This window comes from Parus major, chromosome 3, assembly GCF_001522545.3.
Source record: "Parus major isolate Abel chromosome 3, Parus_major1.1, whole genome shotgun sequence".
Lineage (NCBI taxonomy): Eukaryota > Metazoa > Chordata > Aves > Passeriformes > Paridae > Parus > Parus major.
The window spans coordinates 43,439,855-43,503,208 of record NC_031770.1 but is presented as its reverse complement, the minus strand read 5'-3'; the positions used below and the strand labels follow the sequence as shown (position 1 = coordinate 43,503,208).

The 63,354-nt window shown below is 40.3% G+C and overlaps 1 protein-coding gene and 1 long non-coding RNA gene across 2 annotated transcripts; one reads left to right on the top strand and one right to left on the bottom strand.

The window, feature by feature from the left end:
* Positions 1 to 4,356: 4,356 nt before the first annotated feature.
* On the bottom strand, positions 4,357 to 36,981 carry KCNK1 (potassium two pore domain channel subfamily K member 1). Its single transcript, XM_015621576.3, has 3 exons — positions 36,118 to 36,981; positions 9,775 to 10,170; positions 4,357 to 6,964 (listed from the first exon to the last, which is right to left on the bottom strand). Exons 1-3 carry the CDS (start codon positions 36,470 to 36,472, stop codon positions 6,705 to 6,707), a joined length of 1,011 nt encoding a protein of 336 aa, XP_015477062.1. The 5' UTR covers positions 36,473 to 36,981; the 3' UTR covers positions 4,357 to 6,704.
* LOC107201787 lies at positions 36,285 to 47,989 on the top strand. Its single transcript, XR_001520398.1, has 3 exons — positions 36,285 to 36,373; positions 36,978 to 37,081; positions 37,183 to 47,989. It is a non-coding gene; the product is annotated as an uncharacterized LOC107201787 (long non-coding RNA).
* The last annotated feature ends 15,365 nt before the right edge of the window (positions 47,990 to 63,354 follow it).

The following is a 63,354-nucleotide window of genomic DNA, read 5'->3' as shown; positions in this document are numbered from 1 at the left end:
GTCTGTCACTTATCAAACATGTTACAAAGTCCTATAGCAATGCTCTTTTTGGAACAATTAATTAGAAATTGTGCAGTTAGCTGAAGAGAACAGGATTTTTTTATCAGGGAAGGTAATTAGCATCAGGGACCAAGGATGAGAGCTGGGACTGCTTCTGTCAGACCTGGAGATCCTATATGGTCTAATATATGCAATTTGTCTTGGTTGCTGTAAAAGGCCACAGAAGAGCATCAAAAGGATCCTTTCTGCCTTTAAAAGACAGAAATTCATCTTTTCCCTCCACACCTCCTACTTATAAAAGATTGACTAGTTTTGTATTAGTGACACCACCTCTTTGGTAATCCTGCTGTCAAATTATTCTCCTCCTCTCTTCACACTGCCTTGGGCACTGACCCCTCCCCAGGGGCTGGGCTGGAGCAGCCTGACTGCCCCTGACTCTCCAGATGCCACCATAGCCCCCTTCACTGGGCATCTTTGCTACTTACCTTTGGCCTCAGAGCAGCTGTGGTCTCTCCTCGTGTGCCCCATGGAAGCTGCTCTCCCTGCACCACTCCACCTTCTCGAGGCTGCTGATGTTGCTTGCAAACCTTCCCAGGGCAGACTGCCTGACTTCACACACTGCATGGGTCAGGAAAGGCAGGGGGTTTTCTCAGCTCCCAGCAGGGTCAACAATACCAGGTGAAGCTCCCCCGAAGAGGGGGTACAAAACGAGGGCAATTTTCTTCTTTCGCATTGATTTTTCTCTTCACTGAACATGTAGTAGGAATTTGAGTTAAATGGAGTGTGGATTTTCATTTTTGCATGATAAATTTCAAACAGGGCTTCATTATCCCATGCAAACAGCATTAATCTGCAAAAGTAGCCTATTAAACATTTGGGGGACTTTATCCCAAAGGTGATGTTGTACTTCATTACTGGGCAGTATTTTTTGCATCTCTCTTTAGAAAGCATGCTTCAAATCACAGCTGGCAATCGCTAAACAAATTTAACAGATCTTTGCCCATGATCAGGAAACCAGCCCATAAACGCAGAATAAGGATTTGCTAATTCCTATTTAAACTGACACTACAGTTTGCTGTCTTCTGTTTATGCAAACATGCTAATTAATTTTTGCCCACGTGGGGCTGAGATGGAAGCTTTACAATTGTAGGAAATGTCCAGATATAATATTGCAGGCCAGGATTTAATCAGTCTAATGCTCATAAGCAAAGCAGTAATGCACTCAAAAAGAAAAATAAACCAATTTAATTCTTCTAGATGAGCTATTAGTTTCTCAGTCATTATGTTACCATTAGCATGAACACTGGCTGACATGCACAGTGCAGATGAGTGAATCACTTTTGTGCCAGACATTGGAAATGGTTTTAGAAAAAAAGCGGTGGCTGCAGCTAAAGGGCAGGGATGGGGCTTTCCTTCCCCCTCCCCTAGTCCCTATCAGATGATGAAGTCCCTTTCTACTCTCTGAGTCTCACCTTGCCACCTATTGATATGGCCCAGCTAGGTACTAGTGAGAGCTTAAGGACAGCCAGAGAATACTGTGAGCCATGTTCCTAAATGAAGAAGAGAAATTCAGAAGGTTAAGGGGGTCAGCCAGTCTACAAAAAAATCAGGCATAGAGAAAAGAAATGGCAGTTCTATGTGCTACTCCAGATACTTGCACACATGCACTATATACACAAGACTATGAAACCCCTGGAATCAGCACCAGATGGATTTGGGTAGTTTTGAGCCTCCCAGATGAGTGGCTTTCTCACCCTTTAAGGCAGAGAGATCACTCCTGTCTTTCCAGGCAGCCTAGGCACTGAAATGAAAGGCTGACCCAAGGCCAGGCAGTGCCTTGAGCCACATTTGCCCTTGGAAAGTTTCAGCAGGGACACTGACCTACACTCCTGCTCATGGATCTGAACACTCAGTAAACTTAACACAGAAAAAACTTGTTAGGATAACAAGCTTAACTTGCCTCAGGGGCCACAGGAGCCATCTACGCTGGGGAAATGCCAAACCATTATCTGGATTCATAGACTATATGGTGAGACTGAAATAATAGAGAGCTGCAGACTGTAGATAGATGGTGAAAAACTTACTTCCACTAAACTTCAGTTCAGATGACTTTTGGCAATGTCCTTGCTCTTCCTTCCTCTAACTCCTAGTGACAGGCAACGAAGCCCAGCAAAAACTGTGTGGTCACTTAGCAGTTTGCCAGGATGATTTTTCCCTGACATTGGCTGTCAGCCCATGCACCTGCTCCCAGCCACACGTCCCTCCTCATTACCTAAATCTGTCATTTGGCCCCAGCTGCCACGAGTGAGATCATCTTGTTACCAGCTAAGGCAATGGCTCTGGCAAAACTGCATCATCACCAGCAAAATAACTGTGTCACAGTCCTCAAACTCTGTGGCTACACAATGACCTTTGAAGATAATTGTGATAAGAACTCCGTGATCAAAAATGAGTAGAATGGTGATTTAGGAAGCGATGAGACTAACATCGTGGGCATTGAAATTACATACACCAAGTACCTAATCTGCATTAAGCAAGGTGCAGCTTTGCAGAGGCAGCCTCCAGGATCTCAAAAACATGATTTTCTGTTCGAAACAAGCAAGAAGATTTTTATTTTTTTTTGCTATCTATGAGCTTTTTGATGTATGCTGCAATTCTGATAGGTAGTAGTGCAGAGAAGAGAAACCCCATTGTCTTGTCCTGGTGCACACTTGGAATAACACTACTTCCCGTTATAGTAACTTTATTTTGGCTTCAGTAGAAAGCAGAATCTAGAAGAATGAATAATAATGGAATAACGTTGGAGCAGTAGTATTTTTAGCAACTTTCGGTTCATCTCACTACATTTCTGGCAACTGTTTACAAAGCCAATTGTAATGTGGAGATTCAAGATTTGGCATTAGCAAACAGGTTCTATGCAAGTTCCTACCTACCTGGCAGAAAGCCCTGTCCAAGTAACAGTACATAAAAGGCTTTCTCCTTTCCCCTTTTTCCCTTCCTTCCCTTTTTCAAGAGCTCATCTCATGCAAGTTATCTGCTAACTGTGAAGCACTTAACTTGAAACAGCTTTGTGGGAAATCTCCATTTGATCCTGTGCAGGAGTCTCTCACTGACCAAAGCAGAGAGCAGTCACCTCAGTGTAGAATCTCTTCCACACACCACACCTACATTGACTTTCCATCCCCCCCCAGATACTGTCATGCATCCAGAGCAGCACACTGCTGGGAGCTAGGAGAACTTCCTGGGAAATGGCTGCTATGCACTTGCCCTTTCCTTACACAATTATCACATATTGCTCCTGGCCATTGCCAGAGACAAAACACTGGGCTAGACAAATATTCAATGCAATCCAGAACTGCTGGTCTTATGCAACTCCTCTGACATAAGCACACAGATAGGGAGGTTTTGCAGTGCTGACATTAAAGCTGCAAACCGCCCCAGCCTCCAGAGTTACCTACTTAGAAAATAACTTGTTTCAACCTCCAGCAAGTCTTCAGCACCCACACAAGGTGCCACTGGTGAACCTAGGGAAGAGAACATGTTCATTAAGGGACAGCATGGCTGTCACTCAGCTCCAAAATCGAAACTCAAGTGGGTTCTTCCATTTTCTTTCCTCCAACACAATGAATATCCTGCCAGTTCTTTCCCTTAAAATAACAATAAAACAAGTTTATATTTAATGACTGACAGACAAAGAGAAGATGGCAAATGTCAGCTGCAGCACAAGAATAAAGCTATTAATGGGATATATGCCTGGAATAACTGAAGACAGGAGAATGAGGACAGAACCCAGGCAATTATTTTATGTGTACAAGTAATTTGCTTGCATTTCTAACTCTTGCAACTTTTTTTCAGCACTGTTGCTTTATGAGCCATGCTCTCCATCTGGGTTTACATGCACCTGCTTCACAGTTTGCCTCTAGGTAAGGCACTTTATACTGAGGTTCTTGCATGATAATCTTTCTCCTTCTGATCTGGATTCCTGTTTTAACTCATCTTATATGTTGGCTTCATGTGATGATGTAAAAGCTGTACGAAATGAGGGCCATTACTTTCGTCAGTTTTTCAGATTTCTCAAATATTGGAGCAGTTGGTTCATGAGGGCACGATAAAGGCTATGTCACTTTTTTATTTGTCATAATCAGTCATCATCTGAAACAAAATTTGGATTGCTTTTCTTCTTTTTTTGTTTTTTAAGGAATAACCACACAATACTAAACCACAATTAATACCAAGGTTAGGTACAACACTGACATTAATAGAACCTCTTTGAGCTGAGGAAGGCTAACTAAAGGATGCACAAACACAGACAGGATTTCTTCAAGCCACACACACCACTAAAGAAAATACTCCCACTTCATAGTGCAGGCAGGCAAAAGCCAGACTTTTTATTTAAGTTTAAAGTAACAAATATTCACCTACAATCACAGTATACTGCTTAGTTTATCGCTTCTGCTTTGAATTCTGTGCTTTCATTTCACGTGTCTACATTTTGCATTTGTGTACACGCTGCAAAAGTAACTTTGTATATCATTTAACATCTGTGCATATCCTTTAGAGCTTAACACTACACAGAAATTAAAAGAAATTTTGAATTTTAAGGTACTGAAAACAATCAATAAAGTTCCAATGAAAAAAATAGTATAAATGTTTCTTACAGTACAGTACTCTTAATTTTATGTCAGTGTCATTTTAATGCCATAGTTTTCAAATATTGACTGTATAAAGAGGAGACTAGGGGAAAAGTTATCTAAAATGCCATTCCTAAGTCTGTTAGACTCTGGTGATTTATGATATATGTACAGTATATAAATATATTTATGTATATATGTACATATATATTGGTTAACATTCATTATAAATAGAACTGTGTTAACCTAAGCAGTATAAAAATAGCCACTTTCCTGGGAACATGCAAACACAATATGCTCTCACCTAATCTATAAAACTCAAAACAACCAAAACCTTTAGCTCTGATTTTCTATAAATATAAATTTCAATTGAAGACTTTCAGCTGATTTAACCATAAAGTAAGTTTTTCCAGTAAAGATATAAAAATTTGTTTGATGCTAGCTATAATCAAGCTCAAACACAGTATATTTTGGGTTATTTACTTTCAAGTATTTTTCCCACGTGCGCTAAATCTAGACACACTGCATTTTTTTTTTTCTTTTACAGTAAACTATTATTCAGCTCTAAACACTAAAAGCCAAATTACAGGCAATCTGGCATGCTTGCACTGCAGGTAAAAGACTCTCCTCTACACTGATCCTATGTGGGAGGCTGTCCTAATATGGCTATTTGTGCTCCAGATCTTTTGTTCATTGCAAAGCATTATCAAGATTCCCCTATCATAATATTCTTAAGGCCAGAAGAGAAAGTACTACAACCATATAAATCTTGTGTTATGCTCACTGAAGTTCACTCTGAGGTCCCTGCATTCAGCACAGTGACTGGTAGCTGGACTAAAACACCTCTCCTGTTACAGCCAAAGAGGTTCCAGCTTCAGAAGAAGAGCAAGATCTTGACTTTTTAGTGACTTTTCCCAAGGGGAAAAAAATTCGGTTCCATCTGAACCAAATGTGACATTTTTCCTTTTTTCTTGCCATATGAAAAACTGAAAAATTGTTTTGACCTGAAACATTCCATTCTCCTCCAAAGCACTCCAAGTACCAGTTAGTAAAGCAAAAGAAGAAATAGGAGCCGTGTTCAAAGGCGATGCTGTTCCTCTGTGTACCCAACAGCTCAACAGAGGACACGCTGGGCTGGACCGTGGGAGGAACAGCACTGAGTCCTTCTGCTGAACACATTTCAACCGCCTATTAAGAGAATGCCATAAGCACATGACTCTGCCAGTCATGTGTGGCATATGCTAACTTGTTTTCATTCCATTCCACGCAGCTAAATACCCACCCCTGCTCATTTCAGAAGACTGAAATGCATCTGTCTTCCTTCCCTACCATCTCACCTCATCCAGAGTTTTGAATTGCTTTTGCTATCTCTCAGAAAAGTACTTCATACAAAAAACCAAACAGTATGGAAGACTCAAGGCACACTCTCTTCAGGACAACATTTTTCTGGTGATTAGAGGACATTTTAAGGAAGTAGAAAATTTAGACATAAATGGCATGGGCAAAGGAGGGACTGCAGTCTTGTTCTTTCCTTCCTAGGAATATTGTTTGCACCTGCAAGTTACTGGGTAATAGAGGAATGACCTAGATATTCCCCCCTCCACCAGATCTAGAGATATTGCTCTGAAAATGTTTTCCAGATTAAGACGCTAGCTACTGGATTAAAACTGTGACTTATCAAAAGTACACATCCCAAAATCTTCTGTCAACCAGTTGTGAGATGGGGTGTGCAACTCAATGAGCTGGGTGTCAGTGAAGGCCTAGTCTCCTAAAGATGTTCAATGAAGCTGTTTGTGCAAGACTTTCTCTCTGGCATCTCAGTGTGGTACACCTAAATCCTTATCCCTCAACCAAAATGGCCTTATGTTCCCAGCCACATCTTACATTTATTCCCTTTTCCCAGGGTGGCTCCCACATTTTTCACAAAAGTCTTTTCTATGTCAGAAGTGATGAATCCTTGTTAAAGTAGCACAGTCTTCCAGCTTTTATATTTTGAGAAAAAAAATATGAGGCTTTCTATTTCTTATGGTAATAGCATAAATGCACCAAAACACCGGTATTGATACCTGTGTATTAATTGTTTAGAGAGCTGTCATTGGAAGTTGGGGACTGGGAATTCACAAAAGGCTCATTTGCCTTCTGATCGTCCTTCATGGAGGCTGCTTGGTCTGAGATGGAAGAGAAGGAGAGCTGGTCATGTTCCATTATATGCACTTGGTCCTCTTCCTTGTCCTTCTTCACATAAAACAATTTTCTAAACTTTTTGAGCTCATGGAGTTCACAGAAAGTCTCAAGAACCACCAACATTGCGATAAGGCCCATCAACAGATAACCTGAGTGAAAAAAATATAAAAAATTTAGTTACTAGCAAACTAGGACTGGACCAGTTTTGAGCCTGTGACTTTTCTCACCCCTGTCACCTCTGATATCTGTGATATCTTTGTTATTTTTCTTTTTAATTCTACAACCAGCAAGACCCCACATAAACAGAAAAAACAATACTAGTGGCTTCAATTCTGTTACAACTGTGCAAGAAAAAAATAATGTGTAAAAGTATTAAAAAATCAGAATACTAAAATTTACCACATACATGCTCCCCTACTTACTTCTGACTTTCATGATTTAGTGCCCTTCAAAAGATTTTGATCAAAAGATGGAAAACAAAATTTTACCACAATATTCCTATATATTACCAGAAGAAGTAAAAATATGGGAGCTAATTATGGCCACTGGTTATTTGTATCAGTTAAGCAGGACAAATCATTTACTATTTCATTTGAATTATTTTCCTCTAAAATTATTAGACATACAACACCCCGAAATACCTGGAAAAACAAAGCAGCTAGAAAAGCGCACAAATCTAATAAAACCAAAATGAAAAATTACTGTAAAATTACTCCTGGAAACTGAAAAACCTGACACAGTTTTTTTGGGGGATATTTGCACTGTTTTACTAAGGTACACAGATTACCCAAAACCTGGAAGTGTTATCTAAAATGTATTACAAATTACTTTAGCCACATACTGACTGATTTTTAGAGGTAATAGTCAGCTCTCATAGACTGAAACTTTTGGAAATGGAAATCTCTATGACCAGCAGCACACTGTGCTCTTTTTCTTTATCCTCTCTAAACATAGACATGTATAATTTAAGGGAAGATGTTTCAGTGTTTCATTAAATCCCTGCTTCTGATCATTACAATTCAACGAGGAGTGTGACTACTTAGTTATTTTATCATTTCAGTGAAGTAAATCAAGCAGAAGCTAAGTGTGTAACTATTAGCAGAATGCGCCTGTCCAAGGGCGGAACATTAAATGGGCTGAAAAATCAACACAGATTAATGGTTATCATTTCCATATGGTCACTGTTCTGTTACCTAAAGGCATAAATATTTCACCTGTAGTTACAGATTATTCACTGGCAGGAACACTCTCCTTTTCCTTCCAGGAGTACCATTAATCAACTTCTTAATACTGAATACTCATCTAAATCAGCCCTACAGCTAAAATTTATCAATTTTTAAAAACTTTATATCATAACATCACATGGAAGCTATGCATTAGCACAAGGAAGAACTGACAAAGTTATATCAATTGAAAAGCATCTATAAATCTGCACTGAGAATTTGTAATTATCTCTGAAACTCGGTCCAGTTGATTGCCACTTAATTTAAAACGGGACTTGTGTTCTCCTAGAAATTCCTGAAAAGTCTGTAGTACTCATTAAGCATTTTCTGATGTAGAAGTCCAGAATATCTTACAGAAAATTCAGGTTGAGGAAGAAACATTTTATTTGATTCCTTGAATTGTTCACATGAAAAGAAAAAGAATAATATTAAAGTTATAACCTTAAAACCTATTGAAATTAGATACTCTAAGGTCATAACTTTGTCTAAAAGCTATTTTTTCCTTTTAATATTTCCTTTAGTATATCCTGCAGTTTATTTTCTAATTGCTCTACAGCTTGAAAAAGCTTTAATCTGAGCCATAATGTTTTCATCAGATTTTGAGTTTTCAGAACAGCAAGCCTGCAACAAGGTCTTTGCCATTTGTGACTTTCCATTCACTTCACCATTTAGCATCCCCAAATCAACTCTGCAGATCAGCAGGTTAATAATTAAAGCTATCATTCATAAGATAAACATGACAGGGAGAGGAGGAAATCTACAATGGCTAAAGGCCTAGCAGGATAATAAAACAAAGTGTTCTGTTGGCCAGTTCAAGGCATGAAAAAAACCTCTCTTCAGGTAAAACACAAAACCAAGTTAACAGACACTTTGCCTACATTATGATTGCTGGATCACGCACAGAAGCACAGTCAAATGCAGACCAGCCAAAGAAATAGACCTGATGGGAAAGGTTTGCTTTGGCTGTTCAGATCTTTTAACTGATGCCTGTGAATACCCAAAGACTGCTCAGGTTGAAACTGTGTGAGAAACTGCAATGTTTCAAAATGCTGTCACTGGAAAATACTGCCCTCAGCATATATTTACTCAGAATACCAACATAAAGGTAATTTTCTTCTTAAAAAGATTCACTTCCTTAAAATCATCAATCACCATGATTTCTTCTGTGTCAAATATAATGAAACAATTTAAATTTAGCATTCATGGTCTTGCTTTTCTAACATCTCAGTCTATTTGTCTTTGACAGCTGGTATGTACCAATGCCAGCTTCAGCTACCTTCTGTTACAACAGGAGTCAGAAACTTTGCTATTCCACTTCATTTTCCATGGCTTCTTGATTCATCTCTGTCCACCTGTCATCTAACCTTGTGGGATTACCGTAGGTTACACAGGTCATCTTGGCCCTGTGATGCACTGAAATGTTAGCCCAAAATGCTCTTAACCATTTTCATAACTGTTACGTGAGGGTTTTTTTTTCTACTGTAAATAAGAGAGTAAATAGCTGTGGTTAGAATAATGAAATTCTAATTTTAGCTTTTTCTAACTAAGACCTTCACTAATTGATCTTACTTAACAGTTTCCCCCTTATAGAGCTACCTAAATTAATGCCCAGTTTGCTAGCTGACAAATGATCGTTATTGAGAATGGAGAGGAGAGGTCTGATTGTCAATTTGGTGTAGATTTTTTTTTTCTTAATAGAAAATGCCTTTTACTTAGCTGGTTAGATTGACACTTACATGTAATTCCAATTTTATATAGCTCTCTGAATTTTTGATTGTAGCCTTCTCCTGGCACATAGTCTCCGAGGCCGATGGTGCTCAGGGAAATGAAACAAAAATAAAAAGACTCCAAAAAATTCCAGTCATCTTCCAGGACAGAAAATATTGCTGCTGGGATTAAGAAGAAGCAGGAGACAGTGATAAACCCGAGGACCATGGCATGGATGATTGCAACGACCTGCTTGGAGAAGCCCCAGCGAATGTGGAAGTACAGCACCGGCCGCCTGGTGACGTACACGATGATGCGCTGCACCACGGCCGTCAGGAACAGCAGCGTGAACGGGATCCCGATGACTGAGTAGATGATGCAGAAGGCCTTTCCCCCATCAGATAAAGGCACTGTGTGTCCATAACCTGCAACAAAGCAGAGCAGGCACGGGTTGAGTTAAAGTTAAGAGCTCGGGTACCAGTCTGATATTGGCTATATTGAGTGAGAAGAATAAGCTGCACTATCAGTAATTCTGAATTCTGCTGTTCTTGACAAAGGGTGTTCAAAGGTCTGTTCTATGCAGGCAAACAAAACTCAGTACTAGCCATGAGCAAGTAAACCCAAATATTTTTAGACTTCAAAATTGTGAACATCATTGTATACGTGCTTATTTCAGAGAAGGAAGAAAGACCTAGTCAGGAGTGGAAGCTTATGCCAGGAAATTTGTATTTGATTCTGGGTTTTCCTGCTGAAGTTTTCATTTAGCTTTACAGGGTGATGTAATTTTTCTACCCACCTTGTAAACTGGAATAATACATACTTCAGAAAAATATTCCTACATCTACAGTAATGCGCTCTAACACCTTTTGTGAAAATCAATTAAATTACACAGATGATTACATAGAATCAACATTCCAAGCTATCTAATTCCATGCTTCCACAGAATATAATCCATCAAAGGTATCTAAAAGCGGAACAAACATTTTTCACTACAAAACTCCAAGGATCCAGCAACTGTGGCTAGATTTTTGCCTCACCATTTACACACCAGGAGGATGAACAGTGATGTGCTCAGAGCACAGGAATGGATCCCCTGGTGTATGGGTTGATCCCAGCCAGCAATCCCAATGTCACAAACCTGTGCAATTGTACCCAGTGCAAGTGGCTATGTTGACAAAGCACACTCTGAAGACAGCATTTGGTTCTAAATGTAACTCATAGCCACAGAAAGGAACAGTAAATCCAGATAAACCAGGAATGCTTTCTTCTATTTGACAACAATAAAAGAAAAAAAAATTGTTTTCATTGCATCTAGGAAAGGAAATCTCTTGGAATTTAATCTGGGCAGCCTTTACACTGATATCAAACCAAGCAAGTGCAGACAAGCCCTACCAATTCTTCAGCCCCAGATCGGCCAGCTCATGTGGGTTATATTACTGCTGTTCAGCAAGGCATTTTCCAGAGCTACTGCAACCAGCTATCTTGAGCAGTCCAGGCAGAACACACCATGAATTCCGGGTGATGCTGCCTCTGATTCTGGACTCACTCTGCACCTCCCCAGCCTGCCCAGTGCAGCACTAGACCAGGCAGACATTCCATGAGGCCTTCTGGGAGCTCTCTGCCTGCTCTCCCGTGAAACTGGCTGTTCTGCAAGTCACTTCAAGTTTTATATGAACAAAAGAGATTTCTTCTCTACTTTGATGGATTTAATAATAGAATCATTGCTTTTTAAGTTTTCCAGAGGAGTAAATAAAAAATAACATTTCCTTTTCTTAAGATGCATAAAGACATTTGCAGACAATGAGACGCAGGCAAGACATCGCTACAATGTACAAAGACTTGTAGAAGAAACACATGAGGTGTAATTTCTCTGTGTTAGCTAGCCCAACAGGAAATTTCAGTTGTACTTGAATTTTAATGATATTATGAATAATTAACTCAGGCTCAGTCTTTTTGACTGGTAAATCACATTAATTAATGGCTTTTTTTTCCTGCTCACCTTCTGTTTGCTTTATCTGCTTTGAGATAAGAGGGTCAAAACTACACAGAGCTGTTCAATCTGATTCATGAAATTATAGAGAAGTGTTCTACTCTGTGCCTAATAATGCTGGAGGTTTGACTGGCATTTCTGACTACCACTGAGCTGACGCTTTCTTGGCCCTGTCTATCAAAACTCGGATCTTGCATCCACCAGGGCATATCCCATCAATTAATGTTTGAAACTATGACTGAGCATGATTTTATCCACACTCATTTTCAGATAACACTTTACTGCCCAGTTGTCATGGGGCTCTTCCATCTTCCTTACTGCCTTAATTAATATTGCATCCCTAGTAAACTTAGTTGTTTCCTTCTTCCAGGTCATTTAGGAATAAGTTGAACAGCACAAGCTCAACACATATCTAAAGGAACACCACCAGTGACGATCCCTAGGGGAATAGACAAACCATTCCTTCAAGAACTAACCATTTCTCCTACTCTGTTTGCTACCTTTACATATCTCACATCCATGCAAGTCCCAGTTACTTAGTTTTCCTGAAAATACTCTGTGAGACAATCAACTGCAAGTTTGGCAGAGAAGAAGAGTGTTGTGTGTATATATTATAGGATAATTAAAACTGATCCATGTGACACAAACACAAAAAAAGGCAGCTGTGCTGCTCCATCACATCAAGGTATCTTCAGTATAGCAGAACTATGGGTAAGTTATTTAAGTAAGCTGCAGATCAGACCTAATTTAGAATAATCTCCCTCATTCTGTATATCCATGCTTAAAGAATGCAAGCATATTGGAAGAAGAGCAGAAAAAAGTTACTGAAACCAGCATGGGAATTGAGACTTTTTTATGAGACGAAGATAAAAGGGTTGATTTTCTTGACACAATTGAATAGAGGTTGAAAAGTGATAGAGTATCTCCCTGTTAATGTACCAGCAAACAAGTACCACCAAAAAGAAATGCTTTAGATAAAGAATAATAATAGTGTCACATTAAGAGAAAAAAAAAAGTCTTTCATATAACATTTTAGTCTAGAAATGAGAAAAAGGATATTAAGCTTCAAAGAAGAGTTTTGGTGCAGCCATTCATTTCCAGAACTGGGGAAAAAAAACCCCAAACACCTATGTTAAAATGAAGCCTGATGAAGGTTGGTAACTGTGGATGGTGCAGGAACAAGAAGCTATCTATACATGACAAACAGAAATTGAGCTTGCAAACCTAGAAAGTACCCAGGCTCCTAAATTTAACATATGTTTGCACTGTAAAATGAATCCAGGCTTTCATAAATTTGAACACAAACATCTGCAGCATGCATACAAACAACAATATCAGACACATTTGTCAGATCATTACACACAAAGCAGCTTGATGGTGATTTAATTCCAGCCTCTGTGCTGACCCAGGCAGCAATAAACTCATTTCTTGGATCAGATGAGGGATTCTGTTACTTCTCTGATACTTCACTCATAATTCCTTCTGAAGGCCAGAAATTACTGCTACACAGTATGTACCTAATCTCAGAGGAAGTGAGTCTAGAGGAGCACTCTACTCCTTCAGCTCCTACCAATTACCAATTACAGGAACTACCATACTAAAGAGCACTGACAGTTTCAGACTGAGGAGAGAATATATGCTCCACTCAACCAGCAGCAGTAAGATGTCATCTTCTGAAAACAATGTATGAATGATCAGTGTTTGGGAAAGAGTCACTGCTTGGGAATGATTATATGGAAAATCTTGAGCTGCAAGAGTCACAATTTATGAGGCTATGGCAAATGGGGAAGAAAAGGATTCCTATTTTTTCCCGATATGCAACTGCTTTATGTAACTTCTCTTGACAATCTTAATTGTCAAGAAAATTGCCTGTAATCTTAGTTATCACTGTACAAAAGTCATTAAAAGACCTCAAACCAACACAGCCACACTTTAAAAGAGAGGCAATTACGGATCCAAGGCACAAGATACTCCACTGTCTGCTTTCAGACACTTGTGCTCTATTGCTTCCCAGCTCTCTGCTCTTGTTTGTACTTCGTACTGTGTCCTCTTCAGAGAGGTGTGTGTGTGCCCATTCACCTTTTTCAGTGGAAACCACCATGATCAGAAGCATTATAGTTGCAATCTTAAGGTATTATTTTTGCTATGAGAAAAGGATGCTCACCAAAAGGGCACTACTTACAAAGGTATTTTTTTATTCTATCAAGGGCACTTGCTATGGGTGACCAGAATTAAATCGTCAGTGCAGCCTGTCTGATAACTGTATTACTGATTATGAAGAAAACAAGACTTATTGAATGCTATATTTTCATATCATGTAATGAAAATACCAGATAACAATTGCCCATTTAAAAGCACTGACCTTTGAAAAATCAAACCTTCAGATAACCTGTCCAAGCACTGCTAATCACAGTGACACTAGAGATAAAGGACATCACTAAAAAAAAAAAAATCCCTTCTATTGTCTATTCATAGTTTAGAGGTACTATTCCTTAAAAAAATAAATAATGGGAAAAAATGCATCCAAGACCAGCAGAACTTGCCAAATTAAATAAGATCAATAATCTATCTAGCTCAATATCTTGAGACAGACCATACTGGTTTAATTATACAAAGAATAAACCCCACAAGATGTTGACAGTTGTGTTTCAGTTCTGTTCACATGTGAGGATTTTTCCCTTAAAAGTCATTTACTCTCTTATAACTTGGAGGATTCTATTATATGCTTATATAAATATAAAAAATGTCTTAATCAGTTCTGATGTAATTCTGAAGGTTGTCAGAAAAGTGACAACATACATACTAAAGTGTTTATTTTTAGAAATAATTTAAAATACTTAAATCTTTTTACATTTACTTTGGTGCTGAGTTATACACGTCAATGATGTGTTCAATAAAAAAATTTCCCCTTGCTGTACTTCAAGTTAGCCTTCTGCTCTTACATCTTTCTAAAATGGCTCAGTCATGAGTTTTCTACACTTCTCAATGGGTTGTATCCCTCTTATGCAAGTTTCTCTTTCACTTATTTTGTCTTCTGTCTTAGCAGTGACTAATTGCTCCTGTTAGATCGCTCTGTAGATAAATACATAGAATTGGCCATTATATTCCAGGCAAGATATATTTTCTCCTTCCATTTTTATATACACCATCAGACTTTGTTTTCCATAGTGTCTAGGTAGCTTCCAACAATAATTCCAATTCATAACAGCCCATGTGAAACCCAGCATTGCCTTGAACATTTCACACTCTTGCATCCTCTTGGCACTTCTTGGCAGTGGGTGTTTTTTTTTTCCTTTCAGCCTTCTCAGACACTGCTTTGACCAATCTAAGCAGTTCTGTATTATCACTGCTTTGTCTCTTCACAGTTCAGTCTCTCCTGCAGCTCATTAATGAGTTCCTCTCTGTGTTAAGAGGCAGTGGCTGCCTTACAGGTCTTTCAGGACCCCAAATTGAGCATTTAGTGCCAGAGTCAGAGGTGCTATGCTTCTGTGTTGTAATAACCCAGCCTAGACTTTCACACAAATCCCCAGATGATGCCCCTAAGAGTGGATGTTTGAAAGGTGGAGATGGATCTGACATCAAGTGAGGCAAGTAACAGGCAAACAGAAGTGCTGCAGCCCTCAGGAAGCCTCCCCCAGGCTATGGTGATGAAGCCTGGCAGGTGTGCACCATGCTGCAGCACCACCTCTCTCTCTTCCATTGCCTATTCATAGTTTAGGGGTACCTTCTATGACAGGTTTTGTCAAGCCACAGCTCCCTCTGGCCCCAGGTGACCTGTTGCAACACCACCAGCCCTGTGCAGCACCCTGAGGTTCTCAGGGCACTGAGAAGGTTATGTTCAGCACATCCAGCATCCTCCCCAACACGCCCATTCAGACGGCAGAATCACACCACACAGCATAACACAGCAAGTGTGCTCATCCCTTTGCTGGTCTGAGTCAGTGTCCTTGAAGAGAAGTCAGACCTTTAAGTCAGCTCATTATCTCAAAATGCCCCAATAAATTAAGTGCATCATGTACTATGTATTTTTAAGTTATGCAAAAGTCTTCAATTCATCCCAAGCATACCATGACTCACTGGAGTATGATGTAGATGGTCAATGTTAATATTTATATAATTTCTAGACTCATTTTTATAAGCCTTTGATATTTTCTAATGTGTTTAATGGTGAAATACATCCTTCTTCATAACTGGTCTATTATCTTCCAAGAAGAAAAGAAATTGTCAGGTGATGGTAGATCTGTGCGGGAAGAGAGATCACCTTGGTTGCTGCTATGCTCTTCCTTGCAATACAAAAGAAATATGTATCTCATTGTTAAACACTTTGGAAAAGTTCCCCAATACCTGTTTTGCTAAACAAATCAGAGAACTTGGATTTCCAGCCAGGCTGAAATACGCCACCCTACACTGCAGAAATGAGGAGGAAAAATTCCAGTGTGACAGGCATTTTTAAGCAGAGGAAATCCATTTGGAAATTACATTTTGCCACCTCCTCAGCTGAGTTAATGGAACCGATTTTGTGTGCATTAGAAGAGAGAAGAGGGAAGAGGTACTGTAAACTAAATAGATTAAGAGAGAGAAGAGAGAGGAGAGAGAGGAGAGAAAATGATGAGATTTGTTTGAAACCTAGTCCATTTCACTAATGAAAGGTTACTATGCAGCCCTCACAGACTTGCACTAGCACAATTAGAGACATGGTGAAGGGTGTGGCAGAAACCTCAAACCAGTTTTACCACTAAAGAAAACAGTCATTAGGGTTCATTCTCACACAGCACCAGTAAAGGTGATTTAAAAGTGATTTAGACTTCAAGTTGAGGTGATTTAGTATGGTGCTGATCCAGCTCTCTTCAATAATATACCCCTCAAACTCCACTAGAATAAAAGCAGCAAAACAATATTTAACTTAATTTAACCATGAAGATTAGATCTTCTTCACAGCAGTATCTCATCTAATCACTTCTCAGAACAGAATTTTGTTTTGCCAATTTCTAGAGTCAGGGGGCTTCTTCCAGAAGTACCAACCAACCAACCAAAACTCCAGAGATTCCAACACACAGATTTACATGTATCTCCTATGTGGTTTTGATTCCTTCTGAGACAGTACTCTGCTGCCACTAGTTATCAAAGCCAAAAATTGCTGATTGCTCAGAATCAATGTCCTGCCAGCTAGGTTTGGACTTGCCCTGGAAGGGACCATGTTTGTATAATCAGCTCACAAATGTTACCTGCTGCACCAGAAAAAAAAAGCTGAGATGGCTTTGAACACAGTCAGTTTAGTAATAAATACTAAATAATAAATAAATACTCATATGAGCAATTTGGTTGACTGCCAGAAATATCTGAACCAAAGAAACAAGGCACGGTTATATTTGCTTCTATGGTCAAAGCCAGTTTCAAAATGAATTTCTACCAGAACAGCTGTAAGTCAGAACACTTTCTTCTTACAAAACATTCAAAATCTGCCTTGTCTGTTCGTGCACAAGAAGCAATATTTCACCTGCCCAAAGAAACTGCATCCACAGATGCTGGGAAAAGGGGATGCTAATGAATCAAACTGGGGAAAATGTTTGCATGAGGACCAGGGATACTTTCACACTTTATTCATATTTATATGAAGAAGAACAGCTCGCTCTAGTCTTACATTTGGTATTGTTTAAACTGTCTGTGGATTTGTACCAGTGCTAGCAAAACATTGATATTCACTTCCTGTTCTTATACATTTTGTGTCAGCTTACATAACTAGTGTAAAAATGGATTTACTGCATATGGACATGCAACATATCCTCATTCAGAAATCATGGTGATCAGTAATAATAATAAAAAATCCAAAATATTATGCTGGAAGCAAAAGTAGTAATGCTTCCAATTTCCTACTGAGTATATTTTTAGTACTCTGAAAAGCCTTCCTGCAATAATCTCATCCCAACTCTGACTTCTCTGGGAGTCCTACATGAAAACAAAGGCTCTTATTTACTGGAACCTTTCAATAGAGTGACACTTCTGGTGGAAAATTATTACCCATATAAAAATACATTAAAAAATTAGCAAATAATTTGTGTATACAATATTTTTAAATAAATGTAATAAGCCCTTAAAATTTAACATATAAATATTTAAAACTAAACTAAAAATAATGCAGAAGTATTTTATGTATCTTGTTTGTATTCTTTTCAGTTATTTAATTTAATTTTTCAGTTACTTAATACTTATTGTGCTACCAAAGCCAAAAGAAAATATTGTCTTGCCCTCAAAATGTCCAGCTCAAGTAAAAAAATACTAGCCAGCCAGTGAACATGAATGCAAAGGTGGAAAAGAAAATATGACAGGGGCAGTGAGCAACACAGAGCATTCATATGCCACCTGCAACATCACTCCCTAACCTACCCTTTCAGGTATTCACATACATTGGTGAGCTCCCTACAAAACCTCTCTTCTCCAGGCTCAGCAGTCCCAGTCTCTCCCAGGCCTCACAGGAGAGATGCTCCAGCCTCTTCATCACCTCATTGGCTCTTGGATGGATTCTCCAATAGCCCCATAGTTTTTTTGCACTGGGCAGTGCAGAACTGGAGCCAATCCTCCAGGTGTGGCCTCACTGGTGCTGAGTAGAGGGGATGGATCTTCTCCCTCAGCCTGCTGGCAGCACCCCTGGTGCAGCCCAGGATAGCATTAGCCCTCCCTGCCATCTGGGCGTGGTGCTGGCTCACCTGCCCCCATTAATTATGCAAGGGAAACTGAAAAGTGCATGAAGGCTTTTCAAATGAGTCAAACAAATAGGATCAGAATAAAGCCATACATTATGTATATATTAGTTTCCTTAACTGGAGAAAAACTACAGAACCATTGATTTACAACAAGAAGTCCTGTATCTTTTTTGCTCTTTTAAGACCATTTACATTTTTCTAGAGAGATATATGGTGTCCCCTTCTGCAGCTTAGTAGTGTTTCTGTGAACTTTCAAGTCCAAAAAACATTTCATAATTCCAAAATTATGGCACGGAAATTCTTACATTATTTATGCTTACCATTAACCAATTTCCATGATCTCCAGGGAATATTTTCTTCCCAGCTAGGAAATGCATTAAGATAGTTATTGCTTTTGTTCCAACCCAGCTGCTAATGTTGGAGAATCAGCTGTTCAGGGAGAAATTTCTGTAGCCTGTAATCTGTTAATGTTGTGCACCTTTGTATTTAAACATACACAGGTATAGAAGGTGGGAATCTCATGCCCAATATTCTACATTTCCTGTCATCAGAAAGAACATCCATGTCTCTCTCACACCACCACGCAAGGCAAGGCACACCTACAGTCTGATGGGAATTGCAAATGTCAGCAAACATTTTGTCCATTTACAGTCACTGCTGTTTTAGAGAGTACTTACCCATGGCAAGTAAGTGAAAAACATCACAACCCTACAGCACTGATGCTAATGATGAAGTCATTCCCATATCAGCAGTTAAGATGTGAGGTACAAGGAAGTAGTTGTTACTAGGGCAGCATAACAGCAGATGGAATCCACTGCACAGGAACCAAATGCAAACATAAGATTAAGTACAGAAATCAGTACCTCCCCCCCATATCTGAGATGATTATTATGAGTGTTTGGTGCAGTATTATCTGCTGTCAACAGAAGTATCAGTGGTAAACACAGCTCAAAAGACAGTAACTTTAACTGGAAGATGCCACCACCCACTGGGTCTTGCTCATCCTGACTGGAAAAATGATGTATGACCAAAACAGGTATTATCAACCCAAGGGAGCTGTTACACCCTTCCAGCAGAGTGCACATGAAAACACACCTTCCTTGCCACCAGAAAGATGCTTTTCATGTCTGAGACTGGGCTCCAGGTGATGCACATTCACCATTCCAGGGCTAATAAATATGCCTTTATAAAGAACATGTTCCCTGCTGGAAGAGCTTGTGTTCTCCAGGCACTCAGACAGCAGTCAAAGCTTCTCCATTTACCCTGCAAGTGCAGATTTTTTCAAGCCCTGCCTGTCAGCTACATGGCTCCTATCAGACTGTCTGTTGAGAAACTTTTTTGTTGGGACATGCTAAACTTCCAGCCTGTCATGCAGTCTGTGTGTGAGCTGGACCCATACTCCCAAAGAGCCCTGACTACTTCAGTCATGTTTTTGGATGTGTCATTAAAGATTTCCTGTCCTCTCTGTGCTTCATAGTGCTCCAAGGCAGGAACAAAGACTAAATGTGAGTGACTTCAGCAGACAGAGGTCTGCTAAACCTCTGTGCCAAAGCATTCAGGCCTTATTTCTATCACAGATGATAGTCAAGAGGTATGCATGAATTCCTGGGTTTGCCATTGAGGTTTGTGTTTATTTTCTTTTTTTCGTTGTTTTTTTTTTTTTTTTTTAGCTAACAGTACACCCTTTTTTTTTTTTTAAAGGTCCAAAGTCTTCATACTGGAAATTGGTTCCTCTTAGTGTCATCCTGGATTTAAAATCCTATATGGATTTAGCTGGAATCCAACCAGGATCCATCTGGTGTTGGGCTATTTTTCCCCCTCTCTATACAATAGAGCACATGTGCTCTCAATAGCAGCACATTTCTAGAAATACCTATTCAAAACACAAACATCACATCTTTAGATCTGCCTCCAGCAACGATTTAGCATAAACAAACAAACCCTTATCTTGTTTCAACAATTATTTTCTCTAATCTCAGATTCATTTTCCAATGGAGAAATAAGTAAAAATTACAAAAATCTGTTGAATAAAACTCAACCAACAGGTCAAAAGCAAGGTGATATTTCCTGAGGGCTCCTCTGAGAATTCAGCCAGGAAAATTCCAATTATTCTTTTATTGGTTTACTTGCCCGCTAGGCAACAGATGGTCAAAAATCTGTATCAAAGTAGGGGTTCCAACAGACTACTTTATTATTAAGGTTTCCTAATAGAACCAACTACGTAAGTCTCAGAAACTTAAATTTGCTAAAAGAGAAATGTGAGTGAGTGTTCTTAGGAAATTTTGACCTGTAATCCTCTGAAACATTAGAAAACAAGGTGAGGTTTTTGAACTGGAATGTTCAGCAACATTTGTGCAGCAGCATTCCCATAAGAATGGATTTTTAAATCCACTGATCACCAAGATTAACAAGCAATCAAAGAAACAAGTTCTTTAAAAAACCATCCTAAGAACTTCAATACCAACTTCAAGGTACTGAAAGGGGTTTTTGTGGTTTAACTCCAGATGGCAACTAAGTACCATATAGATGTTTGCTCACTCCCTCATGATGGGGAGGAGAACTAAGAACAAAAAGTAAAACTTATGGGTAGAGATAATAAATTTTAGTAATTGAAACAAAGCTAAATACAATAATAAGTATAATAAGAACAACAACAACAATAATAATAAAAAAAAAAGGAGAATGAAAGGAATAAAACCCAAGAGAGACAAAAGAAGCATACACTGTTGCTCATCACCTGCTGACTGATGTCCATGCCATCCCTATGCAGCAATTGGCCTCTGCCTGCCAACTCCCCCCAGTTGATACACTGGGCATGATGTTCTGTGGTATGGAATATCCCTTCAGCCAGTTTAGGTCAGGTGTCCTGGCCATGAGCCCTCACAGCTTCTTGTGCACCTGCTCCCCGGCAGACCATGGGAAACTGAAAAGTCCTTGACTTGGGATAAGCACTACTGAGCAACAACTAAAATGTCAGTGTGTTATCAACATTATTCTCATAGGCAATACAGAACAGAGCACTGTACCAGTTACTAATAGGAAAATGAACTCTATCCCTACAGAAACCAGGGCAAGGTACAAGCCTTTCTACAGTTCTTCCTGAGGTTCACAGCCTTAACTATTCAAAGTAGGGAAAAAAAACTTAACCTGGACAATGTTTTGGCAGAGAGAAAATGTCATTATTGACTAGACTTAGCCAGTAGCTTGTCCACGATATTGATCTTCTCATTTCTCATGTTTATTAAGTAAAAAACATGAGGCTTTCACCTTGACTGCAGCATAGAAGTGGTATATCTCACACAATAGATTTTACACATCCAGATTTTGGTTTTAATTCCGTAAGTCAGCACCTATGGAAAAACTCTTTTCAGCATCTAAGGCACATTTAGCATCTAACTGGCAGTGAAGCTCAGAGAACACATACTTTCTGAAGAGATTGATGGAAGATGGGGCTTTTTTTTTTGCAGAAAAGGTCTGGAACCACGAATTCATTACATGCTGCAATTTTTTCTTTCCACAGCCCCTCAAATTTTCATCTAACAGGTTTTAAAGTTCTATCAATTACTTCAGCTTTCCACCACTTGAAAGACCTTGTGTATGCATGGTGTACCACAGGGATGTGCCAGCTGAACCCAGCACCTGTGCACTGTGATGCTCCGCTTGAAGCCTGGTACAGTTCACTGGAAAAGAGATTTCTAAAAATTTATAATTCACACCTGTTACCATCCCAAATGCACCCTGGGACGTGTCAAAAGCTTTGAATGTGTTGCAGTGGCAGTTACTGCAGTGTTTTAATCACATATCCAATTACTGAAGAATACCTATCAAGTCTCGCTAACTTAATAATTTCTCGCACTGAAATGAGCCAGTTTTTCTTCCTACCATCTGGAAATAAAAAGAAACAACCAGCTGCAAATTAGTAGGCTTTCCACCTCCACTTTGAAACATAGATTGCTTTATTGCACCATCAGAAATTACAGAGCATAAAAACAGTGAAGGAAACTTCTATTGTGGGCAGTAAGGAATAATCACACAACATTAAAAAATAAGGCCATTTCACGCTGTGGAGTTAAAATCAAATCTGTAAGCAGCATATTTGCATTAAAATGCAACCACTCGTAGAATAAAGTGTTATCTACTAGATACAGCAGGGGAATAAGAATATTTACTTCTAATCTTGTTACTGATTTGACATGTTCAACTCAGGGAAATTACAAGCATCAGCTCCCTTGTTTGGCAGAGGAAGACACATCGTCCTTGCCTATTTTTGTAAGATATTTCAATATTTCATATCTAAGTCAGTCAGTCACCATAATGTATTTGCATGTGCATAAATCCTATTACTATCTTCTGTGTCAATAGCTATTTCTCAGAAATTTAACAACACATAAAGCCAAACAGAAGCAAAAAAATGTAACACAAATAGGAAAAAAAATCACTAAAGCAATTAAGAAAAACACACAGAACTGAAATGCATCACTCTCCACTTTCATGCAGGCAACATTCCATCTGGAATAATAAAGACAAATTATGAGACAATATTTACATTAGGACCAAAGCAAGATACTTTTACAGATAAAATGGCTTATTCAAAACTCTAAATCACAGTCCTAACTATGATGCTTGATGTTACTCTCTCATCTGAATACAATCTAGCTGAATTTATTCACCATTTCAAGCTGAAAATAGAACACAAATTTGCAAGACTCAATGGGGAAATACTTCAACTGTTGTGAGAGCTAGTTTACTGAACCATAAACAGATTTTATAGATACACTAGTTCTATTCAATTGCTCACATGTTTAAGACATCCCACATAGCAAACAATAATTGTGGGAAACATAAATTTGATTAGTTACACTGGAATAAGGTCACCCAGGATAATCACAGCTGGATGTCCTGTCAATAAATAAAGGGAAAAAAAAAAACAACTGTGGTTGCACATACTATTTATGTTCACAAGCAGATGAAATGTAGAGGGTTTTGCTTACCTAGAAGCTATTTAGAAATAAACAGGAATGCAGCATTTAGAAAGGTAAACAACATACACTAGACAATTAGCCAGCAATGTAAAGACACAGAAGAACTTAAATACTCTGTGGCTTTCAAAACCTACATTGTCTGTTTAGACTAATGGCAATTTGTTTTGAAACAATGCACTTCACTTTGCCACAAAAAATTTCTCTTGGTGGGATAGCTGATGATTCCAAAAATTCTTACAACTATTGGATGACTTTTCTGGTGAAAATACATAATTCTAACCTCTCAGGGCCAGAATAAGACAATCATGCATATAATGAAAGCAGGCAACATTAAATCAGTATGACAATTCATCAAAAAATACTCCAGTTGTCCAGTCACAACTCTGGACTCACCAAGTCAGTAAAAGGCCATCAACACTGACCAAAGATTTAGAAACCCACTTCCTTAAATCCTTTCTGCAGTAAGGTAGCACACACATCAGAAATTATTAATTTTTTAATTAACAGGCAATCATCTGTGCCAAAGGTTTCATGTTCAGCACCCTCCTGCCAGCACTTGCATTTGCAAACAGTGACCAACATGGAAAAGGCTGGATTGACACAACCTGTGACTCTGTAAGAAAATCGGTATGCTGCATGTGGCATCTCTTAGACCTCAGAATAAAGGGGAGGGGAATGTAAAATTGTTGGTAATTCCAAAATAAATTACTTTTGGACTGAAGAGCCCAAGCAGCAATGAGTATTACTGATAATTAACACACCTTTACAAGGGACAGATTTTTTTTGTAAGTGTCTGATCCTAAGAATGCATCCAGTTTCTTGCAACTGTCAATGATGAGAATTTGTAAACTGGGTACAATGGTATGGCTGCATTACTTCCTTACCAACTCCAAAGACAATGTAATTTACCACATAACAGTAGTTACCCAAAAGGAAAAAATTAAGCTCTCCTGAAGATACGTGGACCTGAAACACACTGGATAGAAATATTTTAATGATGGCATCTGAATTAACAAAAAGGAGTCCAGTAAAAATTCTTCCATGTTTGCTAGCTGACATTTTAATCCTGCATGAAATAATTCTCCTTTACAAGGGACAGCCAGCAATTGTCAGACACATTATCAGTACAGGAAACACTTTCTTAGGTTACCAGCTCCTTTCTTATATCTGTTGTTAATTTGGCTGTGCTTGGATTCTTTCTGTGCTTTTATCACATAGCTACATGAAATGCTTAGCTAATCCCAGAGTAACTTCTAGGAAATTTGGTTCTTCCCCCTCCTGTATTGGTTGCAGTTTGTTCAAATGTAGTAACTCAGAGCAAACTAATCCAGCAGGAAGGGAATATGTTTCCTCCAGTCTGATAAACTGACTTGGCTTACTGTTGTGCTGTTTGCAACAGACCTAGCACTGGGTTGGACCAAGAGATCCACGGTATCTTCCTACCACTGGCAAAGCTGTAGGCTCAGCCCATTTCATTTTACAACATCCTGAGGAAACCCTTTGGTAGGAAAGAGAGGCATCCAGCATGCAAAAGCAGAGAAAATACTGCCACCTTCTCACAAAGGCTACTCCAGCAGTTGGTCAGTTATGTGGGCAGCATTACCTGGTGTGTAATTTGTTTTCTACACATAGTACACAACTGAACAATTCTCTAGAAGGGAGAGGCAATATTTCTGGATTCTCCACTGAAGTAAAGATAGAGAAATGTGTATTGCACACCTTGATGCGACTTCTGTAAAACTCTATTCAAGTAGTTGTGATTTCCACTAATATTACTGAGCAGAAAAGCTGTTACTAAAGGAAAAACAAAAAGAACATCAAATACAAGAAAATAAAAGCCTGCTGAAGTGCATCCACAGGATGGGAAATCAGCTTACTGTATGGGGACACAGCCTAGCAGCAGAAATGGTGAGCTGCAAGAAAAAATACACAGGTTCATATTCTCAACCATACTATTGGCTCATACATGGTCTTTCATGATTGTTTTTCCTTTGTCTTAGTTCTTCCTTTAGCAAAACACATGCAGAAATATCACTGTAATCTCTCAAGGTGCAGGACATAACAGCAGTGCACTAATCAGCAAAGCAGTTTCTGGTATGCACATGCTTCAAGATCCACAGATAAAATATTATCCAGAAACATGAAAGATTATCACCATCTTCCCTGTGACATCTAAAGACATGGTGTAATAAAAGGCTAAAACCTGGAGCTCAAACTTCTGTTTGAGATGTTGAGAGAGCTTCCATCTTTTGCTTTGGTTGAGATTCATGGCTAACAGTAACTCCTAGGATAAATGACATTTTCCTCAAAGCAGCATACAAAATACTCTCAGGTGGCAGCTAGAAAACCTGACCCGAACATTCCAGTGGCTTCACTGAGTACACAGAGCTGCACAAAAATTCAAGTGAAAACTAAAGATATATCTTTCCACTATAGGTAGGCAGAATGTAAATACATAACAAATAAATAAATATTATACTATATAAATATAGTAATAAACTCAGACCTAAATCTAAGGTCTGAGATTAGTTTTGGATTTTGTTTTCTTTTCCTTATCAACATGAATTGTTGATTCACACAGTGCAGCATCCTGTAGTGTTCACGGTTCTTTGGTTACCTAACCAGAGTTGCAGCAGTGGGAGCCAGGCTGGAGTCCTGGATTTCTCCACAGATGTGTGAATGCACAGAGATAAATTAAACAATCCTCACATTAGAGAAATTAATTCCTAAGTACTAATCATTCAAATTATTTACAGCATTTTGCATTCATTTCTGTGCACCACTCAAGAGTTTACAGTAGCTGGGATTTTCAGATAGTAACACAATGATATTTATTTGAGACTGTTCATTTTTGCTAGACTGCTCAGTCAGCATTCCAACACCAACCAGGAGCCATGGAAATCACTGGTCACAGAACTGTTACAAGTTGGAAAAATTCTCTAAGATCACCAAGTCCAACCATCAACCTATATAACATACATAAATAAGAAACAAGACCTGCTGTGAAATGTTTAAAATTTAATGGCCCATTAGTAAATCATACAGCCTAGAGCTTCCGAAAGTCTACAAGATACGGAAGCTCTCTGGTTTGCTTTGGAGTTTTCTCATTTCCTTCAGGCTGTAAGCTTCAAAGGAAAAGGTCTATGCCATTCTTTTACAGCATACAGTTGGGAAAATAGCTACTTTAAATAATATACAAAGCAGAGATTCCAAGGCCTTCTCATAATAATCTCAAATACATGATCGTTTTTTAAGGCTCTTTTCCCCTTTTTGTGGAGTGAGATGCATAGACCTCTATAATGAAGTCCCAGGAGTTAAACATTGAAACTAGTTGATTTTTAGGAGATCTCTGGATATGTTGCTACTTGCCGAACACGAGGACTGAACTTTAAAGCCACATACAGCAGAGTCTCAGCCTATCAGGGAATAGGTGAAATCAGATTTTTACCTTGTATTTGCACTTGATGACTCTGAAGTAACATCTTTTCAAACTACATTGTAAACAAGAGAGGATACCTACTCTAACTTGCCTCTGGACTTTGGCACTAGTACTACACGTTGCAATATCTAAGGCTGCTAATCACATTTTAAAAGCTCAAATGAGCAAAATAGGTGTTCACAGTGTGCCATGTAGTTTTAAAATATCAAGTAAAGTAGAAGGTCAAGTGTCACATAGGAGAAGATATAATACAGACTTTAAAATAAAATCAAACCTAAGTCCCATTCCAGTCAGTGCTGCATCATTTTGAGATTTTCTGAAGGATTATTTTTGCCTCTTAATGCTGAGAAATCTTCTCACACTTGAAAATAATTATAGTTTTCGTATATGTTTCATAGAATCATAGAACAGCTTGGGTTGGAAGGGACCTTAAAGATCATCTAGCTCCCTAGATCCCTGCCATGGGCAGGGACACCTTTCATTAGACCAGGTTGCTCAGGGCCCCATCCAACCTGGCCTTGAACATTTCCAGGGATGGGCCATTTATAACTTCTCTGTGCAAGTGCTTTACCTCCCTCACAGTAAAGAATTTCCTCCTAATACCCAATCTAAACTCATCCACTTTCATGTTTAAGCCATTCCCCCTTTTCCTATCACTATATGCCCTTGTAAAAAGTCCCTCTAAAACTTTGTTGTGGGCTCCCTTCAGGTACTAGAAGGATGCAATTAGATCATTCTGGAATCTTCTGTTCTCCAGGCTGAACCATCCAAATTCTCTCAGCCTTTTCTCATAGGAAAAGTGCTCCTAAAAACATTTTCAATATTTTCACTAAAGCTGAGAAAAGGACTCCTTTTACAGCTATTTCAATATACTACAGCTAGACATATCATACAGCCAGTACAACAAAGAAAATAAGGCACAAAATCTAAGTACTGCCTGAAATGTATTTTCTTTTGCAAAAGCCACAATTCTGAAACCAGATTTCTCTCTCATTCTGCTTATTAGGAAAAAAAAAAAAAAAAAATATCAATGATGTTTCTTAACCTTTTCATTTCAGTATCTAATTCTTGTTGGTCCGTCTTTTACCTTAAACCAAATTATATGTCTAGTCTGAACCTTCTGAGAAGAAGCTACTGTTAAAGAATTTAAGGTTATTCAGCTGAGCCAATTTAAACAGCGTTTAAATAATTGAAAGAAAAAGGAGGTACTCATACAAGTAGAATGAAATTCAGAGGTACATTTTTAAACTTTTCATTTAAGTTCTTTTTTTTAAGATATTCAGAAAAAAATATTCAGTGTGTCAGACATAAAGTGCACAAGGAGCAAAATATATGACAAAACCCCATTCTCATAGTACCAGCACTCTCAAAAGCTGCATTTGTGATGACATTAAATTACACTTGAAAACAGTCTATACAGAGATTCTGGTCATGCCAGAAGTTTTCAGTTTGTAGTAGAGAACAGCAAAAAGGCCTCTACTTGTTTTTACTTGTTACTTTAACACTCTGGACGCACAATTTGCAGAACAAAGATGGAATTCTGCTGTAAAGTTTCTAGCAGTAAATAGCATGCAACTTTTCTCATACACAAGCAAAGGGTACTTGGAAGACTACTGGGCCGGCTTGTTCCTCTGGCAAAACCTGTTTCCCAGCCCAACCTGCAACTGGTATTTCCCTGATTCCCTAAAGATGATAACTTCCAAAGCTGCTGAGTGACTGGCACAGAACCAGTTTAAAGTACAGACCATGGTAATACTTAGGAAGCATCAGTTAGTAAATGTTTGGAGTTTGGTGACAGCTGGTGTACCACTTGGATTCATATGTGCTTCTCCTGCAAGGATGCTGGCATATTCTGTTTTCAGAGACGAATGTGTATTTTTTCCTTTCCAAGGGAGAGGAAATCCATATGTTCTTCCAAGAGGCACTTTTTTGAAGCACAGCCACTTGAAAAGCTTTGCTCCATTCATTCCTTTCAGGATCCTTAACCAGGACCACATTGCTGTTTTGGCCTCATAAGAAACTATCTGTTTAAGGGTTTGGCAAGGTTCCTCTGTGAAAAAGACGACTGGCACATTTCTCCTAGATCTTCTGGGTCACCATCAGTAACTGCACTGCTACAGCTCTTCAGTTCAATTCTGTACAAACATCATAACCCTCAAGCAGCTGAAGTCAGACCCAGAGAGACAGCAGGGATGTAGGTAACTAATTCCCAAGAAACCTTTTATTACTCTTCTTTAATCCTGAAGGCATCAAAACTCTCATAGGAATCCTAATTTTTCCTCAAAATGCTAAACTTCTACTTCTTCACAGGCCAATAAATAGTTTGGTCTTCATATGGTTTAGTAGTTTGTAACCTACTTTATAATTAACCTGGAGAAGTGACTAAAATAGATGTTTGTCCATAGATATTATATTACTCTATCCAAAAAAAATACCATAGATTATTAAAATGATGATGCAGTGGACCAAAGTGAAACAAGGAAAGAACCAAAACAACCAACAAATAGCTGAAAACAGAAGAAACTACAGGCTTAAAAGACCTTTAAAAACTATGTTCAGATAAAAGTGAAAATCCTACTTAAGAATGGTGAAGAATTGCAGGATTTTGTAAGTTTTAGAAATCCTGCTCTGAAAGTGTAAATGACTTTTAACTTAAAATTTGATTTGGAGATGGTGGTAGACTAAAAATAAAAATTCCAGCTTTACAAAAGAGTTGAAAAATAGAAAATGTTTAATGAAATGTAATTCTGGGGGAGATTACTCTCTTGCTTTCATCTGTGTTTCAGCACAGGAAGAATGACCCTAGGCCAAACATGGAAGGACTACAAAGGCATCAGTTGCAGTCCTTCACCTGCTGAGAGTTGCTGGGGTGGCTCCTCATCACTGGGAATTTGGAAAGGCAAGTGGAACTGGAGGATACAGAAGTGAGGACAGAGTTTGTAAGAAAGACATTCCATCCATCAGCAGCCAGCACTGCTACAAACAATAATACAGTCTTGGCAATCCATGGCTTCTCCAATTTCTGTCAGGAGATGGTTTTTATTACTCATTGGCCTGTAAAGAAGGCCAAATATTGGCTTAAAGCAACTCTTTACACCCTTTGTTTCAGCAAGCACAAGCAGAATTTTTGGCTCGGCTGATTGCTGTAGTTCCATGAGAAACCAGGAACTACCACCTTGCCTGGAACATGATGGGGAGAGATCCAGATTTCCTCTCTTCTATCACTTACTTCAGTAGAGAAAACAAGACCTTTGTCCTGGGCATACAAGAGATAATCTGACCAATCTGCCAGCTGTAACTCATCTATGGCAACTGAGTGCCTTCTGTCCTGAAGTCCAGAGCCTAATATCTTTCTCAAAAACGTTTATTAACATTGATTTTGACAAAATACAGGTGTTTTGGAGATATTCACACCACCCAGTTTTGATTTGTGTATTTTGGTAGGTTTGATTGGTTTTGTGCTGTGGGTTTTTTGTTTTTTTTTTTTTTTTTCAGTTTGCTTGGGTTTTTTAACTTGCCAAGTCCCTTCTCTTTTGGCTTTACATGTTTTGTTGTTTTTTTTTTTACTATTTCATTGAACACTCCCTTGGTTTTGTGTAGTAAGGCAGAGATACCAGAAGCATCCAAGCTACTTTCTCAGTATTAGCCTATACACACTCAACTTCTTTCACAACTTCCCTAGGTGTCTCCTCTTCCTAAGGAGTACTAGAAAACCCTAGTTCAAATCCTTGTCCTGAGAAAAACACAAAGCTAAACTCAAATGAAATCTCCTGCATCCCAGGAGACAGCATTTTATATTTTAACCCTGGGGCCAGATTAAAATATGACAGCAGCAAGTCTGGAACTGCTCCATGGGTATAGAATGAAGGAACTTCCCCTGAGAAGAAAGCAGACACACAGGCAGACAGAATGACTCTTTGACTTTGTGTTTATACCGCTTACTGCAAGAGATAGGATGTCTGGTTCCAGAACAGTCTATTGATCTGGAGGCCAACAGCCTTGGGGCCAGTAGATGTGATTACCCTGTCCCAGAAAACCCTGTAGGCTTCAACCACTTGGCTTCAGATCCAAACAGTTGGCTTATTGAATGTAATCCTTCTCCTCTGGCATCTTCCTCAACCTACCTCATGATTTCCTTTGCGCTTAGAATCTCTCATGTATAAAAACCACTCTGTTGCAGAGCACAGCACAAAGTCCTTTTGCCTCCAAGATGGTCCCCAGCAAATTACCTTTTCCTGTAGATGTTGTCCCAAGTAACAAACAACTCTTAAAAGAGAAACAAAGTTCCCAAAGTTTGGCATTCTCACACTGGTGAATAGCTGCAATTCATCACAGCGATTTAAACAATCTATGCCTGCTGCAGTCACACGAATGGCACAATGAAGCTTCAGTGTTCTGCTGGAGTCAGAAGTGACTACCAGTGAGACAGATCCGAGTTTAATCCATCACCAAGTTTGTATATATTCAGATAAGATGCAACAGTCTGTCTCTAGACAGACATTTGGTATGAATTATGAAGCACATTTATTTGGTGTGTATTAACGAGATAATACAGGCATCACCAGGGACACAGCCCACATATTCTGACAGCAGCAAAAATAGCATATGCATTGTACATTGAATTCAAGCATGGGACAAAAGACCTTGTTTTCCCTAAAGGCTCTGTAAACTGTCCTCTTATTTATTATTTATTATCTTATCTAAGTTATAGTAACATCTTTCTGTAAAGGTATGAGAGACCCCAGTAGTTTCTTCCACCTGAGGGCTCTACTGTAAGAGCCTACAAATCTTACAATGTCTTTGTAATGTTCCCTTGTGATGCTTTCACGGCACTCCCTCATCTTCTATGGATGTGTTAAGATCTGTAATGCACACTAAATATTCACTGGATGTGGGGCCTGTTCCCCTGAGGGGGAAGAAAGGGAAGAAAATTAAGCACTTGCGAGAAGAACAAGGAGAAAATGATGCAGACTGCCAGGATTCTCTTTCCTTGGTCTCCTCATAAAGAATGCACATTATTTTGCAGTACACCACAACCTCACAGCCTGTTACTTGTCATAAATAAAGGCACAGTTTAGTTGTGCAAGTCATCAGTAGCAATGCTTATGAGAGTCAGAGCTAACTGAGAACATTGTAGTAAATCAAATTATAAGTGCATTTACTCCTCATACAGATTGGCAGTTAGATAACTTGAATGCAAAACTTTTCCCTGAAAGCCATACTGTGTCTTTAACACCCTTCAACCAAGAACTTTCAAAGTAACAGCCTCTGTCAGCATTTATCTGCAGCTAATGAAAATTACTACTGTTCTATACTCCGTTCAGAATACAGTGAGCAGAAACCCAGATTCAGTCCATTATGGATCTTGGGTGACATTGTTTGAATGCAGCACAATACATCCATCCGCTGGAGATTGAGTACAGGCTGGATTCTGGAGAAAATATCGCTTTCACAAACCACTTTGCAGATAATCATGTTACAGGCTTCAGAAGTCATCAAATCCTGACAATCCTTCCCTCTCCTATTGCCTTAACTCCTGTGGTTCAAATGAGAGGCCAGCTAACCTTAATCAAAAAATTTAAAACATGCATTGCCGTCATAGAAGAGGCAACTTCTTACCTTTCCTCTGCAAATCCCTAAATCAGGACAAACCTATCCCTCACTTCCTTCTCATGGGTATCTTGCCAACTCTATCTCAGCAGAGAAGGATCCAAAGAAGCTCTTCCTCAGCATCCTTCTGGTGTCTAAAGGTTATATGAAATCTCCAGCCACACTTATAGATAAAGGCAAAAATACTCAAACCGTCAAATACGTCAAAATAAGACTTACAGTCCATTTGTATAAAATGCCATGGAATATCTTTGCACTGAGAAGACTTTCCAGAAACAAACATAAAACTACAGGCCCCAAGTTCCTAAATTGGCAGCTCCTTTCCTTCCTCACCTATTTTCCTGCAACAAGCAGAAGTCAGCGTACTCTTCATATCTGTCAACACAACCAATATCAATTTCTTTGGTTGCTTTATTCTGCTTACAACTCATGTAATGCAGTATTCCCATATTGCAGCAATATGGGATAAGATGTTAGACACTGACAGCATGCCAAGAGAAGTGAAAACACCACCTGGAAGAGTGAGTGCAAAAAATTACTTCCTTTTTATTGTTAGAAATAAAAGACTTTAGTACAGATGGCACCACAACAAAGCCAACCAGAAAGAACTGCTTCAGCATAATGATTTGATGGCACCTAGCACTGAGACCAGCAGACCATAGATGTGTGTCAGGTATTAATTACAGGGAGTTTCCAAGGCAGACACTACTTAAATGCACACAACTGTATATTCTTAGTGTTTAGGCTGTCAATTATTAATGACCAAATTGCTTCACCTTACACATTGCTCATATGGCATTCTGCACAACTGCTTAAGTTGCATAGGGAAGAATAAAGTCAGAAGAGAAACCTGCTGCCTGTCACTGCTACAATCTGCTGAAGCCTCACCAACAGTCCATTTCACTGCCCTTTGTTTGCCCGTCCTTCAGGCAGCTTGTGACAGTCCTGTGACAGCCCATGTGCACAGCAATATTAATTGCTTTCAAGTAGCAATTTGCCTTATTCTGCAATCTCCTTTCATTTAAGTTTTTTTTTTTTTCCCCAAATTCTCAACTGGCTTTATCATTTCCTTCAAGGATTTTCTCTAGTGAGTAAGAAGCCAAAGACTATAATAAGGATGGGAGGGAACAAGAAGAAAAGTCAGGGCTGCCAAATTTAAACACTTTCCCTGCATGCTTTATATAGAAAACTGAAAGGCTATGAAAGAAGCCTTGTCGTCAGTACGAGGGGTAGGTGTGCGTTTATTTACATATGAGAGATAAATTCAGTCAGCTGAACATAAGGAACATTCAGGTGCTCCCTGTAATTTCACTTGGGCACAGAAACAACCCTCAGCTGGCACCACCAGTAGCAGGGCTCTCTTTTCTGCTTTTACCCTTACTGTACTTGGCAAAGGGAAGGCATTTCAGGTGTACACTTTATACCAATACAGGTTATTTTGAATGTTCTAACACTTCTGAACACCTGTTTGAGGTGGCCAGGCGAGTTCTTCTGCTTGTTGTCCCTTTTAATAACCATTTCAAGAGACTTGAAAGATTTCTTGCACAGGTGCAGAGTTAATTGAGGGGAAAAAAATGCACCTCACCAGAAACACACACACCCTGGGAAGAATTTGAACAAGCACTGGACATACTATACTGGTCTGGATTTATACTTGTCTACTTAAACAAAGCCTAATTTATATTAAATAGGGATTAAGTACAGCTAAAGGCCACTGCATCAAACAAGAAACAGATGGATTTGGTTAAAAAGGGCCCAAGTCAAAGGACCATCAGACACAGAAGGAAGTACCACCACTTGATCCCTGGTCTATTACATCAGTGATGACCTCAGTTTATGAAGCTGGCAGAAATAATGAAAATACCTGACGTGTGTCAGACCTCCCGGTTTTCTGCGCACTTGCCATGTAAGTGACATTTTCTAAAAGGTTTTCCATTGAGCAATGGTACCTTGAGTTGTCTTTCCTGGTAAGGCCTCTATGATCAAGCTAGATAAATATGCAGGCCCAGGTTATGCCTTGCCCTTCAGCAGACATGCAGTGGGAAAGAGATATCCCTGCATGAGCTCTACTACTGAAGCCAAACATCCTGTAGCTGTGTATCAGCAGGAAGTGTTACGGTGTTACCAGCTCAGACCCAGCCCCACCGTCCCAACTGTGAACACTTTGACTGAGTCATAAAAAAAAAAAAAAGTGGGAACTTTTTCAATACCTTTTATGAGTTACTATACTACAGAAAAACTATTTTGAATATAAAAACAGCTCTTGGACACAATAATTTGTGTCTAACAGTATAACTGATTAGGAATGAAAAAAAGCACTGTAAGGTCAACTCATCCTTTTACATTTTAAGTGCTTTATAGCTTTACCAGAATAAAAAAAAAAATAAAATAAAATTTGAGCGCTGAAGTACTATCACAATTCAATGTTATTTTCATTAGTAGTACTACTATATGTTGATTAATGCTTAGAAATTTATTCACTGAAAGCATTTAACTGCTTTAAGTGTGAAACTTTCTCTCTTCTTACAAGCTCTAGTAATTAACAAGTGGGGAGGGTGTTGTGGGGACACCCATAACCCTGTTTTACTTTTTGAAAACACAACTTCCTTAAAACACTAATCTGTATACTCAATGACAACTATTTATAGGACAAGCATTGCCTGTTTGAGATCAGTCAGGAAGCACTAACATTTGAACAGGTAAGCAAATTATTAAATGTCATTATTAATATCAGCTGATTAAATTTCCCATAATAGAAGGAGTGCTAACTTGGGGACAGGGAGGAGGTGAAAAAAAATTAAAGAAAGCAACAGTGCATCTTTTGTAGTAATACACGTTCTGCCAAGACACAAAGCCCTCTCTGGCTGGACAAATTTTAGGGTGATTGTTTTTTAAAGCTTTTCTTATTTGACAAGCCCTTATTATTTACGTCGGAGACCTGCATTCAAATCACCAGAACCCAGCTTCCCAGCACAAATGCCTGCACTCATCCTATAGGAGCAGGCTGTCCACTGTGATGCTATGCAAAATGCACCTACTGTAAAAATAAGTGCTTGTAAAAACTATGGTCAGAGAAACGTTCCCTCGAGGTTTTCAGAACTCCAATGCAAATTACTATCTGGAAGAAAAGAAGCATTATCTTTCAGTCACTTATATGCAAATATTAAATGGAAATTGGAAGGAAAACATGAAAATTAAATTTAACTTCATTACAAGCAGGTTAGCAGTCCGTCCCCATCCATCCGCGTGTGCGTGAGTCTGAAATCAGCCTAAAAAAAAAAAAAATAACCAAAGGAGAACGCAAAGGAGACACCTCCAAAAGCATTCAAAAGTTCAGAGAAAGAGACGGGCATTCGCCGGATTTTCGAAACCGCCAAGGATTTCAAGGTGGGGGAGCTGGCAGCCTGGCTCTCGGCGCTGAATTCAGGGCAGGGGGGTCAATCATGGGTGAAGCACTCTCCCCCGAGCACGCCTGTGGCTCGGGAGAGTTTGGGAAGCACGGCTCCCTCCGGAGCCCCTCAGGCCCAGCGCCGTGGGGCGGTCGCTCCGTGCCCCCGGCCCCGGCCGCCCCACACCGGCCCCGCCGGGCCCTCGGGGGTCCGGGCCTCCCCGGAAGGCCTCCGGCAGCGGGCGAGCCGCCTTTGCCTTACCCGTGGTGGAGAGGACGGTGCTGGCGAAGAAGAGGGAGGAGGTGAAGTCCCAGTTCCAGTTTCCCGAGGCGTTGCTGAGCACCGAGACGCCGTAGTTGCTGGCCTCCAGCACCCGCATCAGGAACTGCTCCAGCTGCTGCTCCGAGAGGCAGGCGTGCTCCTCCAGGAAGCGCTGCTTCAGCTTGCCCAGCTCCTGGCGCAGCAGGTCTTCGTAGGGCAGCTCCACCGAGGAGAAGACCACGGCGCCGAACACCAGGTAGAGCAGGTAGCCCAGCACCAGCAGCGCGAAGCACCAGGCGGAGCGGTGCTGCTCCACCAGCCGCACGCAGGAGCTGCCCGCCAGCGACTGCAGCATCTTCCCGAGCCGGGGCCGGCTGAGCCCCTGGCCGGGCCGGGCCGCCGAGGGGAGCGGGGGCTGAGGGAAGCAGGGAAGGGAAGGGAAGGGGGAGCGCGGCCGCTGGCTGACTTTGAGGGCGCTGATGTGGCGCTCACGTGGCCGCGCGGCGCAGGTACCGCGGCGGAGGGAGGGACGCGGGGAGGAAGGGCCTCCTCCTCCTCCTCCTGCCGCCTATGCCGATGCTGCTCCCGCCGCCTCTTTCTCTCGCTGCTATTCCTTGTCTCCGAGTAACGCCTGGAATCCCCCGCTGGCGCTCCACGAAGCCGACAGAGAGCCTCCCCCCGCCGAGCGCTGCGGAGAACGCTTATTCCCCTCTGCGCACAAAAGTCTCTGGAGATTTCCTTGTCCCCGCCGCTCCCGCCCCCTGCAGCGAGGAACCTCCAAAACAGCAATTCCTTCCACTATTTTTGTTGTTGTTTTTCTTTGCTTACTTATTCATTCATTCATTCACGTTTCAACGCAGAATAAGGTGACGCAGTGTGAAGCAGGAGAATGAATTTCATTCAGTGCAGGATGTGATGAGTTCAAGGAGAAGCCCAGATGTCGGGTGTTGAAGCTCTCCCTCAGGTCTGTAACTTCAAAATGGGGCCTGTTTGGGGGTGCAGTTTGAACCAGGTGACGTCCAGCAGCTCGCCAAACAAGCTAAAAGAGTCTTTGCTCTTGTGCAGGGCTCCTGGAGACACTTTTTGATGTGGAGTGCCTGGCTAGAGCTCAGAGCAACATCCAAGGTGAATACAAATGCGCTGTGCAGCCAGCCCTCTGTGTAGCCCCGGCCAGCGATCTTCACAAGTTTCACTCTGAATGCTTCTTTCTTCATCCATCTCGAACTCCAACCAGCAACCACACAGTAAACTCGCTAGATGAGGTTCCCCACCAGATGAAAAGGAGCAGTAAAAATTACAGCTTCCCAAAACATCCCTTAGGGTGAATAAAGACAGCTTCTAGTAAAGGAGAGAAAGTTCCTTGGTCACAAAGTTCTGTCACGGCCCTTTCCCTCAGCTGATGGCAATTTATACAGACATAAAGGAGTAACTTGCTAATTAGAAATTTACTAGGCCTGAGCCAGGGAGTTTGGACAGAGTAAGTAAAATCCAGCAACCTGTCTTAAGCTGTGAGGTACCCCTCTAAGCTTTAAGGACAACTGTGGGAAAAGAATAGGGAAATGAAAAGCAAAAAACAATTCTTCAGGCTAAAAACTTAAAACTGTATGTCAACATTCCCTTTTATACAACAGCTACATGAAGCAATGGGATAAAACTGGCCTGACAGAACAGCTGTCAGGTTCCTGGTCTATTCCCCACTGCCAGCTCGGCTGGGTCATTCCAGGGCCTTCAACACATCCCCCACCCCTATGTTTCATTAAAATGTAAATGTGCTCTTACATGCAAGCTGCTTGAATAACCATTCAGCAGAGCACTTGGGGGATGTGGGAGGTGCACAGGGGAAGGGCTGAGCGGGCAGACTCCCCATGACGTGCTGGGAGAGCACGTGTGGTATTCGTGATAGGCAGTGGTCATGTCTTTGCTATAAAACAGTATTTTCCCAACCTTCAAGCCAAATATTTGTTTAAAGGTTAGAAAATATTTGCCTAAGAACACTCCTCTTTTCAGTTATAGGAAACTGTGGCTGGGTAAGCTGAACAGTTTTATTTACCAGCCTCCTTCAGTTTTCCATTTTTATGAATCAGTCATTCTCCATTTTTAGAAGCCTTTCACACTTGGAGGCTTGCTGGGCTGAAGAGAAAAGGAGGACTCTGCTGAACAGAGCCTGCAATACTCTCTTCTCAATTTTTATCCCCAAAGCATTTTAGAGGGATGGGCTGAGGGGAATAATGGCAGAGCATCGCAGCTGTGTCACCAAAACATTCAGTTCTTGCTTCCAAAGCAAACATCTGGACAGTCTGAGTTTCAGCCACCGTTATTGATATTCATATTTTAACTCAAAATACTTAATATAACTGATAACTTAATTATAGATTTCTTTGGGATAGAAAGATGTCTTCATATTCAGTTTTCTGATTTTCAGTGATTGTATTTTCCATGATAATATCACATGTGAATGTGGTTATGGCATTCCAGCTTCATTCCACAGCATGCTATATCCATTTTCATGTTTTCCTAGTCAAAGATTAGGCTAGTCAAGGATTCAGTGTACTGAATTCTGTGTTAAGTGCCATATAACAGGACATCACAACATGCTTCGTCAGGGAGTGACTGAAACTGGAGAGCAGGCTGTTACAGAACAGCCTTTCCCCAGCACAAATTTCACTCTCTGGTGATCATCCCTCTTAATAAAACATGAATCCAGTTAATAAAGTGTGCCACGTCATCACATTGCTTGTCCACCAGCAGTGCTCTGTGGTGACTGGGCTCCTTACTGTTGAAGACCAGCTGCAAGCAGAGTGAAGAAACCCACTGTTGGTAGATTCTGGTGTTCTCCATTGCACAAACCTCCCTCTGAGCTACAGAAAATGCAAACACAGGCTGCCAGTCTACATGGGCAGAAAAGAAGGCAGACATTCTAATCCATCATAGAACTGAAACAGAAACCACAGTTGTGTCCTGGGGTGCTAGAAAACCACAGAGAAAGTTAGTAGTCTCCAAGCCTGCTGCCAAGGGAGGTAGGGCAACTCCCCTATCACATCACTGGGCTGGCAGCTTCTATAGCATAGTCCAGAGGCTGAGAAAATCCTCTCTTGTACGTAAGAAGGGTAAGACCCTTTCAGAACTGTATGAATCACCAACATTTTCAGTTGGGAGAAGTGAAATTGAAGTAAAGAGGCTTTGTGTTAATGGCAGTCTGCTCTTCTCTGAGATTTTTGGTCAACTAGAATAATCTTTAATTACTGAAACATTTCCAATGAAATGTGAAGTGGTTGAAGAGGGATCACTGGACTCTAGTCTTTTATCCATTGACTGAAAATGACAACTGATAAAAATAGTTGCTTCAGTGAAAAGCAAGAATAGCTTACAGCAGTGCTCCAGTGCCCAGAGCCTGAGCCAGAAAACAGGTCTGTGCTGGGTGCCATAGGCCAAAGAGGAGATTTGACATGGGGGGTTCTGCTGCTGTTATCGCTGAGTACTAGTCTGTGAGCAGGAATAAGTCTGAGGAAAGGGAAACACCCATGTTTGGCATGTTACTTATATCAAGATTATAAAATATTTTCAGCACCAGAAAGAAAACTGAAAATGACTCATATGCACCGAAACTTCAAGCTGACTGAAAGGATTATTTCTTTTCCTTTTTATTTTTTTCCCCCAAAAGAGTAGTCTTGTAGCCAGATCGCTACAGTCTTGGAAGAGTAAGCCCTTCTCATTATGTTGGAGAACCTTAAATGCTAGAAACTGGGTAAATAAAATTAGTTACCAGGCAATACTTATCCTGCCAAACCTGTTCTGCTCTGGCATACCTACAGCATGACCTCACAGTACAAGGAACAGAGGAGGTGGTGGTGAGGAACGGTGGGATGAACCAGGACAGTGTGGGAGGCAATAAAAACTTAAGTGGGAAGAACATGAGGCAGTATCAAAGCTGTGTCACCCTGACAGCTGAATATTGAATAGCAGCAGGGAACTGATTTGTCCTTCATTACCTTTCTTCAGATTAGCTTGGATATAAATTCAGGGGTTATGGCAAGTTTGAAGTCTGACTGATCAGTCCTAAATTATGTATACATGAAGAAAGATTGCCATAAATGTGAGGTTCTCTGAATTCACTTCTATTAGTGATTCTGCCCCTAGAAAATATTTTTAATGAAACTGGTAAGAAGTAGAATCCTTTATGATTTGCTCTATCTGTTAAGTGAAGGCTGTAACATAATACATTTCCTTTTATAGAAGAAAATTTTTCTGATCAATTGTTTCTAAATACTCAATTTGTGAGCTTTTGCAGAAATTAGTACAAGCTTGGCTAGTGGCTCTGATTAAATGTCATGGCCCTGTGGGCAGGCAGGATATGAATTAAAAGAATCACATCCTCACAGGCACTGACACAAATGTAGTTAAGTTGAGAAGCAGTCAGATGGGTTGCCATGTGTTCCCTTTCCAATAGGTAAGGTGTTCTATTTTGGCTAAATGGAATCATCTAGATTTGGGTCAAATAAAGTAAAACTTATAAAAGTTGAAACAACAGAGCCTGACTTTTCAGGGAAAAAAGTAATCTGTGAATAGGGGATGCATTCCCCTCTTAATTTGGCAGGAGGATGGAGATGGAATAAGAGAGTACAGATGTATTTAGGTCTTTAAAGTTCATCAGCAGCCATACTGGTGACAGTAGATACATTGCTATGGAAGAAAAAGAGTCAGCAAAATCTGTCTCCACACTCATGCCATTTCCAACAAAACCTGCCTGGCTAAATTCTATTTGAGAGGGAAGGGAGAAGGATTGATATTTAGTGGTTTCCTCAAAAAAATACATTTTATGCTGTTTACTTAATGGTGCAATACTGTCCAAAAATGTTAAGACCACTGATGTGTGATAACAAAGGAATGAATCTGCCCAGTTTGGAACTGTATTTAGAGGAAGGTTTGCATCATGAAGTAGTAGTGTTTAGAATCAAGGAAGTTTATATGCATGGTCAGGCACCGTTTCTTTCATGAGTGAGTCATCCTTGCTCAGCGTAAATATGATTTTCCTTAGAGCTGCAATAAGTATTCATATTTAACCAATGATCTTGATGTCCAGGTAGGATAACTGATAGATAAGTCTTTTATTAAGAAAAGCATTTTATGTTATGGGAAAAGCAATGTCATGTATATTTGCCATCAGGTTTATCAGTGACATTTTCCAGAAAGCAGCTGGGTTTCTCTAAGAGATATAGGTCCAGTGAGGATGAGGGCTGCATATATGTGCATAAATGCACACACCCATGTATATACATATATGGTCTTATATAATAATATATATAGCCTGCTTCTTCAAACTCCTCACTATTATATTCCAAGTTGTGCCATATCTTTGTAGAAAGGTGATTACCTGTTATTTGTAGGATTGTGTTAACACTAAAGAAATGGACTAGTTCAGAGAATTCAGGATGTCAACCTGAATGACCTTTTTAGACAATTACATTAAATAAAATTCAATGTTTTCAATAAAGTGATCTTGCCCTCCTAAGTCTGCTGGGCAACAGTCACCCAGCAGAACTGGTTTTTTTAATCTCTTGTTCAAGATGTTGAAAAGACAAATGGTTGATATCCTTAATACTTTGTACTGAAAAATAGGAAATCAAATTACAAAATACTTTATATCTCTTCCATATACTCTGTAGAATTTTTGGCCTTCTTCCCCCAGCTTTGCAGTCTGATCTTAAAGGTGGTTATGGTGGGAACTAAAAGAATGCAATAGCTGAAGTGGGCTCACAACTGGGTGTCCAAGCCTCCAGCCTGATCTTACCAGTTCTGGCACCAGTTTTGGTTTTGTCTTGAAGATGTTGTGCCAGTTCTTGGGCACCCAGGAAATGATGGTGACAGAAAAGCCTGCCAGTTTTCTCTGAGCCGGTTTCAAAACATACAGACCTAGAATGGATTACACTGTCTGTAATTACTTTTTACAGTAGCTGAGCTGTATTTTCATGGTTTCTGATTTTGGCTAACTGGGGCCCAGTCCCAGTCTTAGTTTAGTGGTGCTGTTGGGCAATAGTGGTACATCCTTTTGCCTCTTCTAATTCGGTTTGCATCACTGTACTTGTTGTAAAATCAATTTTATTCAACAGGCTGAGTTGAACTTGTATTACAGTGGCAGACAAAAGCTTGGACCCAGCAGTGGTGAGGTTCTTTCTGACAGCTCACGCACCCGCTTACCCATTCACGGAAAGGTCACATTAACTTGTCAAAACAGCTCTCAGCTTCAGCTCCATTTGACTCTGTGTTCCTGGCCCCCAGGACGTGTACACAGCACAGCACTGGCCTCCTTGCCCTGGGCTGTGAGTTTGGATGGAACAATATGTGCACGCTTGGACAGGATGTACTGGGGCCAGGTCTGGACACTGACTGCTCTCTGACTCTGCCTTAGGCAGCTGGGCTCCAGCGACTGGAGATGTGTCTGAGGCTGTTATCCTTTGTAGCAGTGAATGTCTTCATGCCTGCAATGCATTGCTTCCAGCCCATAGGAGACCTAGTGGATACTGCACATCACCTCCAGGCCAAGATACTTCGCTAAAGTAGGGAAGTCTGGTGCTGGATGTGGCTGCCTGCATGTGGATCATACAGGGCAGGTTCTTAGGATGGGTTTCAGATGCTGCCCAGATGCTGCCCAAGAAGTAATCAGCTGTGGAAGGAGTAGGGTTAAAGATCCTGGGAAGGATCTCTCCTGCTGCATCCATAGCTGATAGCTAGGATGTACTGCAGCTTGGCTTTTTAGGGCTCTAGGCTCCTAGAGAGCAATCCTAATGAGAGGCACATCTTTGCAGTCTCTAATACATAAAATATGTTCTTACCCAGATACTCAGGCATGAAAACACCACTTGTGTCTGACCTGGTGTATTTCCTGTGCTGTTTGAATCCTACATTTTAAAGGAGCTTAATGTTTAACTGTAGGCTGGCATAAGTTCCAATGCTTCCCTGAAAATGTCCCAGCAGGATGGAGAAACCCAGGCAACCTCTTTCCTAGGCACAGGTGTTACAGCCAGCAGCACGTGGTTGGGGGGGGAGCACTGAAACAGGCACCCTTCTCTCATCATTCCTGCAGGGCAAATCCACGTGTTTCTGTGGTTGGTCCTGATAGCTAATAGTTCTTCTCTGGGAGTGCAGCACAAACCAACACACTGTAGCAGATACCCTCAGCTGTGGCATTTATTCCTTGTAGCTGAAGGCCTGCATTAGCACAATGAGGTTAGTAGGAGTTACTGCCTGCCAATGAGAAGTAAAACCAGGCAAAACCGTCTAATTTGTGATACTCCCACCTAGCCATGCTATTTGGACAGGTCTATTTTCCAGGCAACATTTCTGCCTCAGTAGTGTTAAATTTTAGTAAGTGCTGTTCATTGCCTCACTGAACCAGTGTCTGGAACAGCCCATGGGTACTATTGCCACATGCACTGCTATAATGAACACCAAAGCCTATTTCAGTGACCTGAATCTTTTGAAAATTTAGTCCTTTATTTTTATCCACATAGAGGGAGCACAAGCTACAGTGTCCTACTTTATCTCAACTGTGTCATCTGACTCATCAATCAAAACTGAGACTGAATCTTATTATCACCCACTGACTTTCAATCAACCTCACAAACTGATCAGGAGTACAAAAGAAAGGTTTTGTCACTCAGCTCTATATCTTTGCAAATCTTGAGTCATGTGACATATTATAAAGTTTACAAAATACAATTTCAGCAAGGCCAAATCCTGAACTCTTCCTTGGGAAGTTACACTTAGAATGGACATCACAGGACAGAGAAAAAATTCCATGAGGTAAGACAACTTTAATATGAGCTTTTATACTATTTGGTTGCTTAACTTTAAATATAATACAATAGTAATATTGTTTTATCCACTTCCATCAGGGTCCACTGTATGTTCTTATAACATTTACCAGATACAGAAATATAAATGGTATTTGGCCTACAAGCTGTCAAAGAAATGGCTGAAGATGTAGGCCTATCTAGAATAATCTCCATTAAAAACCTGACAGTTTTTCCCCCTGTATTTTCAAAAATACATGAAGCAATTTAAAAACAACATCCCACCACCACCCTTACTACCAAAATCTGGTTTTCTTGTTATGGCAAAACAAGTGTCAGTGACCTGGTCCTATTCTCACTCATGAGACATATATAGGAAACAATTACAACACATGCTAGAAGATCATTCCTTCCTTCCTCTTCCTTAGAAACTCTTTCCCAGAATCCAGTCTGCTATCCTTCAAAAAGTCTTCAGTCTGGCAAAGAATAAAGAATAAAAGACTGAAATATCCCAGTTTCCAGGGAAAACAGCCCACATTTCTCACTGTGCCGTTTGTCTTCTGATATCTCACACCTGATTTTAAGACAGATCTACAAAAAAGTTGAAAAGATGTTAGGTTGGGATTTTCTTTTTCTGCTGCATTGTGATTGTCTCTACCTCCCCAACTTCTTTGTTTAAACTAGTCTTACCTGTGCCTCTTCTTGGTCCTAGTCCTCTTCTCCTACACATGCCATAAAGTGAATTTAGGACTATATATTCATAAACAGAAAAATGAAATAAAATTAACACTATGTATATTTTTTAAGCTATCCTTTTATGAATGAAGTCCTAAGCATCACCTCAGTGCGAACAATTAATGATCAAATCTTAAACCAGGATATAGAATTGACCATTAGAATAGGTTTTCCAGTGAAACTGAATTGGTGTTAAATTAATTTTGGGACAGTCTAGTATTAGGAATGATCTTGTTAACAGGTTTTATGCTTTGGATGAACCTGTTTCCAAGTCAACATCATACATCCCATGAACATAAAACCAATCAAAATATTAATGTTTATTGTAAAGTTATAACTAATAGTAATCAGATGTATTGCCACAATGACAATTACATTTATTTTGTGCTCGTTAAGTAAAAGGAAATGTTTTTCTAGGTAGTGCAGAGAAGGAAAGATGAAAGAGAAACCCTAATATTATTGTTTGTTGGAGTAAATTTTAATATCATTAGTTAAATATTCACATTGTACTGATGTCTTTTATTTCACTACAGTTAAATTTTTACCATGTTGAGTTTGACTATAAAATACAAAGGCTTTCATATTCTGTGTGCCTGCCATACTACATTAAATGTCCCTTTTTGAAAAAAGCATTATTAATAGAGTGCAATTTACCTGGAAGAATACAAAACACTGTTGATGAACAAAAATAAATCTGCTGATGAAACTCAGTACATCCAAAATCTATTACTGAATTGAAAAGGACATTATTGTTTCCAGATAAGTAACTTAGGGGCTGTATACTCTTCTTTAGTTAATCTGAGCTTTGATTAACATAATGTAATATAAAACATAGTACATTCCAAGGAGTGAAACCAGAAGCATCAGACTGGAATAAAATAATGTTTCAGCAAGATTTTTGTGACAATAGTGCATGGTGATACGTATTTAACATTAAGCTTCACTGATGCTAATCATTTAGGTTGGTGCTGAGTAGACCCCTCAGTCCTCAAAGGATTCTCAGTCCTGTTTCACAAGGGAAACAAGCATGAGAACTCAAGGAGAATATGCAGCAAGCAGCTAGAGGCTCAATGATCTCCTGTCAGAATTTCAGTAGGGACAAATCTCCCCTAGCTAAGACCAGTGAAAGGATCTTGTGGAGTTGCCTCAAAGGTTTGAGGCAACTAGAAGAGAAATACTATTTGTCAGGTAAAAATTGTTACGAGAATCACACAATGGGTGAAGTTGTATGGGATTATTGATGAAGAAAATGATGATGGTTATTCCTGCTATCCAAAACCATAGCTATGTTGAATATTTATATCCTCATGCTATTATCAAATCTATTCAGCCTTTAAATTTATCTAATATATGATATTACTGCACCATAATTACTGAACAATTTAATAATTTTTAGCACTGAAAAGAGAGAAAGTTTCAGTGCTTTAAATCTCCTGACAGCTTGTGAGTGAGGAAATCCTGGTTTTCTGATTTTACATCTAAAAAATGGAGTCATAGAAACAGAAGATCACTTTCTGAAAGCTGGTCACCATGAGATGGGGAGAGGCATTTAATGACGTAGTCAGGAGTGCCAGCAAACCCCTACTGACACCGTTAGGAATTGACATGTACAGCTGATAGCAGTACTTTTTGCAATCTCATGAAGGACTTGCCTGCCTCCCAAACCTCTAATCCCCAGTGACTGAAGTCACTGCCTGGAGGAGAAAATGATGATGGAATCAGTTTCCTGCTGCCTGGAAATAAAATCTATGTGCAAAGCACAGGGAAAGTGTATTTTACTACAGCATGGGAAAGCATGTCTGATTTCCAAGCTGGCCTCTGCCAGAAGGTTTTGTTCCCTGGCAGGATCTTACCTTGCTCCTTCTCTGGGCGACACTCTTTACCTGTCAGTAATTCCTGCAGGATTTTCTGAATGTTTGTTAGCATGCAGGCATGTCCAAAACTCATCCCTGTCCCAGCTGCTCTGATGCCAGTCACCACCAGCCTTTTCTACACGGCACCCTCCCCTGCTAATGATTCAGCAAATGTTACCCCCCACTAAAGAACAACATTTGTTTCCAGCTTAAATGGGAAAGGATGAAGAATCCTATCGGCGTGCAGTCCTCACCTTCCAGCACAGCACCTCAGGCAGAGCTGGCCTGAGTGACTTCCCGTGGTGTCTGGGCTGTGGTGGAAATGCTGGACCTATGCCAGGGACACTGCAGCTGCTGGCTTGCTGCCTTCTCCTCATGTGGCATCATGTGGCTCATGTATGGTTTCCCACAGGCAAAGGGGACAACAGGCCTGAAGGACCATTGCATAAAAGAACCTGTAACAGCTCAGGAAAGCCAAGAGTCTTGCGGTTAAACACCAGTTCTGAAACTTAAAGATAGAAACTCCAAAATTTTTAGCCACAGGCTTCTTTCTGCTTAGACATTCCCATCTATATTCTGTGATAGATAGCCATAATTTTGGGAGAACAAAATGGGCTGTTACTACAGGGTCATATAAATCCTCCCTGTCTTCTGGGAAGTTGAGACTGAAAAATAATCTGGATGTAACTATCCTAAAACATTAAACATTTATGAAAAATATATATCATGGCATTTTACATACAATTGTGCAATATACTTTTGTGACTTTCCTCCCAAGGCATTTCTTTTAGATATTAAATTGATGAAAAATGGTGAGATGCTTCACAGCAAGAAGAGATCTCTCCTCCAGCCCCCCAAATGAACTCCCTAAGACATATTTCTTCTGCTTCATGTTAAAGCAGAAAACTGCATTTCCACCTCATCATTTTGTATTGTAGTGGTTCTGGTTATGAAAATGGAATAATCGAGAAAGCTATTTTAAAAATAACTTCACTAAACTATAGAAGAAATTATATTGTCTGCTGAGTTAGAAAATCTGTCTATAATTAGATTTAAATGTCACTCCTTTCAGTGCATTTTAGCATTTCTGCAGACTGTAATCCTTATGAAGTACATAGTTCCAGAGTATAGCCTTCCTCTTTTGAAAATTATGATCCTATGGCAAGCTTTCAGGATATTGTCTTTATATCAGCTGTAAAAGATAATCTAATGGTTGATGCAGTCTCATTCCTGTGGCATAATTTGTTTTCATTTGCTTTTCTCTATGTATTGTGTGTTGTAAGATTGTAATATTGTGAGGAAAATTATTCATCTGTAGCTAAGGATAGTACAGAATTTTACTATAAATGTCTCTATTTTGTATTTTACAAGTGATGCTTGTGTATATGAAGTGCTATTTAGTCTACATAAAGAGCAGTGGAATTTCAGCAACTGTAGTATTTTTCTCATTCTGCAATCTTACTGTATGAATAAAGAAAAAAAAAATATTGGTAAGAAATACATTTATATCGCAGTCCTTTTGCAGAAAAAATGCCAACTGACAAGCTATGGTTGGGTTTTTTTGTTGCCTACAATAATGCCATCACTTTTGAGGTTAAGGTTTTTTACTCATCCACCTGTGGTGGCTGTTTGCAAAACTGAGACTTGTTTTCTGGAAACTATACTGAAGAGTAAAAAGTGACTCCTAAGGAAACTGTTGACACCATAACCATAACCACAGTTCCTCTGGTTATCAAGACATTGGGATGCTTTGGTGTCTCCTGGGTACACCTAAAGTGCATAGGACATGTGTAGGGTGGAGAGATGGAGAGAGGAGTGGGGACATACAATCTACCTGTGGTGTCCCCTGGCCACCTTACAGCTCTGCCACATGTCCTGGTGACGTGTGCTCGTGTAGTAGCTGCTGCAGTGCTGGCAAGCCTCTGTGATCCTTTCATCCTTGTCTTACAGTGCACTTCTTACATTTGGCCAGCTCAGATATGCCCCTCAAATCAGTCTCTGAGCAGTGACAGGGAGGGGAGTGAATGGGGAATAAAGGTGCACAAGGCCAGACCATCAGCTGGCATTGAGCAGAGTGAACAAGACCAATGTCGATGGTTTGTCACACCTGCAATTCTGATGCCTTCATCCTTGAGAAGAGCAGAGCTGACCCTCTCCTCTACCAGGTACATCTTCTTCTCAGGTGTTCAACCACTGCTGGGTTTGTGTTTAAATCAACTGAAGTATAACACAGTGAAAACATTTTCCCTTCGAGACCTCTGATTTTCCGAAGAAACTGTTCCCCTTGTTAGCCAGAAATGAACTGTAAAAATCACACCTCAGCCCACATGAACCCTGACTGTACTTGGACCTTTAACCTAATTAAACTGTTAACTTTAAACTCTGGCATAAAAAGAAAAAAAAAGGAACAATTTTTACATTATGTAGGTAAGGTAGCATCTCCCATTTTAGCACCCTTTGTACCACACAGCACTGAGATCAGATATTTCAATTTTATTTAAATCTAATTAGGACATATACATGGAATTCCACTAGTTTGTCATGTAGGCACAGACATGATTTCCAGCTCAGGTGACCCATCCTACCTGGCTCTCCTTGCTTACCGACTATGTGGCTGGTGAAACAATGCAATTCCTTTTATCAAAAGGTCCTGACTCCAAAGATCTCTCACTGCAAACAGTCATGAGAGCAAATCGCATGCCAGCCTAAAAAAGTCAATATTGGAGAAAAAATTGAACTATAATAGTGTGTCTGTCTAGTTATTTATAAACAGATGAACAAAGAAAATGCAAAGCACACAAAGCAGCCAAGAAAGGTTTACAGAGATAACTCAAAGGCTGAAAAATTGCAAGGAAACTCCCCTTCTGGAAACAGCCTGGCTCAACACCCTCTGAAATCAGAGAAGTGGCTTGTTCCCATGACTTTGAAAAATTTTCTCAAACACATCATTTGTGTCTTCCCAGACACAAAGAGATAGTAGCTAATTTCCTTTTTTTGCTCATATGCTCCTGCTAAGGCCCTTTGATAGTGCCCAAATAAGGCTAAAGGAAGGGTCTTGGACATGTGACTATTTAGCCTTCAGGCTGTGAACTTTCAAGAGAGTGGCTCACAGCAAATCCATCAACAAACAGTGAGCTGAGGTTGTCCCAAGAGGCCTTATTAAATTTGCAGGAGAATTATGGACACATTCAAAAGGTTCTACTGAAAATAGATACCAAACCTGTGAACTGTTACAAGCATCTTTTGGTGATACTCTTGAGGCTTCTTCTAATATTCTACAGAAGATGACGTTTTCCTTTAAACTCCACAGGGTGCTTCAAAAGTCTGCAAGGGTTATAATTTTGTAGTAAATATCATTATATCAAACACTTCTTTTAAAACTCTCTTTCAAAAGATAATTATTATCAAGAAAAAGTGGAGAGAGCTGAAAAAATTTAGTATATGTGAATATACTGAAACTCAAGGATTCGTAAAGAAATTAATGACATTAATAAACCATTAGCAGGGATCTACAAATAATTACACATTAAAAGCTTCTAGAAGTGACACTTTAGTTGGACAAACATCTCCTGACACCTGAATCCATAGGAATAAATTTTTCTGTGTGCCACATCAGAGTCAGCAGGTTTTCTCTGGAAACTAACTTTAAAATGCTAATTTTTCAAAAGTTATCTATTAATTTTTCCTATAATTATTCTGTGCAACTGCTCTATATCTCATTTTTGGGGTTGTCCCTCACTGGGCAGGGGGAACCTGTGAGCTCCAACTTGATCAGCTGTTCCTCAGAACCTGGCCAGGGGTTTCATCATGGGAAGGGCTGATATGATAGCAGTTCCCTAAATGTTGTGCTTGAGACAGCTCCTGGCTCAGTGGTTATCAGAAGCCCGAAGAGATTTTCCTGAAGAAGCTGAAATAAATCAGGTATTATTAGCTTGTTTTACAAGAAGTCCACCCTGCTTTTAGTGAACTAATTACCCTGCAGTCTCATTGCTGGTTATGCTTTTCTAATGCACTGTGAAATCTGCTGAATCTGGAGGCAGAGCAATTATGACACTTCAGGTTCATTTGTGATTACAGTTTGTCACTGTGTAAGCAGCGACTGTTCTCACAGCTCACACTGCATCAGAGAAACTCAAAGCATTTCATGAACACTCAGAACAGTTGGAAGAATATATCAATTATTAATAAGATACATTCTTATGTTTGAACATTATATGCTGTCTTTTCTTCTCAGAATGTTTTCCAGTATGTAAATACACAAGCAGCTTCATTCTCTGTGGCTCTCTACACAGTCTGTGAGCAATCTAATAGGGTTTAGGGTAGGAAGCAACTGTGCTAGAGAAAATGACAGAAACCACTCTGAGATGCAAAAAGTAAACACTCAATTTGGCTAGGATAAGAAAGCTAAAATCTACATTCTCTTGGAAATGAAATAATGCTGTTTTTAATGACTGCAGTGTCAAGGGCGTGCCCTTACGACTGTTTTAACACAACTCCTATTAGCAACAGTCTGGATTTTATGTTAACACAAGGTCAGAGAGATGAGTCATACACAGTGCAGTAATGGATCACTGAACCCACACCCGGGTGAGTGTCCTCTGCACTAGCTGGGCATTAATGGTGTGTGACCGCTCTGCTTAAGGTGGCACAACTGCAGCACCCGGCAGGGACAGGGTGGATTTTCTCTCTGTCCACAGCAGAGAGCATGCACTCCCACCCTGGGTCACACAAAGGATGGGCAGACGTGCAGAGGAAGGGCAAGGTTTAGGTAGGGACAGGCAGCCACATCACTCTATGTGTTCTTGGGCTCTGTGCAAGGCAAGGGTTTTGGATATGGGAAAATAGCTGATGCAGGGGTTTGGCACACATTGAGGGAAGGCGGCCATCCTGGCACCCTACAAATGCCTGAAATGTTGGTGCTGAGGCAGGGGCTATTTGGTACCTGTGCTGAGGGTGTGTGCCAAAGAACCTGCTGGTTAATGGTGAGATGATTGAGGCAGAAGGAGGCTACATATTTTTGAGCAGTTGTGACACTAGCTGGTAAGAGAGTGGATATTTTACAGGCAGAGAACTGAGACAGTGATGAGGTGACTAAATCAAACCCAAACATGTGAGACAGCTAAGAAATTAGCTAACACCTCCATACTCCCTGCCCAGGTTCCTAAAGCAGACAGCGTTACGTGCTCTACTCTTTATCTCTGCCTCTGTGAGGGGCTGTCCCTGTTGAACTGCGTGCACTGCTTTGCATGCTAACAAAATACTGTGCATGATGAAAGGCTCAAAGCCAATAGCTGTAGCAGCCTTACTTAAAAATGCAATTAAAACCTTAGAATGAGTTACTACTTTTAGCCAAAGGGGCTAGAAGAAACCAGAAGGTTGGTCTGGATAGGTTTTTTCCCCCTAACATATTGGAGTGGGAATGGAGCTAGAGAGATAATATAGCAATTAAAAATGAGAAATGGATGAAATTAATGATGAAAATGGCTGGGAGAGGCTGAACTTTTTAACTTTTTTTTTTTTTTTAATGTCTGCAATATAATAAATAAAGAAAAGAAGTTCAAACAAGCAAGAAGTCCTAATGATGCTGTAAAATTAATTGCTAATTAAGAATACAGAAAAAGTAAATGGAAAATGTAAAATATATGATGAAATGTCCCCAGTTATACATATCTCCAAGGAGCTAGAGGAGTTGTGGTGTGTGAATGGATTTGATGGGGTGCTGTAGGGTGTTTGCCTCATCTGGGTACCAAATGGCAGTGCTAAGTTATGAGACTCATCCCTCTGCAGTCATGGTCAGAGAGTCACTTCCAGCACCACAACACTCCATGGAGAGACCAGAACAAATAAAGTGTTTTTCCCCAGGGATAGATATGATGAAACCTGATGATGATAATGCTACTGCTTCACTCAGTTTATTACAGTGTTCTTATTACCAGGACTTTAGAGCCTGACTGAGTTCACACTGGTTCTGTATTCCCTTAATTCCATCAGCTTCCAAAGGAAAAAATGAAGGAAACTCTAAAGCAGAAATGAGGTTTTTCAAAGGCAAAGTTGCCACTTCTGTTACTTGTACCAGCAGTAAGCTCAGAAGGGTAAACTTCAAAGGGAGTGAAGCCTCTTTTCTCCAGCAGCTGGATGAAGCAAACATGACACATATCAGCACAGACAGATTTATTTTTTTTTCTGAATCCAGAGCTAAGAAAACATCTTTCATGCATCTAAAGACTTGGAAACCAAAACTGATTCCCTCTCAATTTCATCCTTGTGCTTTAATCCTTTAATCAGAAATGATCCCTGGCAAGAATCTTTGTTAAAAAGAACCAGCAATGAACTGTAGTGTTGGTATACCTCAAAAAGCTGCTGAAATTGCTAAAATAGCCAGCAGCAGGACAAGAAGATATTCAGAGATCAGTGGTTCATCTTTTCACTCTGTACCAGCCTTGCCTTCTGCTGAAGATTTATGCATCCTTGATCATCTGCCTCTGCTGCCTGGGCTCTGAAAGCACTGTGGAGTGACTGTGCCCAGGGTAGTCTGGAGGGAACATTCCAGTTGTCACATAAGGAAAACGCTGCTGTGCTGGTGTGAAAAGAGAGAAAACAGCTCTGACAAGCTGACTGTGTCTGAATTATTAAAATGCTACCTACCCTGGCTGCTGGAGTCCTGAATCCAGCATTAGTACACCATATGCTCCAAACAGGTGGCACCAGGGAGTCTAAGAAAGCAAGGGGAAAACTATTTTGCATAGTGTGTTTTTTTCCTATTGGCTGCTAATTAAAAACAGACATATCAAAAAACAAGCCTCAGCCCCACAAAACAAGGCATTTCTTTGTTGCCCTGCCCTTCCTGAGCAGTCTGACTGGGATAGAGCTTTTTGCATGCTGCCATTCCCATCAGGACACCGTGTCCACCATTCCAGCTCTGCATAAACATCCTAGAGGGGACAGAGGGATGGCAGCTAACTGGCAGCATGTTTCACTCACCATTTTGAGCTGGAATAAGGGCAGAGGCCCGAAACTCCCAGTTCAGTCTGGAAACAAGCACAGAACCTCATCACACTCCATCTCAGAGACCAGCAAAAGCCATCAGTGGGTAAGATGTGACAACAGAAGACCCCCAAGCCACTAAATGGACAAATAATCTATTTTAACTTGTGCTTCCAGGGCCTATTCCAAATGGCCTTCACCCTGCCCATCAAATCATCTGGAATAAGGTTAGGCTTATCAAATTCCAGTGGTATCCCTTGGGTCATTCCTCTTAATGCATGTGTGCAGAGGAAGGCAGGAGAAGCTTGGGTGGCATTTTTAACAGCTTTAGCCTGCAGCAGCCATCCATGGCATATTTTTCCTTAGCCTGTTTGCAGTCTTGATATCCAGTGCATCCTATTTGGTATTTTTCAGGCAGCATTTTGATATTTAGTCAGAAGGGAAGACCTGCTGCCAGCAAATGAAAGATGAGTAAAATATTTCCATCCAATTTTGCCATGAACACTGGCTGGTCACCTACACATTTCTTGCTCAGAAACCCTGAGTATAAATTTGCATGAAACTGTAAAAATGCACACTGAGAAAACAAGCAATAGACAAATTGGGGAAAAGCAAGGACCAAAACAAAAACATAAACTTGAATCTCTTGGTCAGTTTTGGTTTAATACCTTGGAGTTCTTTAGCTAGAACCTCATTAGCTCCTCTGACTTCCTATCAGTGTGATTCCTTTGACTTTCATCACCTGCAATTCTCCTTCTGCCTTCAGGAGTAAGTGCCATTGAAGCATACAAAAACAAAATTCCACACAAAATTAATGTTATTAATCTCTGCTTTGCTTTAACCTCACTTAATAAGCCCTTAGTGCATATTGTAGTCCCTAGTATTTTACCAGTGACGGCTACTATGAAGGAATTAGATACACTGATACACTCAGGTTCCTTCACCAGTGACACAAAATAAATTAGAAAATTTTAAGAGCTTCTGATGGCTTTGAATTGCCTGATTAGCACGAAATTATGGCTGCAATGCACTAAAAAATCCACTCCATAATAAGTTTAATTAAAACCTTATGTACTTCTTCCTGTTTCCCTCACAGAGTGGTCATTTGTTAAATTGCCTGATAAGGCTCCTGTGTCAGCTCCACATTTCAGCCTGATTTCATGGTGCAGTAGGGCTCTCACCATCGCTCTCAGTGCTTGCTTGCAGCTAGGTGTGTCAGCACTTGTCTAATAACCACTGTACTAACCAGCCAATATCAGTCAAAGCTTTGGAGATCTCAGAGATATTCTGTAAGATTTACAACAACAGAAAACTCTGTGGAGGGAGAATTTTCTGTACATGCTTTTCCTGAAAGAAATGTGAGCACCATCCACGTCATTAGATGTAAAGGAATCCGCTCAGGAGCCCAATTAAGCTTTATTAGTCCTCCACTTCTCCAAACAATTTGTAAGTAACCTGATCATCCTGCATGTACAGAGCCATTGCAAAATAAGGAAAACAGGCACCTCTGGGGGGCTTCTAAGCAAACCAACTGGATAAATGATACCGTGTCATACCTGCTAAACATCTGTCTAACCTGTTGAAGATTCCCAGCCCTGAGGTCTCCCCAGGCAATTCTTTGAGCAAACAGCTTTATTCTGCATAGCCTTATGCTACAGATGAAACTTTCTAATCCATTAGTGAAGCTCTGTAAAATGTGGTTCAAAGCCTGCAGTTCGTGGCTGCATTTGCATTTCAATTTAGAGCAGCCTAGGTAAGGCAAGGAAGGTAAAACAATGCTGCAGCATTGATTTCTCCCAGGGACGTGACAGCTGCATAAAGGGCTCTGCTAATTATAGCCACCAGCCATCAACAGACCCCACCAAAGCCACAGCAGCACTGCAGCTATTTGGTGCCTGCCACAGTGCACAGCTCTGCAAGCTGAAAGCATCTGTCACACTTTAGAATTGATTTCCTAAGGTAATGACCCAGCAGGCCACTGCAATAAAGTAAGGGTGGACATGACTCTGAAAGGTCCTTCTGATGGTGATTTGCTGCCAGAGCACTTTCCTGCAGCACACCTGGTTTTTAATTGATGAGACTTCTCAGAGGTAGATCCATTATATATGACTCAGCTTCAGGACCTTAATTCCAGAGAGGTTACTAACGAAGTTCCCTTAAATTTATTTTGGAAACAATATGCACCATCCTTGAGATGAGAAAGTGCAGTATTTAGGCAGAAATATGCAGTTTAGATATATCCATTCATAAAAAACTCAAGAGTGTCATTGCTACCCAAAAAGCCAGTAATTATTTTCCAAGTTAAACAGAATGGATCAGACTGGGTAAAAGCTACTTTCTTCATGCAGATTTTTCACTGCCTAAACACAGGGCTACGTTTGGAGGGATATGTGAAAATTTTATACACAATTAAAAGCAGTGCTTTGAGGAGGATTAGGAAATGCCATCCTCTCTCCATTCTCTGGCTTGAGGGAGTCCCAGCTGCTTGCTCTCTTGCTTCCTGCCCAGCTGACACCAAACTTCTGCTTGCTGCCCATCTGGGTCCCTGGGCTCTGCCTATACATGCTGTAAGGTTTGGGGAAAGAGGTAGCTGAAGCAATACCCAGGAAAAACGATCTAAACAACTTTCCTTGACCAGACCTTAGCTGTTTGCCTCTCCCAACCTTTCCTTAGGAGTAAAAGGTTTAGTGTGATATTTTCTATAGTGAAAATCCTTGGTTCTGTTTGCAGCACCTTGAAAATCTACAAGATTTTCAAGGTGCTGCAAACTCCCTCTACTCTTTCTGCTGCACAGGGGCAATATTGGCTTCTTTCAGGTTTGGCTGCCATTGGCTTATCAGTGCAAGAGAGTAATTCCTCAAAAGAGTGAGATAACTTCTTAGAACAAGGCAGCGATGCAATTCATACCCTCCTCTCCCTAAGCCTCCCTTCTTGCCAAAAAAATGACAAAATATTTAAGCATAACATAACTTTTTAATGGTTTGTGGCATTTGGAGTTGAAACTCTAAGCAATAATTATGCTAATGAGAGATAAAGTATGTTCTTGGCAGATGAACACTTTTTTGTTGGCATTGTCATTGATTTGTTTATTTGTTGCTTTCTTTTCATCGTTGCTGGCTCTTGTTTGTATGCAGTAAGTGCCATTTGCAGCTGTCCTTGAGAAAACTGCTGTAGCTTCCAAAACCTGTTTTTCCTTTATTTTTCTTTTCTTTTTTCTTTTTTTTTGGGGGGGGGGAAGTGATTTTTTGTTTGGTTGGTGGTTTTTTTTTGTTTTGTTTTTTTTTTCTTGTTTCAAAAGTAACAGCTTTTTGATTTTTCAGGCCTTTGACACACCATGGAGTTTTCCCCTAAAATGGGTAATGATTTTCTCACCAGAGCAGAGCACCAGGGAAATAAATGTGGGGACTTGCCGTTACAACAAATAGGAGAGAAATGAAGTGCCTGTCCACAGGGGCCTCAGTATTGGGTTGAACGATCACATTCCCATTTCAGTTCTTAATTGCACAATAAGCAGAATGGAATGGAGTAGATCCAGGGGGATCTGCAAAGAAAAAAAGCACTCAGCCAGTGCTTACTGCAGAGAAGAGCTTGCTGCTCTTCAACTTACACATTTTGAGCATAAAGAACAGCTCTATCTAAACAAAGCCATTTTCATAGGGAAATCCCTTGAAAAACAGGTGATTAAGTTCTGCTTTCCTCCAAAGATGTGTCTTTGCAGAGCTGGACACAGGGAGAGGTGAGCTGAGGTGGGAAGGTGGGGGAGGAGAGGCTGCTGGGCAGTTGTGCAGTGCCCCACTCTGTGCTGAGCAGTGGTCACTGCTGCCAACACTGGCAGCAGAAAGGCTGAAATCCTCAGGGCTGCTGCCCTGCTGGGTTTAGGGCTCTGTGTAGATGTGCTCTGCCTGCAGAGGAGCCCCACCTACACATGAAGGACCTTTAGTTTCCCAGCATACCATGAGGAATGGAAGCATCAGTTCAGCTGCAATGGAAGGATGCCATTAAGCTCACTTAATCACATTAATGTGATCTTCATGAGCCTGAAAAGCCCTAGCTGTGAGAGCTGGGTCACCAGCTTCTTGTAGGAGCACTGCTGTGCAGTGTCTGTGGCATGGATCAGGCCTGGGAGTCCTTAAATAGAGCCTTTAAAATGGGTATGAGGCTGATTTCCCAGTTTCCCCATCACACCTGAGGGGTGGCACTCAGCAGGTTTTGGCATTTCTTAGTTCTTACTAAGAAATGATTCTTAATTCTTACTATGAACGGATTCTGTTCAGTGACTGAGTTATCCTATGACACTGGTTTGAAATAATGTAAATATAAAGTGAATTCTGTGCTTGAATTTAAAGCTACTAATATGTGTGTAGCTCTGAGAAATAAGGAGCAGAGCCCAGAATGTCTGCTGGATTCACTGTCTCTGCACTGTGTCTCTAGAATGCAATAAATGACATTCTTCTCTTCTTTTACACTTTGGGGATATTGCTTGAAAAATCTCCTACTTACCAAATCAGTGAATCAGTAGGTGCTCTGTTTCTCCTTATACTAGATCTCCACTGAGCACAGCAAGAAAAACCAGCCTCTTGGAGCATGGATGTTCATGATTGTTCACACACAAAACATGTACCAAAGCTACATGTTCCAACACTTTGTATTCCACATCACCATTTCTCCATCTTTGTGTCTACTTGGTGAACAGCTGAGTTTTTAGATTTTTAATAAAGAGGAGAGTTGATTTCCAAAATTACAGAATCATCTGTAATTGAACGAGCTAAAGACTGACCAAAACACACCTTGTTGCTTGCTTGGGATTATATCAGAAGCACCTTTCTGGCACGCAGCAGGAATTCCTGTGAGCTGCCCTGCTGCATTGCGAGCAGCTGCTGATGACAATCCCACCACCCCAGCATGACTTCTGCTGTGCTGACACAGCCCCACTGTCTCTAATTCTGCTCCTTGGCAGAGGATCAGACCTACCCAGGGCACACTGCTGCAGGGAAAACAATGCAGTACACACATAAAATAAAAACAACCAGGAATCACAAGGGTATATATAAGAACATACACTTTGTGCTGACTGACGTCAATGCAAGCACAAGTCACTGGAGATTGAGTCTGTACTGCCTGGCAGATGCTTTTCCTGCTTCTGTCTTGGCTTTGATTCCTTCCCTCCTTATTGCTTTACTCAGTAGTCAAAGCATGCAACACACCATGTAGTTACACCGTGCAGCACATCTGTAATGCTCCAAGCATGAAAGCTGAAACAAAATAAAGATCAAGGGAGGATGTCATCAGCTTGAATAACAGAGAGCAGTACATGTATGAGAGGGGACATTTCCACGGGCTTGGGGTGAGCCACTGATGTATCCCAATTCGTTCCTTGATACCCAGGTGAGCAGAAAGGAAAGAAGGAGTTAAGAAGCTAATGCCATTTCAGTATCTGTTTGCTGCTAGCACCCAGCCCAGGTAATCATTTACACCCATGTTCAGTGCTTGTAAAACTCTATCCAGAGTGCACTTCAGATTCATTTTGTGCTCATGAGGAGTGACCAGATGAAAGCTCAGGACCAATGCATTTCTGCCTGCTTCCATGTGTCATCCCTGAGTAGCCCCACAATTCAGAGAACTCAGGATTTTTCTTTTCAGCCACCTGGAAGATGTAGTTTTAGTGTTCAGCAAGAGGTTACTCAAAAGGACTGGTGCCCTCTGTGCCTGCCTTCTGAATCCTAAAGGAATCTGAAAGAGCACACTATGAGATATGAAGATTTACATTTCCTTAAATGTGTGCCTTGAAATACATGCCAGTTCCAGAGCAAGAAAGTTACTATAGTTCCTTGAACATAAATGAGGATGTTGCATCACTTTTAGAAAAGCAAAGAAGAAAACAGTAATGTGGCACTCTGTCCCAAAGTCTGAATTAATTTTCAGTTTGTTGCTGGGGGAACATTTGGATGTCTGATTTTGCTGCACTAGGGAGTTTTCTTTCCATTTCAAGAGTCTGAAAATTGATTTTCCGTAACCAGACAGCATGATATCTCAAAGATCTAGGAAGTGCTATACCAAGCTTCTGGAATGTATTAATAGCTATATTTTTTATTAGCCTAGAAGAAGGATAAGGAGGAGGCAGGTGGCAGTCACTGGAAAAATAGTCTTCCTAACGTGGAAAATACCAAACAATTTAAAAGATGCTGGCTGTAGCAAGATTTTTTCAAGTGCTGCTGACTACCAGGGAGATAATTCACACTCGGGTGGATGAAGCTGCACTCAATTTGCACAAAATGATTAAGGGCAAAATAAGGCAAGGTAAAATGACCTCTGAAGAGCAAAGGTTAAGTCCAGCAATAGTTATCTGCAGTGTGGAGAAAGGGTCTGAAAGATGCCTCCTGCTCCTGGTGGCCAGGCTTGAGCACTTCTGGGGGCAAAGTCAGGGCTCTCACTTTTGGGCTGCTCAGCTCCCCACTGCCTGATCCCTGCCTGTGCATGGCAGCCCCACAAGGCACAACTACAAAGGCAGCAGAATGTCACTCCTCAGACACCTGTCTGCATCTTCACATCCTGCTTTTCCACACTTAAATCTGCAAGATCTGAATGTTCGTTAGCTGACAGGGTTTATAAGTGGTACTTCTTCAATTTTTGCTCATCTTGGCTATCTGCCTGGTTTTCATTATTTAGCTCAGTGTTCAGCTTGTTTTTTATTTTTAGGATACCTTACATCCATTCAAGAACTTCCCTCCACCGCCCTTTAAGCAGCCCAGACAACACACATATTCTAAGTCTAAATGTCATCTGAAAATTTGGGACTCATCACAGAAAGTAAATCTCTTGTTTATAAAAGTTATTGAATTTCTGCAGATAATAAAATGCCTGGTTGAAATATGCCTCAGAATTAGAGCTGAGTGAGAAAGGGATGGTGAGCTTTATCTCAGAGGATTTAGATGTTTCAAAATTGGGTTTTCCTCCAGTTCCAGTATTTCTAGTATTGTAGAAATCCCCAAATTTCTAGAATAGTATTCTAGATTTCTGAAGTTTGTATTTCTAAAGTTTGTATAAACTGGAAGGGAAGAGTCTACACTGAGGTGGACCAGGACCCAGGAGGCCAAAGCGCCACTGCCCTGCCAGTGCCTGCAGGAATACAAACTTCTGGATCCCTGACAGCCACATGGAAAGTGAAAATACAGTTTCTGTATGCCAGTTCGAAGACAAATACTGTCAGAAGGAAAAGTGGCTTCTAAGCAGAAATTCAGACTCCTTTCAGGTTGTTCACAGAAATTTGTGCATGATACTAATCAAAGAGCGGCTGTGGCTGCTGAGATTATTTTGAATGTATAGTACACTGCAGTGCCATGTAAAATCTAAAAGAAGTTCCCTTAATATGAAATTTATACAGATTATTTCAGCAGATTTGGAACTTCATGATTGCAGAGTCCTTTTATACTCAGTGCAATCTCATTCTTAATTTGGTTTGTTAAATCAGATTGATTTTAAGGCGCATCTAGTTGAAGACATGTCTGTCTCATTTTTACATCTTGTAGCGGATGTGCACATGAAAAAATTAGTTTGCAAAGAGTACATACACTAGAGAAGAATATAATCAAAGGACAGAACACTCCTCCTTGTGATTTGGCTAAAGACAAGTTGGATTCTGATATTCATCTAGTTTGAATGAAGCATACCTAAGGCATTCATTCTTGTACCTGTGGTTTGTTTACTACTATGATTTTGTATAATCTTGACACCTTTCAGTTATATTTAGGTACTTTCAAAACATCTTAGTTCCTGGTGCATGATGACCCAATCCATTTCTTGGCAGCTGGATTTAACCATGTCAGAAAACAGACTACTGCAGAGCTCCCACTGTAGAACTTTGCCAGTTAAAGGCCTGTCCTAATTTTCCCCATTCTGCAGAAATTAGAATTGAAGCACAGTTTGCTTGGCATCTTCTCAGGTGTTTCTGTTGCCAGGTGCAAGTTTCCTGTGTACATAAAAGCACATGGTCTTTACCAGTACATTCAGTTACACCTTACAGCTGATCAAAAGTGACACTATGTGCAAAAATGTCACATTTATTGTGTTACCCTTCTGCTCCGAGTACCCTGGACATGCCCTTTGCATTCACAGCAGGCCTTGCAAAGATGTGCTTTGGTTTTATAAGTAGCCCAATAACCTCCAGAGCATTGTAGGTATGATTTAGACAGTGTGCTAAGATCGTGCTTGGCAATTATTTTGAGCTGGTTTCAGCCTTGCAGAAATGAGGACAGACTAATTAGACTTGGACTCTTCAGCTGAAAAGAAGAGACAGCTGAGAGGGAAGATAATAGAGGTTTATAATGATAACTGAAGTAAACATGGAACAATTACTCAATCTTCCACCCACTATGAGAATTAGAAGGCACCCCAATTATCAGCAGCAGGATTAAAACAAAGAAAGAAATGCCTTTCCCCCTAACAGCTAATTAAACTGTGAAACCAAGTGTTCATGGAGGTTGCAGAGGCTAAACTTATAAATTAATTTTAAAAGGGATCATGCAAATTCATGTAAGCATGAATGTCCACCAGTGGTGAGGGAATGTGACAGTCTGGATGCAGTCTTTGGCTCAGGAAGCCCTTTGGAAAAAACCTGTAACTGGGAAGGTATTGCTTTGCATTTGTCCTGCTTCTGATGCTCTCTCATAAGAATCTGTTTCTGGCCACAGCTGGAGGCAAGATGCTGGCTGGATCTTTCAACTCACACAGTACAGATGTTTCATATTTCCATTACAGTCTTCACTGGGCTGCCATAGCATTATTCCAGGCATCCATATCATAGGAAATAGTGTAACAGAAGAGCTGTGAGAGATGCTGAGCTCCATGGGATGCTGAGGATAAAGTGGACAAGTCCATCATGCCTTCAGCAGTGCAACTAGCCTGAGGTGGGTATCAGGGTGCCCAGTCTGTGGCCCTAGGACAGCACATCTGAGTCCTGGACTACTTCTGTGCAGCAAAGTCACTGCACTGGAACATTGATTCAGGTGTCCACTGTGGTAGGATGGTCACCATGGCGGGAGAGGCACCACAACCTCCTGCAGGCCACGAGCAGGATGGGTTCTGTGGCCTCAGCCAGCACCATAACGTGGAGAACCACATGCACATGTACCCTCCTCAGGACTTTTGTTATATTAAGTGACCAAAAAATCAACTTAGAGATTGATCTCTTGGTGGAGAACAATATGACCTAGACATAAAGTGTACTGCAGTTACTGCCTCAGTCCTTGCTTTTCAAACTCTTGTATACAGTTTGCTGCTGCTCCAAGTTTTGGCATGCTATAAACTGGGAAAGGCACATATACACACACAAAGGCACAGCATTCAGCATATGCAACACATCTGCTTTCTTCTCCAAGATCACCAGCTGGGAGGAAACAGGAGCTTTTTATCCAGTGTTACTGCTTTGTACCTTTTGCTGCTTGCGACCTTTCCCCCTTCTTAAAAGTGTAGCCACAGGGCACAGTCCTCCATTCAGTAGAATTAAAGCTGTGAGAGAATAAAGATTATGATCTCTCTTGAAATAAAATTTATTTCATTAAAGGAATCAAAGAACCTCTCTGGATAAAACAAAAACCTATTTGAAACATCATACAGTAATAAAAAAAAAAACAAAAAAAACCTTCTAAGCCAAGGAAATCACTGAGGAATCGTTATATACAAAGCTCAATTATTGGCCATATCACCTCACCAAAGTGATGGAAAGTGTCCTTTTAGGAGCTCACAAATCAGAGAGAATAATCTGAAAGACAAGAAACTGAATCAATATATTTTCTATTTTCCTCCCGGATGAAAGTTGGTTTCATTCTAGTTTTCTCTTTAAAAAAAACCCAAAAAGGGTGAAAAAGAACAAGACAAAA

What these genes read in the sequence shown, in the direction of transcription:
- KCNK1 (XM_015621576.3), bottom strand. Translation starts at nt 36,472, where the DNA reads ATGCTGCAGTCGCTGGCGGGCAGCTCCTGCGTGCGGCTGGTGGAGCAG. An exon ending in CACCGTCCTCTCCACCACGG is followed by an intron (nt 10,171 to 36,117) that starts GTAAGGCAAAGG and finishes GCTTTGTTGCAG; the next exon opens with GTTATGGACACACAGTGCCT. An exon ending in ATATAAAATTGGAATTACAT is followed by an intron (nt 6,965 to 9,774) that starts GTAAGTGTCAAT and finishes TTTTTCACTCAG; the next exon opens with GTTATCTGTTGATGGGCCTT.